The 69,175-nt window shown below is 33.2% G+C and overlaps 11 protein-coding genes and 1 pseudogene across 26 annotated transcripts in view; 7 read left to right on the top strand and 5 right to left on the bottom strand.

The window, feature by feature from the left end:
* The window catches only part of LOC107032316 (E3 ubiquitin-protein ligase SGR9, amyloplastic-like), a 1,477-nt gene extending 454 nt beyond the window's left edge, over positions 1-1,023 (top strand). Inside the window, exons 1-2 of the mRNA XM_015233905.2 lie at positions 1-176; positions 571-1,023. The exon at positions 1-176 is cut by the window's left edge and continues 454 nt beyond it. Coding sequence (XP_015089391.1) covers positions 1-176; positions 571-898 — 504 coding nt within the window. The 3' untranslated portion in view covers positions 899-1,023. The remainder of the gene's footprint in view (positions 177-570) is intronic.
* Positions 1,024-7,006: 5,983 nt separating this feature from the next.
* Positions 7,007-9,509, top strand: LOC107001710. Of its 5 annotated transcripts, none has more exons than XM_027912267.1 (4): positions 7,007-7,163; positions 7,361-7,481; positions 8,252-8,574; positions 9,054-9,509. In XM_027912267.1, exons 2-4 carry the CDS (start codon positions 7,371-7,373, stop codon positions 9,265-9,267), a joined length of 648 nt encoding a protein of 215 aa, XP_027768068.1. In that variant the 5' UTR covers positions 7,007-7,163; positions 7,361-7,370; the 3' UTR covers positions 9,268-9,509. The 5 variants fall into 5 exon arrangements, with proteins under 5 accessions (XP_027768068.1, XP_015055164.1, XP_015055162.1 ...); XM_015199678.2 differs by having other exon boundaries at positions 8,246-8,574; XM_015199676.2 differs by having other exon boundaries at positions 7,021-7,251; positions 8,246-8,574.
* A 690-nt stretch (positions 9,510-10,199) lies between these two features.
* LOC107001913 (probable protein phosphatase 2C 38) lies at positions 10,200-12,993 on the top strand. Its single transcript, XM_027912318.1, has 4 exons — positions 10,200-10,931; positions 11,155-11,522; positions 11,910-12,146; positions 12,374-12,993. Exons 1-4 carry the CDS (start codon positions 10,631-10,633, stop codon positions 12,593-12,595), a joined length of 1,128 nt encoding a protein of 375 aa, XP_027768119.1. The 5' UTR covers positions 10,200-10,630; the 3' UTR covers positions 12,596-12,993.
* An 852-nt stretch (positions 12,994-13,845) lies between these two features.
* LOC107032377 (glutathione S-transferase L3-like) lies at positions 13,846-18,010 on the top strand. Of its 2 annotated transcripts, none has more exons than XM_027912193.1 (10): positions 13,846-14,025; positions 14,171-14,242; positions 15,892-15,952; positions 16,128-16,214; positions 16,721-16,819; positions 16,961-17,063; positions 17,147-17,223; positions 17,323-17,430; positions 17,586-17,666; positions 17,756-18,010. In XM_027912193.1, the coding sequence occupies exons 1-10, from the start codon at positions 14,015-14,017 to the stop codon at positions 17,759-17,761; spliced, it is 705 nt and encodes a 234-aa protein (XP_027767994.1). In that variant the 5' UTR covers positions 13,846-14,014; the 3' UTR covers positions 17,762-18,010. The 2 variants fall into 2 exon arrangements, with proteins under 2 accessions (XP_027767994.1, XP_015089456.1); XM_015233970.2 differs by having other exon boundaries at positions 13,848-14,025; positions 14,168-14,242.
* Positions 18,011-18,150: 140 nt separating this feature from the next.
* Positions 18,151-22,951, bottom strand: LOC107032585 (probable serine/threonine-protein kinase PBL7). 2 transcript variants are annotated; one of them, XM_015234182.2, is made up of 5 exons: positions 22,713-22,951; positions 19,736-19,851; positions 19,278-19,458; positions 18,780-19,207; positions 18,151-18,687 (listed from the first exon to the last, which is right to left on the bottom strand). In XM_015234182.2, the coding sequence occupies exons 1-5, from the start codon at positions 22,786-22,788 to the stop codon at positions 18,448-18,450; spliced, it is 1,041 nt and encodes a 346-aa protein (XP_015089668.1). In that variant the 5' UTR covers positions 22,789-22,951; the 3' UTR covers positions 18,151-18,447. The 2 variants fall into 2 exon arrangements, with proteins under 2 accessions (XP_015089668.1, XP_015089669.1); XM_015234183.2 differs by having other exon boundaries at positions 18,780-19,192; positions 22,713-22,950.
* Positions 22,952-23,516: 565 nt separating this feature from the next.
* Positions 23,517-30,059, bottom strand: LOC107002688 (WRKY transcription factor 44). 10 transcript variants are annotated; one of them, XM_015200822.2, is made up of 8 exons: positions 27,810-28,021; positions 27,659-27,729; positions 26,752-26,929; positions 26,436-26,667; positions 26,159-26,290; positions 25,162-25,871; positions 24,729-24,884; positions 23,517-24,035 (listed from the first exon to the last, which is right to left on the bottom strand). In XM_015200822.2, the coding sequence occupies exons 4-8, from the start codon at positions 26,652-26,654 to the stop codon at positions 23,849-23,851; spliced, it is 1,404 nt and encodes a 467-aa protein (XP_015056308.1). In that variant the 5' UTR covers positions 26,655-26,667; positions 26,752-26,929; positions 27,659-27,729; positions 27,810-28,021; the 3' UTR covers positions 23,517-23,848. The 10 variants fall into 10 exon arrangements, with proteins under 10 accessions (XP_015056308.1, XP_015056310.1, XP_015056309.1 ...); XM_015200824.2 differs by having other exon boundaries at positions 26,436-26,660; XM_015200823.2 differs by having other exon boundaries at positions 27,665-27,729.
* Positions 30,060-39,122: 9,063 nt separating this feature from the next.
* LOC107032019 (protein REVEILLE 8-like) lies at positions 39,123-43,761 on the top strand. The gene is made up of 9 exons (XM_015233573.2): positions 39,123-39,338; positions 40,280-40,337; positions 40,894-41,017; positions 41,113-41,268; positions 41,367-41,492; positions 42,176-42,285; positions 42,453-42,512; positions 43,196-43,317; positions 43,399-43,761. Exons 1-8 carry the CDS (start codon positions 39,184-39,186, stop codon positions 43,295-43,297), a joined length of 891 nt encoding a protein of 296 aa, XP_015089059.1. The 5' UTR covers positions 39,123-39,183; the 3' UTR covers positions 43,298-43,317; positions 43,399-43,761.
* Positions 43,762-44,535: 774 nt separating this feature from the next.
* LOC107002328 (60S ribosomal protein L4-1-like) lies at positions 44,536-47,104 on the top strand. Its single transcript, XM_015200304.2, has 2 exons — positions 44,536-45,708; positions 46,773-47,104. The coding sequence occupies exons 1-2, from the start codon at positions 44,593-44,595 to the stop codon at positions 46,884-46,886; spliced, it is 1,230 nt and encodes a 409-aa protein (XP_015055790.1). The 5' UTR covers positions 44,536-44,592; the 3' UTR covers positions 46,887-47,104.
* A 5,253-nt stretch (positions 47,105-52,357) lies between these two features.
* On the top strand, positions 52,358-56,084 carry LOC107032366 (AP2-like ethylene-responsive transcription factor TOE3). Its single transcript, XM_015233962.2, has 10 exons — positions 52,358-53,114; positions 53,880-53,905; positions 54,023-54,053; positions 54,168-54,255; positions 54,327-54,472; positions 54,628-54,672; positions 54,763-54,866; positions 54,976-55,118; positions 55,240-55,335; positions 55,560-56,084. The coding sequence occupies exons 1-10, from the start codon at positions 52,657-52,659 to the stop codon at positions 55,809-55,811; spliced, it is 1,389 nt and encodes a 462-aa protein (XP_015089448.1). The 5' UTR covers positions 52,358-52,656; the 3' UTR covers positions 55,812-56,084.
* A 1,678-nt stretch (positions 56,085-57,762) lies between these two features.
* LOC107001645 lies at positions 57,763-59,348 on the bottom strand (annotated as a pseudogene).
* Positions 59,349-61,176: 1,828 nt separating this feature from the next.
* On the bottom strand, positions 61,177-63,725 carry LOC107032555 (subtilisin-like protease SBT1.9). Its single transcript, XM_015234162.2, has one exon. The coding sequence runs from the start codon at positions 63,711-63,713 to the stop codon at positions 61,296-61,298; it is 2,418 nt and encodes an 805-aa protein (XP_015089648.2). The 5' UTR covers positions 63,714-63,725; the 3' UTR covers positions 61,177-61,295.
* A 436-nt stretch (positions 63,726-64,161) lies between these two features.
* On the bottom strand, positions 64,162-66,844 carry LOC107032440 (subtilisin-like protease SBT1.9). The gene has a single exon (XM_015234043.2). The coding sequence runs from the start codon at positions 66,655-66,657 to the stop codon at positions 64,342-64,344; it is 2,316 nt and encodes a 771-aa protein (XP_015089529.1). The 5' UTR covers positions 66,658-66,844; the 3' UTR covers positions 64,162-64,341.
* Positions 66,845-69,175: the final 2,331 nt, after the last annotated feature.

The raw sequence follows: 69,175 nt of genomic DNA, 5'->3' as shown, positions 1-69,175 counted from the left end.
TGTTGGCGCAATATTCTTCGTGACTATATGGCTAAAGACATGTTGAAACTATCTGGTATTGAAAGTTGTTGTGGTGAAGTGATAATTAAGTTCATTGAACTAGTGGCTAAGTGCAAGAATTTTGTCAATGTCATGGCCTATGATATTAATGGTGGTGATCAGGGGCGGAGCTATGGGTAAAACATTTTCTCTATCCCTCTTTATACGCTCATTGTCTTAATTTATATGATGTTGTTTGACTGAAATCAACAATTATGGCCTGAAATTCAATATTTGTGTGGTTAATTATCGAAATTAACATTTTAAAGTTAACAATGAATGTAAATATATGTTATTCTTTTTTAATATTGACCAAGATTAAAAATGTCATATAAACTAAATGATAGACAATTAAGTTTATTATAAAATAAACTAGTAATAATTGTTAAATAATCTAGTATTAATAGCAACCAACATATTTATAATGTTAAAAAAAAATATTTATTGTCACACGTAAAACTAGTTTTAAAAAAAAGACTTTGAGTAACACAACATATTCAAAATCTTAATATTTTTTCATTTTGTTGTTAGAATTTCTGACTCCATCACTGATGAACGTAAAGACAAGAAGAAGTTAGCGGCATCGGTGTCGGTGGTGGTGGCGTTACCGTCATCTAACGGTGGTGGAAATGATCAATGTGTGATATGTAAAGAAGAGATGAATTTAGGAAGAGATGTTTGTAAATTACCATGTGATCATTTTTACCATTGGAAATGTATATTACCTTGGTTGAAGAAGAACAACACTTGTCCATGTTGTCGATTTCAGCTACCGTCAGATGATGTTTTTGCTGAGATCCAACGGTTGTGGGATGTTCTGGCTAAGATTAGTTGTGATGCATGCCACGTAGTTAATTAATTTCAGCCAGAAAATTATATTAGTGGATTAAATTGTAGTAGCCATCTTTTTCAGCTTATCAATAATCCAAAAAAAATATCTGTACAAAATTTATTGTTACAAAAGTAAAAGTTATATTTTATAAATAGATGAATATATATAATATATGCTGATTTTTTTCATTATATGTGAATTTAGGAGTTAATTTAATTGGTTTGAACACGAATCGATAGGATTAATCTGGATTTAGTAGAAAATTTAACAGTGGAATATTAGTCCATTAAGGATATAAATGCCCCGGCTTTTATCACTATTTAGGAGTTGAGGGGTTCTAAATTTTCTTCTCATTTCTTATCATTGAGATGTCAATTAATTTTGTTAGGAGTTCACAAGTTACTATTTAATTTTCTAATACAAATATAGAATCTACAAAAAAATTATTAAGTTCGTTCGAATCGATGAAATTCCACCTATCTCCGCCCCTGATGGGAATTTAAGGAGTTATAAGGAGTTCATCTATCTCATTAACCATCGATGTGGGGCTTTTATCATTTTTTAACACCCCACCTCACGCCCAGTGCTTAGCATCTGATGTGTGGATAATTTTGATTTTGGGAGCCCCAATATCGAGTGAAACGGGTCCTGCTCTGATACCATATTAAATTAGGTTTAGACCTAACTTACACTCCAAAACTGGCTAAAAAAGAAGAATTACCCAAGTCTTATAAGGCGTCCACCGACGCGAAACTTTTGTCACGAACAGTAACATGGAAAATGTGCAATATAATAATAGAGGTAAAGCAATGGGAATCACTCGTTCTTGATAACGTACTTCTCCACACTTTTGCTTTGTGGCTGAGCTTATGTTGTGTTTAGATATACAGAAAATATGGAACCTATGTGTATTTATATTAATTTAATTTACGTTATTATGAGACTCCCATCAAATATCATATATGCAATTTTATGTCATCAATCAAAAATTTAGCTACTAAATCGATAGTTATATTTATTAGTAGGAACTTAAGCAGATGAAAGTTTGTATAATTGATGTCTTATGTTTACCGAAGAAAATACAATTGTATACTACTTTTTATAATTTTACAATCGCAATATAATGTTTGATCATTATTAAAGTAAAATTCTCATATCCATAATCTTTTAAGTAAATCTTTGTAAAAGGCAAAGGTTCATATGAACTTGTGTTCTTTGGTAAAGTAAATTAAGAAATTTCTTTTTGAGTCAAAACGTACAAGGATATGTATATATCATATATGTTTATCTAATCATATTTAAGGTTTTCATATATATATATATATTATCCTTATATATAAGTGAACAAAAAAAAAACTATCACAGTATTTTAATCACGAATATTATTGTTGTTTTTAAATTTTTTTTGCGTTTCTAATAAATTCATTGTGGTGTTGTAATCTTTTAGCTATTATTATGAGCTTTTGAAATAGATGTATGTATAACGTTCAGTGTTTAAATTATATATCTGTCAGATTTATATTTTAAATGTAATTGTTTTTAATTTTGTATAATTTTGATAGTACTGTCTTTTAATTTTAGAACATTAAATAATATAAATATTTCACTCTATCGTTTCTCATTAAAATAATATAGGCAATCTTATCAATAAGTGTGTATGTATTTTTAATATCCATTTATATCTTTTTGACATCTCTCAAGACTTCTCTCTTTTCTCTCACTGTGTTATATGTTTTCCATGTAGTTTCATCACTTCAAATTGATTCTTCTTCAATGTTTGATCATGTTATGACATAGATATGAGCTGTTGATCAATCTTTAAAAGAGATATTTTCAGGCCTTGAATTAATTCAAATAAATGTGATTTATAAATGGTATTACAAAAATAAAGCATCTCTAATGCAATTTACTAATTGTATTCAATAAACATGATTTATAATTCATATTTAAATAATGGAGTTATAATTCAAATTTAGTTTTAAAATACTTTAATAATGCATTCTTTGTTGATATTGAAAGAGAGAATAGATGAGGGAGATGTGGATGATGACAGAAGAAGGTAAATAGGAGTATTATGCTCTTAAAGTACATTTTTATTTTTGAAATTTTTATTTTATAAATTAGGAATATTTTTATAACTTATTTTGATTTCTATTATTTTTTTATATTTCTAATTTATCTAGGTTGATTCAAGTAAAGTGATGAACCTATTACGATATAGGAAAGTTAGCCACGAAATTGACATATTAGCTTACCGATATTGGATTTTAGTATTAACGGTTGGTGAATGAATTATAATTTTATAGTTAATGATTATCAAGTTTTTATTGATAAACTGCTATTCCATTAAAATTATCGTAGTTACATTTTTAGCATAAGTATATTCATTAAATAAAGGGAAAATTACGCAATAAAGCAAACTTATACTATTTAATTACTCATCATAGTTATAGTTTGCTATAATCATCACTCGTGACTAACATTATACATTAATTACGTGGGCTGACTTCGATTTTGTATAATTAGTCGCGTTTGTATATGTATAATTCGCCAGAATATATGTACAAATACATATGTATAATATACAATTATTTTAACTATATACATGTACAATTCACCTCTCTCCCACTCTTTGCCCTCTCGCCTCTCTCCTCCCTCTCCCAATCTCGTTTCTCTCTCCTCCCTCTCCCAATCTCGCTTGTCATGTATACAAATGCGTATGTATAGTATACATTTATATACATAAATAATTCACCTCTATGCCACTCTTTGACCTCTCTTGCTCGCCTCTCTCCTCCCTTTCCCAATTTCACTCGTCTCTCTCCCCCTCTCCCAATCTCGCTTGCCATATGTACAAATACATATGTATAATATACAATTATCTAACCAATAAACATATATAATTCACTTTTCTTCCACTCTTTCCCCCCTCTCTCTCTCCTCTCTCCTCTCTCTCTCTCATTCTCGCTTGCCTCTCTCCTCCATATAACATTTAACTACGAATTGCAATTATCAAATTATAACTACGGAAAGTAATTAGACTATTTTTAAGTGGCTATATTTGAAAGTACCTCAATAAATGCTTATGTGTACGTACTTTCAAAATTTAGACTTTCTTATATTTTCTTAATGTGCTTTAAAGTTGTAGAATTATCAGTTTAAGTAGAGCCAGAAAAAAAATATTTGATGGAGCGTAATTAAGCTATTTTTGAGTTCTCTTTATTAATAAAAAGGCTCGGTGTATATTGAAAAGGGAAAATTGTATATAATAGAAAAACTATTAATTCAAATTAAATGCTACAACCATATTTGATTTAATTGTAGCACATAGCAAACTGTTGCTATTTCCCCTCTCCTTGGTGAATCTCGCTCTCTACTCTCATTCTCGTTAGCAATCTCGCTCGCCTCTCGCTTTTATACAAATACAAATGTATAAAACGTATTTGTGTTTGTATAAAACGAGAGAAAATTGTACACATACATATATTTTTCGTTCCTCTCTCCCTTTCCCAAATCTGAGTCACTACTCTACCAGATCTCGCTCATCAGTCGCACTCTCTTTTCACTTTATACAAAGACAAATGTACACATTGTGTTTATGTTTGTATAAAGCTAGAGAAAATTGTATATACAAATACAAATGTATGTATTCTCCGTCCTATACACTTAGATTACACAAATATAATCTTCCCTTGCCTAATTTCTTTTTGTCTTTTGCTCTTTCTCGCTTTATACAAACAAATATTATACAATTGATTCTTTTGTATATGTGTACCGAAACAGATTATACAATTGCTTCTTTGTATATATGTATAGCGAAATAGTCATAACTTCTTTTGTATATATGATCGCAATTATGCAAACTATAGTTATAACATACAAATATAATTTTTGTGTTTACTATATGTGAAAGTTTCCTCAATTGAAAAGGGACCCTATCAAAAATCTGTACATTATTATTATTATTATTATTATTATTATAAAAAAATAACAATTTGTGGCCGCCATCATAAGCCTCCACATATTAGATTAGGTAAATATTAATGTCACTCAAATTGCTATTGAACCCATAAAAACGACTCATTTGATAAAAGAACTTCATTTTGGCTCTATCAATTCCATATTTGGATTTTTTGACTAAGAATGTGAGGTCGGTTCGATTGAAGTGAGAACCAATATATGTCGTTATATCTCTATATTAATAGAAAAATTCGACGATTTTGTTTGAATTGTCTTAAAAATTATAATAGTGTAAAGGTCAGGTTTGCACTATAGGATGAAAATAATCACATTAACATTTATAAATTTTATCATACCATAAACTTAAATTTTTTTTTCTCATTTTCCCCTAAATTTCATTAACAATTAATAAATATCATGTAATTTGAGATCTAGCAAGTTTTTATGTAGAGTTAAGAAATAATCAGTATTTAATACTTTAACGTTGGTAGGGACTTTTGGCGTTCTTTTCTTATCAATAAAAATTTGTCTTCATTTATATCAAATTAATGTATATATATTTGTATCAAAATTTTTAGTGCTTAACTCCAATTTTATATTTAACGGAGTTTTACTGATCGGGTTTAAAAAAAATATAATATATGTAGATTTTATTTTTTCTCATGAAGATAGAATAATTATTTTCAAAAGATTTTCGATTTAAACTAGTAAATTCAATAACTAGTAATAATTAAGGGAAACAATGCAAATCCTACGAGAAAGGAAGAAACACAATAAATAAAAGACAGGTAATAAATATCAAAAGCAAGAATTACGCTTATACGACTAATACAAAGACAAATACCAATAAACTTAAATCCTTGAAAAGCAAGAAAATATTCCACTTGTAGACATTGAAATTTTGTGGAAATCAACAAGACATGTTCAATTCGAATTTGAATTATCGAAGGTCTGTCCAGTTTCAATTAGAATTCTTAGAGGTTACTCAATCCTAAACCCTAATTTTTGCCTATATAAAGACAATTGAATTATCTTAAAAAGACAACTCGAAAATTTCATAGAGAGGTTAAGATCTCGAATATTTCGCAAATTGATGGAATATTCATATAGAGATCAAATTATATCAACCTCGTTCAAAAAATATGTCACTAACATCAAATCAAGACAAAAATAAAATTATACTCATAATCTTTATCAATAAAATTATATTTTTTCATATTTTATTTGTGATTATAATTTATAGTCTGTCACTTAAAAAATATCAATATAAAAGGATATAATCAACACGAGTAATTAGTGAAGCGAAGAGACAACAGTGCGGTTTGGGCGGTTGAACTACGGACAAATGCTGCGAATATCACGTGACTATAATCTAGCCACAACCTCTTTCATTTCAAAAATATTTTCATTAATTATATTTTAATTACAATAATCAATTATTTCAACTTTAGATTCGAAAATAGAATCTAAAGTTTGAAAAAGAGGGCAAGTTTTAATTATTTTATCAACTTATAAAGTCTAAACATGAGTTTTAACTATAAATACAATTCTTTAACTAAATCCACAGATTACGAAACGATTTGAAACTTTAACATATTGCATTCGTGAGAGAACTTAGTCTTACACGCGGTTCATTTTCAAATAACTGATGAATAGAGTGAAGTCAGAATTTAAAATTTATAAATTTAGAATGATAAAAGTGATAGATCATATCGAACTTAATTTAACAGTAGATTGTTACATATATTAACGTTCAATATTAATTACTAAAAAGGAAATATAAATTACATATAAAATGTAATAATATTGTTCAACGGTATAGTAAGAAAAATTTTCGAATCATATCATATTAAAAATATTTTTTCGAAGACTTTAACCCAACAATACGCACTTATCGGCCAGTCATGAATTAAAATAAAATTAGATGGTTAGAAATTTCTACAATTTTTTTTATTCATTTTTGAATCATGTAGTAACTTATAACATATAGTATAGTATTGTCTTAATGAGATATTAAAGTGTGGTGACAGTTGGAGTGGGACAGGTGCAACTTTGAAGTGAAGTAACAGAAAAGGTCATTTACAGTGATTTCACAGTTCTGTATCTAAAATTAATTCAGATTCTTCTTACCTACTTTGCTATATACTCATATAAATAAAATAAAAGATTTTTGCAAAATTAAAGTACCTAACAATAAAAACAAAACTTGAAAATAAAATAATAATTTTGAGGTGTGAGTGCCCTTATTAAAAGGGAATCAACACTATAGAGAATTTACTTTCTTGAAGTAAAGAGCCAAATAGAAGAAAACGGAGATCAATAATAGATTCAGGTGAACTCAGTAACTTTAGCTTAAATTATATAATTATTTGTTATAATATATATAAATTATTGATTTCAAATCTACCAACTCAAATGAGGTGATATTTTAAATAAGTTTAAATTGGTTACCAACCCCTGTTTTTTTTTAGTGTGGTTTGTCTAAATTTGCTTACATATTCTGTTTTCTTTTTTCCCCTTTTGTTTCAGTGATAAGAAAATGGAAAAAGAAGATGGGGTGAGGACAGTGGAGTGTCTAAGAGGAAGATTAATTGCAGAAAGAGCAGCTTCTAAAAGAGCAAAAGAAGATGCAGAGTTTATGGGAAACAAGGTTTTTTTTTCATCTTTTTTTTTTTTGAGTGAAAATGCTTAGTAATGTACATTTTGTTTAGTGATTCTATTGTTTTCTCATCATTAAATTTGTTTGAATATAAGTTATACATTATTTGAATTCTTTCAAAAATATTACTCCCTCATTTATGTCTGAATTTCTAAAAATGCATAGCTTTCGAATGATCTGATATATTTAATTCCTCACTTCATATAATTAGCTTTCGATCTAGCCAACAAGCAAAACGAGTTATGTTCTTAGGGAGGAGGGGGGGCGGGGGGCGGGTGAGGGAGCCCGATTCACTCTTCTTTTGTTTTAAGCTATCGATAGTCATGTTCTTATATTTCTATGTAAAATTCATTTTTGAAATTGCTGGACAGGTAGATGTTACAGATGATAAATTAAATTTTTTTAGTCCTTCTGTTTGAAAAAGAATTTTTTCTTTTTAGTCTGTTTAAAAAAGAATAATCTCTTTCTTTTTTTTATAACATTTTAAAATCAGTTATCTGCGTGACATGTTTAAGACCATAAGATCAAAGGGCAATTTTGTAAATTTAACCTAATTTTAATTTAGAACCACAAAATCCAAAAATCTTCTTTATTTTTTTAAAACTCCGTGTCAAATTAAAGTAGATCATTTTTTGTGAAACAGAGGAAGTATATATATCTGTAACTGTATCTTTGTCTACCTATAATGATATTACTAAAATACTTTTTTAAGAGTCTGAACAACATAATTATTTATATTTTTTTCATTTTGAAAGTTACAGCTGATTGAACTGGAGACAAAGTTGAAAGAAGAGAGCAAATCAAGAAACAAAGCTGAGAAAAAGCTCAAATATTTTATAAAAAAGCTTGAATCAATGAACATATGTTATATTTCAGATGAATCAGAGCACTCAAGTTTGTTTGATAAAAGTGAAATTTCATCTGTTACGTCTACAACAACTACTAGTAACAGCAGCAAAATAATTTCTGAACAAAATTCCCAATTTAAAGACTCAATGATCATTGATTTTCAAGATTCTCAAGAGCTCATATCCCAAGAAAACAATTCTAAGGAGCTGGAATTCTCAAATTCAGATGCTAATAGGTATGTAAAATGTCTAAACTCAACGTTCAAAATCTTAATAGCTCAGTTGATTGGCTATTTGAACTCTCACTGTATTGATGAGGTTCAATTCTTCACGTTATACTCCTCTTTCCCTACCCTAATTTTGAAGAAGAAGAAAAAAATCTAAACTATAAAAATATGTTACTTGAATAGTACAAGGGTAAAATTACTCCAAATCAAAGAGTAAAAGGAGTAAATTTGACCCAAATGAGAGGAAAAAACGATTAAGTTAGAGAAACTTTTTCATTGTCATGTCGGATGTCAGTTAGCCCCGAAAGGGATATATTTGGACGCTTAGACCTAATATCTATTGTCTATTTGTTCGGTAGAATTAAAACCTTTTCGAACAGTATAGGGTAAATTTGTTCATTTTCCCTTAGTTTCTTTTATTTATATTATTATTACTATGTGATATCACCAAATTTAACATTGGTCTAACTTTTTATCAATAATTCTAGCTCAAAGTCTATAGTCCAAGAGGAAGAAAAAAGTGAAGAAGACAATGTCAATAGCTCTTTGGCATTAGTTCCTATAGATTTGCCAAAGCCAAAATCAATTGATCCAATTGTTCTTGATACTACTGTTAGAGAAGTTCTTGATGCACTAAGGCATGCTAAAGAGAAACTCCAGACACAAATGGAGAGAGGACGCGGTACGATTAAAGTTGGCTAACTTAGATATATAACAAATCTTGTTCGTTTTGATCTGAAGTACCATTAGGCGGCTAATCAATATTTATAGTCAGTGAGTTCAAACTGAACGTGGTCATATTATATATGTATATATTTCAAATTATTTCTTTGCACCATTTATATGTTGATAATGTCATACAATGTGTAAGCAAACTGAGGTCGATGCCATGTGATACTCTTGTAATAAAGGATATTATTTGGTAACGAAAGATATTTATTGAAGTATAATTTGTCATGGTAAGTATAAAATATTAATTCAGAAACATATTGCATATATTAGATAAAATAATTTTAACAAAAGAAAAAGTTTAGTTATATTAACTATTTGATAATAACAAACTAAAATTTAAAAGTTATAATAGTTGGTTAGGAAAATAGCTTCTCTTGAAAAATGACATTGGTAATAATAATAATAACAATAATAATAATAATAATTAAAAAATTGATGACCTACCGCTAAAATCCTTTTGTTTCTTATTAATAAATAAAGTTTCGTATAATATTATTATTTGAAAATTTTTCTTCTTCTTAGAATAATTATTTTTCCTTATAATTCTTTTTTCAATTAAAGACAACTATTAACTTAATTAACATGTAAATATTAATACGCGTGGTAATACAATTTCTCTTAGATCCTTTAATTTCGTAAATACGCGTAAATCGTTAATATCGGAGTGACAATAGACAAAAGCTTGATGAAAAAGAAATTAAAAATATAATTTTAGCCTTATAATAAAAAGACGTAGAGAGAACCTTGACCGCAATCACAACCATTATAACAATAACTTAAATTGTTCAAAAATATAACAACCATGAACCATAGAGACACTCAAATAGAGATAATTACGGAGGTTCACCATTTATTATATATACCCACCGAATAAAAATAGAAAAAGATCAAAACCCAAAAAGATCATTTGGTAAAGAACTTCCAAAATCCCAATTTTGTTTTCTTGTTTCCCATTCCCTCTTTTGATCCAATAAATTAAACAAACTATGTCACATCTTTTTATGGGTTTTTACAGCTAAGGCTTGTTATTGAAAATCGACACATTCATATAAGGACCAAAAAGGATTGAACATATATACTATATTCTTTGAACTCACTTTAAATCTTTTTCTTCAATTTTGCCCATACACATTTAAATTATTTCATTTCTTTGGAATTTTGTTACATATTCATGCCTCTATAGGCCTTGTAGTTCTTGTCCATCATTCAGAGTTGGAGTCAGCTATATGAATCCTCGCTTGTTGAATGAAAATATTCCAAATTGCTAGTTATTATTTGGAGAAACCGCGTATTCATATATAGATAGTACTAATTGCAAGTGGAAAAAAAAAACATGGTTATGCTGTGTTGGAGGCGTTCTGGTAAACGGAATTGTAGTCATAGAGGAGGAGATCCAAATGGTAGGTTTAAAGGATTAATGTGGTATAAGGATTTAGGAGTTCATGCTAATGGAGAATTTTCAATGGCGGTTATACAAGCGAATAATTTGATGGAAGATCAGAGTCAGCTGGAATCAGGGCCATTGAGTTCTGTTAAATTAGGTCCTCAGGGAACATTTGTTGGTGTTTATGATGGACATGGAGGACCTGAGACTTCGCGGTTTATAAACAACACTATATTCTCCAATCTCAAGAGTACGTATGTTTTTAAATGAATTGTCTGAATTTGATTGTGTCCAATATGTTACATTGATTTTGTCTATGTCGAATACAACAACAACATATTCAGTGTAATTCCATGAGTGATTATCTGGGAAGGATGGCGTGTACATAGACCTTACCAGTTATCCCTATCTTACATGTCTAAATGATTGAATCCGCTTCTAAAATATCTTTATAATCTTATTCTCATTTTCAGAATTTGCATCAGAACATCAAGAAATTTCTGCTGATGCGATAAGAAAATCTTTCTTGAAAACTGAAGAGGAGTTTTTGTCACTTGTAAAGAGACAATGGCAAGAGAAGCCACAAATTGCAACAGTAGGATCATGTTGCTTGGCCGGCGTAATATGTAGTGGACTCTTATATACCGCGAATGTTGGAGATTCTCGTGCAGTACTAGGCAGAGTAGATAAATCTACAAAGAGTGTAGCAGCTATTCAATTGTCAACAGAGCATAATGCTAGTATCGAATCCGTGAGAGATGAGCTTAGGTCATTGCATCCTCAGGATTCACAGATTGTGGTACTCAAACACAACGTTTGGCGTGTGAAAGGTATTATACAGGTATGTATTGATAAATATACTCTCAATTCTTTGGTTATCTGTTGTTAATAACGGAAGCTCTTATTTTTTCGTACTTCTCATTCCTTACCTTAATTAGAAGTACTATTTCTCCATCTGTCTGATCAAATTCACCTACATTAGAACTACTCGTTGATCATTGATGATTCTGTATGCAACGTCTAAATGTAGTTCTGCATCAAATTTATCAACTACTCTCAGTAAACACAGGCAATGTCAGCTCGATCATATGTTTATATTAGCAACAATAGAGGGTCCCTAACGCCCTGAGCCAAATAAAATTGAAATACATCTAAGAATTGTTGATGTGATTGATCTTCAAAGGCATTTGATTGATCGTGATGTTCCTAATATATCGTCATAATATAGGTTTCGAGGTCCATTGGTGATGTATATCTTAAGAAGTCAGAGTTCAACCAGGCACCATTATTGGCAAGATTTAGGTTGCCAGAGCCCTTCTCAGAACCAATTCTCAGCGCGGAGCCATCAATATCAGTTCACAAACTCAGTTCCAAGGATCAATTTGTTATATTTGCTTCAGATGGTCTATGGGACCATCTTAGCAACCAGGAGGCTGTTGACATTGTTCACAGTCATCCTAGAAATGTAAGCTTTGAATAATCTCTAATAGTTATCTCTATTTTTACCTATGTTGCTCTGACTATGCAAAATGCTCCCCAACTAGAGCGTTGGATTTTCCAAAAATGCGCTACTATTGGAGGATCCACCACGTACCTGGCAATATTTTTGAAGAGTTTGAGCAACATAATCACTACTGAATGCATAGCTTTTGAATCAGATTGTTAACATATACTCCTCTTGACTCTTAGCAGGGAATTGCTAGAGAACTTATCAAAGCTGCTCTACATATAGCAGCAAAGAAAAGAGAAATGCGATATTCAGACCTAAAAAAGATCGATCGAGGAGTAAGAAGGCATTTCCATGATGATATAACAGTTGTAGTTGTGTTTATTGATCCATATTCTATGAATAGAAGCTCTTCCAGCTCGATTCTCTCCATTAGAGGAGGCACTCCCTCCTCTCCAAAAATGTAGTTCCAAATGACACTTCATGAGTCAATCCACTTGCCAGAGGCGGAGTCAGAATTTGAAGTTTATGAATTGTGACTTTCCTCGTGATTTTCAGCTCGTTTTAGTTACAGGGTTCGATTTTCTAATACAAATAAAGGGTCTAAGCAAAAATGGTTTTATCTGAACTCGTAACTAATAGCAACAAAAGAAGATAGCAGAGCTTCTCTATGTGAGGACTCAATGTCTTGGTCTTCTTTCATTTCCATGTAGTTCTAGAATTGAAGTATGCTGTTCCCTTTATTATTATTATTTTTTGAATTGATGGTTACTTCCTCAGTAACAAAAAAAAAATGTTAGATACAAAGTAAACAGTAAATCTGAACGGCTATTTGCATTAAAAGATCCCCTTTTTGAGTCTAGCATATCCTATTCAGCATGCACATTTTGGAGTTCAATCAATTATAGTGGTGCAATCTTTTATAGCAACAATTATAACTTGATTTGTAATTTGAATCATGTGTACTATTTTATATCACCAACTATATGGTTATAATATTAAAATAACAAAACCACTTTTATCTTTTCTACAAAAATTAAGGTTAAAACATCCGAGGATATAACTGTAAGTACTATTTTTATATTTTAAAAGTGAATTATTTTAATTTTTAAATGGTATCGTGTACATTTAATTTTAATGCAATAACCTAAACACCTACAAGAAATATATTTCTATTATTAATCTATACATATATATATACCTAATTTCTATAAAATAAATCTATGTACTATAATTTCGACTTTGTATATTCAAGGATAAATATATAAATTAAGTAGTCATATCACATCACCAAAAACATATAACGTTTCATTATTTAATTTGACTTCAATTAGTATCAATATCCTTTAATTTTAGATCTAAATAAATAAATATTTAAATTTACATAAAATTAAACGTATAAACACATGTATTCTAGCTAGTGTCTTAAATAGCCAATTTGTATTCTACGTGACATTCTATATTTATTATGTTTATAACTAACTGAGCACAAGTTAAATAACACATATTTATACGTTATACATAAAAAAAAATAAAAATATTAAAAAATTGATATTATTTATAAGTGATCGAGAAATCTTAATATTTTGGCGGATGAACCTATGGAATTATGAATGCGGCCAATTTTTGAGGAAGGTGGATGAACCTATCTACACTTTTCGAGAACGTTCCAATTGAATAGTGATAAAATTAGAGTCAAAAGGCAGTATACAATTTCCGTTTCATTTATATTAACGCTCAGCGAAGACGCACTTTCTCACACTTTACTAAATTTGCTCAGTGCTCACCAAATGTCCCAAACCTCTCCATCACCCTATAAAATATGCAATTTTTTCTTCACAATTTGATCATCAAAACTCAAAAATTGTATCTTCCCAGCAACATTAATGGCTACTCCGTAAGTCTCTCTGCCTTCCTCCTTTTATTCATTTTGGTTTCTAAAAAAGTGTACGATCGAGATAATAACAATTAGTTGAATGTTTATCGAAAAATCAGTTGTTGGAGTGATAAGTTTTATTTTTCACTTTAACTTTGTACAGAAGTGTACAAGAAATTCGTCCTGCATCTCTTGATTCTACTTCCGAACCGCCAGCCCTGTTTGATGGAACTACAAGGTTAATATCCTTTCTCTTACTCTCTCTCTTAATTTTTTGTTTGTTACGGCGAATTTTGACTGAAATTGTTGTTACGGTATCAGACTTTGAAAAGGTATTTAATAATATCATATATTATTATAAGTGGGAAGCTCCTAACTTAAAAGTTGAATTACTATTTTACCCGTTATCTCTAAACTAAATAAATATTAATATATAATTAATTTAATATTAAATAATATTTTTTTATTTAAATTCATGCTTCTAGACACAATGGTTCAAATTCTTTTGGGAAATAGTTACAATGAAGAGGAAAGACCAAAAGTTTTATATTCCTTAATAAATGTGTATAACAATTCTTCTTTATCAAAAATTAATTTAATTTTGGCTTGGGACTGTGTCAGTGATTATTTTTTATCACCTTTTGTTGTTAATAGAAAAAGATATACAAGAAGTAGTATAGACACTAAAGGTAATTTCATTCATATTGAATCTTAATGTTTTTTCTGTATTATTATTTTATTTATTTAATCTTGATTTTGTTTATTGTATTTTAATATATTTTCTTTAAGTTTTTGATCTTGTTTTCATCAAATTGTGCTAAGAATCTGTAATACAATTTGTTAATTTTGTGTGATCTTTTTAGTGTAATGTGCTTTTGATTCTTCTTTCTTAATATTAGATTTTGATGTATTCTTTGAATATCAACTTTTTTATTGGTTTTATGGTATTTGATATACTTAGCCTCATTGTGGTTTCAATCTAGACTAGAAGAGGTTTACACAGTTATTATTTTATTTTTGTGTGGTCTTGTTAATATGTTGTATCATTGAATGTTTTTTTTTATATTTATTTTTTTGACTATTTTTAGTAATTTTGAAATGTATTCTTGAGGTATTACTCAATTTTATACGTTATGTGATAGTTTTCTATTTTTTTACCTTGGGATTTCAATTTTTGTTGGTTCTTTGACGAACTTTTTCATCCTTTAAGAAATATAGTTATTACTGTCAACACATAATATAGGATCATAGAGACATTAGCTTTCAGAAAGTCATTGTAGTAATGCCACTTTTATGGTAATAATTAAAATAATAAGGTTGAACCTCTCTTTTATGATACCAATTAAATTGAAAAATTGAGAAGTCATGCATATATGTAATATATACAAGTGTATGTAATACAAATGACCAGTGAATAAATATATGGTTCTCATATCTTTATTTGATAATAGGATAATATTACTTGATGTTTCAATTGATTCACAAAATTTGGAGTATACATATCACCCTTCATTGTTTTAAGTTTATGAGTATTTTTCTAAAAAATCTACTTTATGCCTCATTTATATATTTTATACTTGTGTCATCTAAAAAAACAGAATATTAATTAATAGGGTACACGTGCGTCGCACGTGAGCAAAGACTAGTATTTTAAAAATATGTGGACATAAAAAAATATTTCCATTAAAATACATTATTAAAATAGTTGAGGAGATAAAAATTCTCCGTAAAGTTTGATATTATAAAAATAATTAATTTTGGGTAAAATTAAAATATTTTTCAGATCCTTCTCCGTTGAGAAATTATAAAAAGGGAAAATAATTTGACTCCTCAAACAATGTTTCTCTAATATTTGATAGATTTTGAACTGTGTTTTTTTTTTTGAAGGTTGTATATCAGTTATGTATGCCCTTTTGCACAGCGTCCATGGATTGCCAGAAATTTCAAGGTTCCTTAATCAACCTCTGCAAATTCATTTCCGTGTTTTTTGTTGTTGATAATATTATAATTACTGACCTTGTTCTATATTTCTTTTTTTGTTTTTGCGTACACTACTAAGATTCGTTAGTGTATGTTGATGAATAATGGTCATAAATAAACTTTGAAGTTATTGACAAATGCAGGGTTTGCAAGATAAGATCGAATTAGTTCCAATTGATCTTCAGAACAGGCCTGTTTGGTACAAGGAAAAAGTTTACCCTCAAAATAAGGTAATTTCTATTGAAGCACAAAACTAATATTATATCGTCTATCGATCCAGTATATATATAGCTGAACTTATACTAGCTGTAATGTTAATATCAATGCGAATACTTTTTGCCTTACTGAGAAAAGTAAGTGAAACTGGCCTAGTGTTGTCAGGGGTGGATCTACCGTTTAAGTTACACGTTCGACAGAAGTTCAGTAGCTTTGGCTCAAACTTTGTGTTTATGTTAAGAAATTCACTTAGTATGTACGAAAAATCTATTCAGAAAGCAGTAAACAAAAATGGTTGTGGTCGTGAAGATGTGAACTCATAAACTTAAAATCTTGAATCCGACTCTGAGTGTCATGATAGTTTAAATGCTAGAGAACTCGAAAATGAGATGAAGTGTGCTTGCAACCTTTAAAAAAGTAATCTTTTTTCTTCAAATTCGAGTTTTCTGGCGAACCTGATACATGAAGAGCATATTATTTGCTTCGATCTGGTTATGTGTTTTGTTCTATTCTTCCGTAGGTGCCCTCTCTGGAACACAACAACAAAGTGATTGGAGAAAGTCTCGATCTGGTTAAATATATCGACAGCAACTTTGAGGGTCCGTCTCTTCTACCTGATGTAAGCTGCAAAACTCATTCTTTGCCTAAACAGACTTCTTATTTTCAACCCTCCCCTTCTTCCCGACATGGCACTAAAATGTTGACAAAAGAAAAGGAAGCAAAAGTTTTAAATTTGATGTGATTTTGTTAAATGGTTTAGGACCCTGAAAAACAGAAGTTTGCTGAAGAGTTGATAGCTTACAGTGATACCTTCCTGAAAGAAATATATGGTAACTTCAAAGGAGATATTGAGAAGCATGCTGGTGAGATTCTTGAACATTTGTGTTTTCAACTTCATTTTGTAATTTTCTCACAAGACGTTAACAATAGTCCACACTTGCACCAGGACTCCAATTTGACTACTTAGAAAAAGCTCTCGACAAATTTGATGACGGACCTTTCTTCCTAGGTCAATTCAGTGAGGTCAGTTATATTAGTACGATGTGTGAAGTGTAAGATGGTATCTTTAGCTTTCCGAATTTTAGAAGTTCATCATATTGATGTTGAAATTTGGTGCATCAGGTCGATATAGCGTATGCTCCCTTCGTTGAAAGGTTCCAAATCTTCTTGAAAGAGGTGTTAAATTATGATATCACATCTGGTAGGCCAAAACTAGCAAAATGGATAGAGGTATGAATTATGATTACTCTGTGCTAAACTTTTCTTGCCTTAAGATTGTATCATAAAAGTACCTGGCGGCTTTATTATAGCCGAACTAGTTTAGGATTGAGGCATAGTTGTCTGATTAATTGATCGAATCATTGTTTTGTACGATTACCCTACAGGAACTGAACAAGCTTGATAGCTACATTCAAACAAAAGCTGATCCTAAGGAAGTGGTGGACTTATATAAGAAAAAATATTTGGTAGTTACTCATAAGTAAAGAACTTGATATGTTAATTTTGCTTGGTGTAAGCATTCTATGCTAATTCTTTCTCCATCTGTTCATTGCAGGCGTAGAACTAAATAAAATGCTCGATCCATCAACGTTGTTAAATTGGGAATAAGGGGTTCTTCGTGCTCGGTTCATGTCAAGAACTTGAAGGATTATGCATTAGTATTTTTACATAAATAAAGTGGTTCTATGTTTGTTTGTTATCTGAGAGACTTATATCAGCATAGTAATAGCTGTTGTTGCATCTTATGTATTAGAATTCTATTTTGTGTGTGTATGAAGCTAAGTACTTAATGAAGTATTATTGTTCATAATTCTTTGTCGACCTCAAAAGTTGATTTTTGAGATTGTTTCACATATAAAGATGAGATGGGACGATACGTTCAGAGGCCACAGCGCGACTAACATAATCAAATTAGAAACATAAGTTTTATATATCATAAAGAATAATACGTAATCATCAAACTTATCAAACACACAAGTCTAAGAAATCCCTTTAGTCATGCATACATGACTGAACCATATGTAAAAATGAACTGAAATTTCTCACCAGTGAGTTTAGAACACCCAAAACTAATTCACATAAGCTCAAATTTGCAATTAAATTTCATGTATCACATTGTGGTGTCTGTGGCAGCTTGTGTGCACATCGACTAATTTCTCAGGTACTTGTTACCTTCCACCAGTACAACTAAACACTGAGTCCGCGAGTGGCACAAGCACTTCAATATTTGATTTTCAGCAACACTTATCAGTTGCCATCACTCAGGACAGGATTATATAAAGCCTGAGTTACAGAATCATATTTTCCTTGAGCAATATAAGTTAAAGATGTCACTACCTCTGCCATGGTAGGACGAGTGTGAGGTTGCTTTTGGACACACGTGCTTGCGACTAGAACAGCTTGCTTCAAGCCTGTAGCAGGATAATGTCCTTGAAGTGCTGGATCTGCCATTTCTGAAAACTTGTTGTCTTTGATCAATGGTTTTGCCTAACATACAAAAGAAGAACAACATATCATTTTCGTCACAGATAGCATACTAACTTGCACGAAATTCATACAAAGGGAAGGCATAAAATTACCCAAGCAATAAGACTGGACTCTTCTCCACTTTTTGGATTTCCGATATCTTCCCTTCCTGTAATGATCTCTAAAAGGACAACCCCAAAGCTGTAAACATCTGTTTTCACACTCAATAGTCCTGTTTGTACACTCACCTCGCATATCGTGGCATGCTCTGGTGCTTGGTGACCATAATTTCCCTCAAATATTGCAGATACATGGGTTTTACCGTCTGGAGGCCCCAGTTTTGCGAAGCCAAAGCCAGATAACTTAGCTTGATATCCCTCACCAAGCAAAATGTTAGAGCAGTTTATACCGCGGTGTATTACAGTTGGCTGTTGTTTGTCATGTAAATACTCTAATCCTTTTGCTGCTTCAGAAGCTATTTTCATTCTAGTGTTCCAATCAAGTTGCTTCTTATCAGGAGCGGAATCTGCAGAAAATTTCACTACAGACACCATATGAAAACAACTAAACACAACAAAAAGCATAACAAATTAAACTACGAAAACAAATACCATGAAGATGCTCTTTCAATGATCCTAGTTGAACGTTTTCATAAACGAGAAGTCTATGATCACCATCAGCACAATAGCCAGCCAGACTAACAATATTAGGATGGCGTAACCAACTTAACATACAAATCTCAACAAGAAAATTCCTTCTTCTATCATGATCCTTTTTCTGGATAGCAACATCCTGCACCAAATCATATAGAAGGTTTCAATCTACAGTTCTGGCATAACTTGGACATCAAATGCATTATAATCAAGCGTAATGTCATACTGAACTAATTAATTTTATCAAATGATCCTGGTCATCGACACATTAGATTTACTTCAGTTCAATCTATTGTTGAAGGAAAACACGGTGTGCCATATCTACAATATGAGGCCTCAGACATACAGTTTTGAGAACGCCTTCCACTTCTCTCTCTGTCCTATCTGATCAGTAAGAAAACCATAGGAGCATTAACCTGTTTGGAATCGATTTTTCCTTTGTAAACTCTTCCATAATCATTCTCTCCAAGAAGACAATCCTCATGAAAATTGCTTGTTGCAGCTGCTAATTCCTCGAATTTAAAAATCTTGACTGAAATATGAGCGGAATTCATCATTAGCAGCTTTGTAGCATGATGACAAAATTATGCATCATCAATTTACAAGATACAACTAAAACTAAGCGGAATGTGTCCAAATATGTCAAGAGTAACCAGCTGATGAACAAAAACCAAGCGAAAAATCAAGAAACTGGTACAAAGATTCATCTTTTCATTTGTTACAGCTAACATCAATTTTTTAGAGAGTTTACGGACAACAGATCAGCTTCCTGAAAGAAAGTATTATCCTTGTTAAGTGTCCCACTTTAATTGAGCAACGGTCTCTATTCTCCTTATATAGTTTTGGATAAACCACAATTCATCTAAATTTATTTATATCTCTAGTCACGTGGTTAACAGTTACCAAGTACGGTTGCAATAATGAGCAAGTGGCCTTAGCCTAACCAAGTAACATTGCAGTAATAGTCAAGTGGCCTCAGCCAACTGATCTGAACGAGTTTTTGAGATAACGATCTATTTTAGAAGGTCTATAAGAAACTATAGTTTGATAAGTAAACCACTCACTAACCTCCGATAAAAGGATGTTATGAAGAGACAGCTAATGCAACATAGGCTTTCACTAAGACATCTTTTATGGAAGTGAATTGGTGCACTGATTGGCGATTGCCTACGACAGTTTGAACTTAAGGCTAGCTATCAAGGCAGTTTTTAAGTGTGAAAATAGCAGATTGAGGGGTTACCATTGAAGTGCAACAGAAGGGGCACAATAAGGCTATGGCCTTGAAAAAGGAATTCTTCAGAGTGATTACACACTAAACTCTTTTTTAACCACAGGTGTTTGAAACTAAACCCATGTTTCTGGGTCAGCTTGTGCACCTAGACTAACTCGACATAATACCTACTGCCTCCCACCAGCAAGGGCGGGGACAAGTGGGAGCAAGGGGATTATCCGAGCCCTTTAAATGGAAAATTATATTATATATACAAGGTTGAACTAAAAAAGAACTTGTGTATTTATGTATACTAGATTTAGGAACGTGCGTTGCACGTTTATTCCAAGATACTTCATATAAATTTTGTATCGTAAAATTTATCATTGTTTCGATAGAAACTACATATATCTTCCTAGTAAAAATATTATATCTTTAATTATAAAATTGACTAAAAGTGCATAAAGTAAAAATAACTATCACACAAATTCAATATTCCAATGAAGATATTAAAATACAACATGATAGATTAATGTATACAAAGCAACAGGCCATAGTAAATTATCAATAATAGTAACACAACAATAGAAAGTACGTTGTACAATAACAACAAGCAAGAAACATAAATGTTAAATTAAATAAATAAAAAGAGACGAGAAAAGAGAGCATAGAAATTTTCTCATTTTTTTTCAATTGGTTTAAGTTTATATATTATTGTGTGAAATGTTACTATTTATTATTGGATAACATTGAGAAATACAAAGAGTTGTCATAAATAAATATTAATCCATTTGAGATTATCGATGAGAAATGAGAGTAATGAACATAATGAATATAATTAGTGAGAGTCACATACATTTACAAGTTGATGGTAAGTTATGTATACTAATATGATGATTTACTATTTACTATTTAATATTAACATTTAATTTATTAAACAATTTATAAAATTCAAATGTACTGTGTAAACAAAACTGTAATCTAAGAATAAAATATATAAAAGAATTCAAATATACTAAATTTGTAATGGAAAATCATTATGACTAAGTATTAAAAAATTTATACGAAAATACACCATTCAATCAAATACATTCTTAAAATAAAATTACAAGTACAAAAAAAAAATCAAATATGGGAGCAAGTTTAGCATAAGGCTACCAACAAAAATGCAAATTGATAATGTAAATTGAAGATATTCCTTTCCATATTTTTAAGACATTCCTTTCCCTGTTTTTTATTGATAATGCAAGTTGAAAAAAAGCTATAGTAATAAACATTTAACCTTTGACCATAAAAAAAAGTTAAAAGTTTTGGAAGAGAAGTTAACGAAAGCGACATTCAACTACATAAATGGAGGGGTCTTATCATAGTTCTAATCTCGGCAAATTACAAAAACAAAATACATCAAACTCCGATATTCTAGTAATTGAAGTGTTATTCATCCCTATAATTACATTCGCCTTGTAATCTTGACAGAAATCCTCTTTGCCTTGAAATTTTCTTCACTTGATTAAATCTTCTCTAGTCTTCCACACACAAAAATTGTATCACGTATAAATCTTTCTATGAAAATACTATTAGAAAATTTTCATAGAAAGATTTGTATTTATAGGGAAAAAAATATAGTTTTGGAATATGAAGATTCACTTACAAAGTTGAAAGGTCAAGTATTATTATAAATTAAAAACAAATATTAATTAAAGATATAAATTAATTTGGAAGATGAAACACATACATGTATCTATTCAAAGGGATAACTCTTATTTTTAATATTTAATTAATTATTTATTTAATAACATTTGAATTTGGCATAAGGGTAAAATTGTAATTCAACTTTTCTACTTTGGAGCTTCACACTTATAATAATATATGATATATAAATAGATGTCGGATTCCTTTAGACTTTTTTCGTATCATTGCTTCTTTTATGTTTTGATCCCTTAGTAAAAAATCTGGTCACTATCCACCAACACGTGTTGGTGGATAACTATGTCCACGAAGGCTTGGACATATTAGGAAAAAATAATTACAGATCAGTTTTTTTGGAGTATGATGAATGAAATCACCAAATTCTCTTTAAATTCTACTGTTTTCTTCCTCTTTTCTCCAATTTTCTGGAATTCCTAGAAAATTTAAATGCCAAATTGAAAAATTAGTTGTAATGAGTAAAGATTTATGGATACCTGCAGCAACAGGTCGCCGCCGGTCAACCTCCGGTGACGTCTTCTTCCATTGACCGGTGCATGAAAAACACTTCATCGTTGACTTTGTATCGCTGGAAAATTATGACTGTTTTTTCATGTACACATATGTAGACAAACTAGTCATGGTGTTATAATCAATTAGAGAAAAGTATAAAAAACGATTCAAATTATTAGTTTTGTCTTTGAACAGTCGACAGATAATAATGTCTTATCAAAAATGCATTTAAGTTCATTTTAGTCAAACCAAGAGGTGTTCTTAAGGTTGTTTATAATTTAAATAAGAGATATTTTTAAAACTATTTCTAATAATTTAAGAAAATTAAATATCATTTCAAGTTTATTGTCTCGCATCCATGCAGTCCCCACAACCCATTCCCCTTGACCATGTCACCCCTGAACCCCCACTTCCTACCTTATCTCACTTCATAGTGTTTTACTTGATATTAGTATATAGTAATTCGACTTTCAGGTTAATATTTTCTTGTTTACTTACCAAATATTTGAAAGTAAATATAAATTTACTTTTCATTTATTTTTCAAGAAAATATTTTTCTTTCATACCAAACACATCCTTAATTCCAAAAGAACAAATATTGAAGTATGCTCTAAAACCGGTAAATCAGAAAAAGAAGTTGATGAGTAAAATTTGCAGACAGAAAATAAAGCATTAGGCTGAACTATGAATTTAAGATTCTAGTTATTTTAAGTTACTGAATTCTAAGTTAATAGTTTGTACTATTAAATGAAGAGAAAAGATGCACACTTCAAAACAGTATAATAAGGTATCAAAAAAGCTAAATAAGAAACTCATATTTTGAAATAACTGTTTGTCAACTTAACAATTTAATATTTATGTCTTGAACATATATAGATAACTAATAAGAGGCCGATTGTTTACATTCTTGATGCTTGAAAAGATCTCAATAGTAGCCTCTTCAAGCAAAACAGAACTCCCAAGCATTTGGCGATCTCAGATGGTTTAGCAAAGGAAATATAATGACTACAGCAATAAGATTAACTTCATTAATTTCCGATTTGCTAAACCATCTTCTTGATTGTATAATATTAGCATGTAGTTTATTTTTGCTGGGATGAGGTTATTCTGATCGCGGACACTATGATTTCTCTTTCATAGCTGAAGATTTTGAGCTTGTCTTGGATGCCTCTGAATTTGGTCTTCTGTTTGGAACACCATGGTTGTGTTTTCCCTCATATGTAGTAATAAAGGCTTTTGGATCATCCATGGTTCTTTCAACAAACTTACGCATGCTGCATTTAGGACTTGTGCATCTATAATAGCTTCTGTATACAGCAGCAATCAAGACATGATGATAGGAAAATATATTAGAGGGAAATAGGCCAAACCGCCAAAGCATTTTTTGTTCTTCTTCTCAATCATTCAAGATATTATGTGAACTAATCCATCAACGAATGTAACGAGTTAAACTTAAATTAGAACCATGTATTGTTATAGTAACATAGACAACTCTAACATATGATGTATACATTATATCATGCATTCTTCACACCTATTATCATGTTACCACAGACGCCTGTTATCATACATAAACAGGATGAGATGCCTCCCAAGTGGCCAAGTCAGTTCAGTGTATCTAACTTAGCTAGAGCTCATTTTTCTCTGAAGACTTGAAAACAAAGTGTTGCGTTTACTATGCTTTATCAGTTAGTTACTTTAACATCAGTTATAAATGGCTCTGACCATTCTCAAGTCCCTCACAGACGCCTTTACATACTCATAAATCATGATGGATACTTCCACAATATGATTTTGTGTGTTGATTTTTTATCAACCTATTAGTTCTAGTAGGAAGGAGACCGATGTTTGACATTCGAGAAGCTACAAAATTCATGCATAACGTAACCTTCATCATATGCATGCTTTGTGAGTTATTATAGTGTCATTCCACCCTGTATGGTATTTGCTTGGATTTTGTCTTCTAAAGTTTGTGCACAAGGATGAGAAAAGAATTTTACCTGGGATACGAACTTCCTTTCACAACCTTCTGTCCATATTTTCTCCAGCGAAAGCCATCCTCGGTAATTTCAGAGTCAGTGGTACTTTGTTTTGGAATATAAGGAAATGTACTTTCCCCTGATGTACCTGCTCCATTGCATAGGCCTTTAGTTTTCCTGGAAGGTAAAACCCCATAATAGTCACTATTAGAAAGTGATAACATGAAAGACTACAGTTGTATTTCCGAATAACAACTACCAAAGTCGAATAAATATTCAAATACACATAGGAAAAATCTCACCTAAAGTTCTTAGAAAATAAATGTGAACAATGAACTAATAGACAAATGACTTAGCAACAAGAATGAGTGAAATGTAGGGTGCTAGCAACGGTTCTGTAGATAGACTAAGTTATGATAGGTGATAAATATAATTGAATTTACTTGCTTCTTACCTTCTTTTAGTTTTTGTGTCACCACAAGTAGCCTTCAACTTTTTACTTCCTTCAGCAGAATCTTCAGAATTTCCGGCATCAGTGTGCATTCCTGCAGCTGCAATGGGATCATAAAAGCATGGTGCTTTGCTAGAATGAGCTGAATTTATAGTCAACCCGACATCATTCGGATTTTCTATCCTACAGACGTAAGCTTCACTTGTCTGAGGATGTTGGTTACTCCATGCAGGGTTATTTGTTTCTTTAGAAGTGTCATTGCATACGGCTGCTCGCACTTGTACGTCTGACAAGTTGCGCTTTGGAGGCTGAGGCTTTGGGTGGTTGTGTTCACCCCTGTAAACAATTTCAGCAATCTGACCATCATATGATCTTTCAACCTTCTTTTTCACAGGACACTTTAGATGCGTGCACTTATAGTAACTTCTCGGGTATTCACTTCCTTTAACTTGCTTTTGTCCATATTTTCTCCAATTATATCCATCATAACTAGGACGATCGACATTACTTGTGTTGATCAAAGACTGTGGAACCTCTTCTGTGCTCTCTGATACGATTGTTGAATGCACTATTCTTTTGTCTTCTCCTGATTTTGCTAAGAGACTTCGTTTAGATTCTGTCGTAAGGTCATGATGTTGTTTAGCTTCTTTTGCTGATTGGGCATCAGCCTTAGCATCAGCTTTTTCTCGTCGCTGATCAGATGCAGAGCTTCCCTATGCATAAGATGTGCTAGAATTTAAACAATATTATAGTACATTTCTTCAGCTATTCATTACTCGTATTGTGAGACAACAATTTGAATAGTGCAGGAAACTTGATCCCGCCTGAATTTATGCACTATTGTACACTAACAAAAAAGGGTCGTCCCATCATCGCAAGTCGCAACCTATGTAGCTAGATTCTACAAAAATGTGCTACTTTTGGAGGATCCGCCATGCACCCATTGACATTTCTAAAGAGTCAGAGCAACATAGATCGCAACATATAAAAGGAAACTAACCTTATTTTCAAGGAGAGGAATTGTTTTCCTTGGTGCAAGTTTAGCTATGGGTTTATACAGGACCTTGGGTTTCTCTACCGATTGCAGGATGTAATCTGATCGACAACCACCTGGTGCCTCAGACACGCCAACCTGAAATAACAAGTTTTACTATAGGATTAAAAAGTTCTCAGCAAAACAATTTGAATATTTATTCAAGATGCACAATTGAAGTATAACGAAACAAAGAAACGTTTAAGCCATACATGATGGAAGCATAGAAAGAGAGAAAATCGACCTGTGAAGAGCTCTCTCCAACTAAAGCATGGTTTGTTACAGGCTTCAGCCTTACAGTCTTTGGTCTTATGGCAGTAATCGCCATTTCAGAACGAACATTTGTGGATGAGATATCTACCGCACCAGCTAAGAGCTCTGAGAAAGATTTGTAAATAGGACATCTTGGCCTTGAAGCTACTGGTCTAACTATAGCTATTTTCGCAGGTTCATTGACCTCCATCTTGATCTGTTGTCTTCCATGTAAAAAAATGAATCAAAGTAAGGACTAGAAATATGCAACAGATATATAGTACAAAGTACATAATCAAAAAACATACTTGTAGTAACAATAGACCAATTGACAGAATGTTTTCAAGTCCTTAAGCCTTCGAGTTCTAAAGTTTTCCAGTAATGTAAAGGAAGATATCTACTCGATCATTTCGTTTGCACTTGACTGGATTTACATCACGGAAATTCTCCAATCTTACCGACTCTATCACGTACTAATGTAACTCTCTGATTCAACAGCATGACTACAGTTAATACTTTCTAACGAAGATTACTATAGCATCTTCGGATATATATAAAGAACACATAATCTCAAAAGTTAAAGTTTTGACAGAAAAACATTGTGTTACTCCTTGTCCTATCAGTCAACAAATGATATAGCAACTTCAAACTACTCAAAAGTACTAATAAACAAATCAAATTCAAGTCCTTTTCACTAATAAAATTTGCTCCACAAAACTTCCAATTTAAAAGATAGTAAACAAAATCAACCACCATAAAAGCAACTATCATACTCCCTCCATTTCAATTTCTTTGTTTTACTCTATCATACTCCCTTCGTTTCAATTTCACTGTCTTACTTTCCTTTCAATCCATTTCAAAAAGAACGTTTCTTTCCTTTTTTGTGAACTCTTTAATTGTAACTTCAATACAAGATTAACGGGCATTTTGGTACATTATATATATCTTTACTTTATAATCACAAGATTAAAAAGTTTTATTCATTTTCTTAAACTTCCTACAAAGTCAAAACCAGACAAACAAATTGAATCGGATAGCGTAAACTTCATTTTTTTTGCTTCCACCGCATAAGGCACAAAGAGGAAAGCGCTTCCTACCAAGATTTTTCTATTTTCGACCTCTGGTTAAGAGCGGAGCAGGAAGGATAGTGTCAATCCCACCCACACACACATAGTTAAGAACCAAAGAAAAGGATCAAACCCCAAAAGAACAAACCTTTACCAAATGGAGATAGAGAAAAAACCTAAGAATTCATCAAAGCTCACACTGAATCCCATTTACTGAACCTGCATTGCAAAACCAAACAATCTTAAGAATGTTTCAAAAAACTTAAATTCAATAAATTTTTAAAAAAGTCCAACTTAACCTTGAAATGAAAACTTCTTATTATGTTTTTTCAGTATGAAAAATTGTCCCTTTTTCTTAAGAACTACATACAGATAAGAAATAGGTGTAAAGAAAAAAAACAAATTAAGAGATTTGTAATTAATGTATAGACAAGAGAAGATTTTGTTTAGTCTCTTTCACTATTAGTTATAAGCAAATTGTGATAAGAGTATGGAGGGACTGAATAAAAAATAGAAAAAGATAGTGTTATACAATTTTAATAAAAAATAGTGTCAGGTCTAGTGTGTGTCTCAGGCCAACTAACTGTCTATGTTAGCTGTTGCTCTTTTGACTTTCTGATGAGTGTGTGATGTGCTGCTTTTTTTTTTTTGTATTTAGTTGCTAGGCAACCCAACAAACTTTTCCACCCTTCCAACTCACAACATTTTTTCCGGGCGAAGTCAGAATTTTTATTAAAATGTTAAAAAAAGGAAAAGGATAAAATATATTTATGAACTATCGTAAGTGGTATATGCGCTATGCAGATATCCACTATGCATACTTTTGGGATATTGGTGTCTCTGTCATTTAAAAGTGAAGTATATATGTTCTTCACTCTAACGGAAGATTAAATAGAGACACGTGTTGCAACTTTATCCATCGAATTGGATATTTAATAAATATCGGGTCGGTGAATAAGATTATGACACGTGTATTTCAACTAGTATGAAGGATATATATGTTTTAGTTTTTGAACGACAGAAACACCAATATTTCAAAAGTATGATGGAGTATATATTTATCCTTTTTCTTTTAAAGAAATTTAGTAACTCTTAATTGAATATCTAAACTTTCGTCTTATTAGTAAGAGTGCGACTCCTCATCTTATGAATTCTTCTCTCATTTTCCCTTCAACTGTCTCTAATAATTTTATTTATTTTTGAAAAAATGAATTATTGAGTTGTTTAGCCGTAGGTTAAAATTATACAGGTAATAATTATGCATATATTTGTATATCATTTTAAGAAATGATTAGTTACGGAGGATCTACTTATTCATGTATTGCTTATTTAATCTCCTATCCTACACAAATCAATACTTCGATTCCATCATAACTTTATACATTATAAATTTTTAAATTGCAAAACTAACATGATATTAGTTTTATACGTGAATGATTTACTTATTAACTAGCTATCAAACGTGATATTATTGATATGGAATTTACTACCTACGTAGCTCATTTCAAATCATTTATGCAAACGCGACAACTAAGTAATTCAAAACATTAAAAAGTAATAGATACATAAAGAGTCAAAGGAATTTTATAACCGTCGCAACTTACATGATATCTTTTATTGATATAATGGAGTCGAAAATATTACTACGACATTCAAAATATATAAAAGAACATAAAAAGTCAAAGAAATTTAGTATTTATACGGAAAGTAATTTAAATTATGAAAAAACTTTAAAACTTGTGTTTCTAAAATAATCTTTGAATGTCTATAAAGATAAACCATAGAATGAAAATTTTAATATTTAAGGTTACATATTATTTTAAAAAGTTACATAAAGAAAAAAAAAGAAAAAATGGTCTGAAACTCCTCCAATCTATATGCGAAATCTCAACTACACACTCTAACTTCACGGGTGTCCTACTACCCACCTAAACTTTATATTGTTTTATTTTCTACACACCTAAGTGCTGACCTGTCATGGGAGGTGTTGTCACCACCTCTAGGCACGTCAGAAACAGAAATTTGACGATAAATTTCTTCTTCTCCACTGGTCATCTTTTCACCTTTAAAAAATCCATTGTTTCTTCTTCCACACCATTAATCCTTGTTCCTTTTATAAAAGAATCACAATTTCCTCTCAAAATTAAGAAGGATTTAGTTGTTAATGTTCATTTCTACTACAAATCTTGAATTTAGGGTTCGTAATCTGCTCTAATTTCTTATTTAGGTCCGTAATTTAAATTTTGAATTTTCTCAAAATTCATCAAAATTGTCAAATGAAAACTCGAATAAGCGTTGTATGAATGAATCAGACCCAATGCTCAACACTGTAGAGAGATACGAACACGAATTTTGAACCCTTTGATGAAGAAGACCCACTTATTGAAATTGTTGTAAACATCAATTGAGTTTCTTACATCAATCTTTGAGAAATGTTATAATAGCGCAAGAAGAAACAATATCAGTGATAGAGTTTTTAGAACGAGATTTTCTAGTGTTTAAAATTACGATGAAGGTTGAAGATGCGATAGTCGTCAAATTCAGAAAAGCTTCAAAGAAAAAGAAATAGAGGAATGGAAAAGAAAGAGAAAAGGAGAAGATGAATATATAAAGCAAAAAAAAAAATATAAAAGAATAATTAAAAAAATTTTACAAAAAAAGAGTAAATATTATGTGGCAGCGCGTGTAGACCACTGCCTAATATAAATCTGAGCGTGAGTTTATAGAAAGCTAGATATTTTACTTTAAAAAAGTTTAGAGAGTGATAGGACCCCATAAATAATAAGTGTGTAACTATAAATTCGGTAATAGCTTAGGGGGGCTTTTGGCCATTTTCTGAGAAAAAAAAATTAATTGTTTTGCTAAATTGAGACGGAGGAACTGAGGAAGTACATACAAATCTGACTCAGACAATTTGACAAGTAAATCAAAGAAATTAATGATAATTTTTATTAAGCAAAACATAATTATTTGTATATAGTATTGGAGTTTAATATATAATTTAATTTTTCACTTCACAAAATTGCAATAAATATTTGAGGATTTAACCTAGTAAAGTTAGGTGGACACGTGCAATGGACCACAATACCAAACCGGTAGTTGAACAAACCTTTTGTGAGTTTCACATATAGCCATTAAAAATAATTTAATTATTCTTTACAGCTATAGTTTGATAATTATAATTCGTATTTACATGTTATAGCAAAGAGAGAGGCGAGCGAGACTGGGAAAGAGAGGAGAGAGTAGAGAGAGAGGTGTATTCTGTATGTATATTGGTTAGATAATTGTATATTATATATATGTATTTGTATGTATGACAAACAAGATTGAGAGAGAGAGGAGAGAGGCGAGCGAAATTGAAAGAGAGGGAGGAGAGAGGCGAGCGAGATTGGGAGAAAGGGCAGAGAGTTGGAGAGAGATTGTATATGTATATTGGTTAGATAATTGTATATTATATATATGCATTTGTATAAATGGAAAGCGAGATTGGGAGAGAGAGCATAGAGGTGAGTGAGAGATGACAAATAGTGGGAGAGCGGTGAATTGTATATGTATATTGATTAGATAATTGTATATTATACATATGTATTTGTATATTCTGGCGAATTATACATATACAAATGTGGCAAATTATACAAACTCGAAGTTAGCCAACATAATTAATGTATAATGTTAGTGATGAGTAGTAATTATAGCAAACTATAGTTATGATAAGTAATTAAGTAGTGTAAATTTACTTAACCGCGTAATTTTTTCAAAAAATAATTACTCCTATAATCCTTATTCATAATAAATAATAATATTATTATGATGTAGTAAAAGAGAGATGAGACAAAGAAAATATTCCAACTCTTCAACTATATTTACTATACAAAAGTGAGTATTATGTGTTGAAGGAAAGTGTTCTTTTTGTGGAGCTTTGGTCTTTTCAACTAATCCGGAGTTGCTTGAGTTGTACGACGTTGTGGGGATGTTGTATCTTGTAGGGGACAAGTCATGAGTGATACTGCTTGATCGATGTAGATTATGCCGCAGTGGGCTTGAATCTCGTTAAAGAGAGCGAGATATCTACGCCTTAGCCTAAAGATTTTGTTTATTTATTTTTGTCATTTTGCTTTCAACGGTAATATTTTGTATTTGTAGAATATTACACCAACACTTATTGTGTGATATTTCTCATACCTGTTCAATTTGATGCATTGAAAATAGTAGAGTAAATTTTAGGAATAGTAAACATAAAATCATACTAGCGTCCTATAGCTACACTTTTGTTATTTGTGCTTCATAGCAAACTATGTTTGTTATAAAGCATCATATTTGTAAAATTGCAGGGATTTGTATAAAATTAGGCGTCTCTGTCTATGAAAATTGTGTTTGTGTATGTATATGTCTTTTTGTTAGGCCAGAGTGGCAAGAGAGATTAGGAGAGAGAGGAGAGAGGTAAGCGAGAGAGGGCAAAGAGTGAAAGAGATGAATTGTATATGTATATTAGTTAGATAATTGTATATACTATGTATATGTATTAGAGATTGTGTTTGTATATCTGCATAAAATATGAAGTAGCATACAGTTGAATCGAGTTGAAACATTTGTATTTGTATATCAAATCTCTTTCTCTCATTTTATAAAAACACAAATTGTACATTGTATTTGTATAATTTGTATTTGTGTAAAGCGAGAGAGAAAGACAAAAGAGAACTGAGTAAGAGAAGAATGTATTAATATAATTATAAGTGAATAGGATGAAGAGATATATATTTGTATTTGTATATACACTCTCTCTTGCTTTATACAAACAGAGACACAATTTATAAATTTGTGTTTGTATAAAAGTGAAAGAGACGAGAAAGAAAAAAAATAATATGTGTTGCATAATTTTTTTTTAAAAAATATTTATTACAAATATATCCTCCATGGAATTAGTTGTTGGAGAGGCTCAAATAAAGATTTTCATCACACAAGGGAGTGTTACTCATTAGGCCCTTAAACTTAGTAGTGCTGAATTTGTGCACTCCCTCAATCTTTGTAGTGCTGAAATTGTGCCCAAGGGAATAATCTAGTGCTTGAGTGCTTTAATTAAGTTTAGTTTACAATAATAACATATGAAATATAATCCTAAAAGTAGGGTTATGATTAAGTTTATTTTACTATTCTGATCTAAATTCTTACTTGAGTTGATGACAAGAGTGATTCAGGAGGAGGTATGAATTGGATTCCATTCGAATTGAATTATACTACATCATATTCTTCAGAATAAGAAAAAAAAATACCAAGTGTAAAGAATTTTCATATCGAAAAAAAATAGGAATTTAGTTTTCTTATATGGATTTGGACAATTCTATGCTCGTAAGCAAGCTTTTGGAATTGAACTAGGCCAAACATTCATCCTGACATGGTATTAGAGTCAAACTCATCTCAATTCTTTGTTCACCAAAGTTACCCCCTCCCCCGTATTATAGTGTTCACGCCAATAAACGAGGTCTAGGTGTGCAAGGGAGTGTTAAGAATTCTCACATAGTAAAAGAAATAAAAATTAAGCCCAAGATCTAATTTTACATCAACTCCTGAAGTGAATTTTTTAGAGTTTATTTATAGTTGTGGTTGTAACAATAATCAATAAGATTAATAAAAATCTTAAATTGGGAGGATGATCCTCCTTATAAGTTGATTTTACCTCAAAATCAACACAAATGATCAATAAATTATTATATTAGGATGCTAGAAAGAATCAGTGTCATTTTCTGACATGTAAACTCATATTGTGCTCAATGAGTCATCACAATTTGATTTAGAATGGCCAACATTTTGGCAAAAAAATAGAAATGCATTGGGTAAATATTTAGTGAGTGGAATAAAGCTATTTAACATTAACCGCCAACTATTTTGTCATTCAAAAGGATATATTTAAGAACCTTTGGACATGAATATTGTTTACATGTTTTCAAAATGATTTTTAAAAACTAGTGCTTGATCACATAATATTCAATTTTAAAGTATAATCTATTTTTCAACTCACCTTTAAAGTTGTGCTTAAGTATATTTAAACACGAACATTATTCTAAATGAAAAAATATACTCAAACATAATTCCATTATCAACTTCAACTCCATATTTTTTAAAAAATAAAATTTATTTCAAAACATCTACTAAAATTTGAGAATCACAAACGGTTGATTTATTTTCGTTTCGTTCAAACCGTCTCGAGGTACATTTAAACTTGAAAAATCATCCATACATCATGGAAAAAATAAAATTAAAGTATATGTGTAGAAGTTTAAAATTTGAAAATCACGTAATGATGATTTACGTCAGGATATTTTGAAAATAACTTATTTGTGTCACGACTGGAATCTAGACCCCAGACGAGACCGGCGTCGTTGACCTCTCAGAGGTCGCAGACAAGCCTACTTACGTCATTCTTACTTTACATAGATTAATTTTAGCGGAAAATTTGAAATTGTTGATTCTTTAATCATACTTACTAAACATTCTTAACATTTCGTAATCGTTCATCATCAACCATCTAACATTTAAGAGATAGGCAACTGAAAGAAATAATTCATTAAGTATTAATTGTATATCGGCCAAATAGCACCAATACAAAGTCTGAACCAAAACAGGAAAGAAACGCTAGCGGAACATGCTCCACTAGCTCAACTCTAAAACTACGCTAGAATGTAAAACAGTAGCATCCTCGAAAGCATGAGGACCTACCAAACTCCGGATGAATACTGACGTCCGGATAGCTGCAACAACGAACCTGTAGCTCTAGCGTCCACCTGTGCCTGCACCTAAAAGTAGATGTTCGTATGGAATTAGTACACACTTGTACTAAGTATGGGTATATGCAAGCACACACCAGGGACATGCATGAGAAAGAAGAGCTCTTCCCTAACAACATGATGTTTGGAAGTCAAGTCAGTGGACTTGCTAAAATGAGATTAGGAAAGTTATGCCATGAGAGTGACATGCATCATTATAATCATCGTATTGCACACAAGACATAACATCTTCACCTATCACATAACATATAACACATAGTTTCTTTCATATTATTCATTCATATACCATGAGACCTTATTATCATAGACTTAACCTTAAGACTTTCCAAAATGAGGGCTCAACATATGGGACCTCAACTAGGGAGCCTTCTTTAGCAAACACAGAGTCTGCTTCACTCATTCATTCGTATTTCATTTCAATTCATTCATAGGCCAGTGCGAACACCAGCTATACCTAGGATGTAGTTTAAGACTTTCATCGGGTTTGCTGTGCAATGATCAGGAATGACCTAATGTCATTACCTGAATCTAGCTCACCTCTTGATTATCCTATCCTAACACCTTCGGTATCATTCATTTCTTTATATGATTCATTTGAGGCTGGCCTCATTCATTCATTGGGAACTTTAACTTTAACCGACATAGATCATGTGAGCATCATGAAATCCAGTGTCTCCCCCACACCGAAAAGAGGTGGAATCACCGGCCAAAGTGATTCAATAACATGCTGGCGTTTATGGGAATTTAACCCCGCCAGATCCCTATAGTGGCAATATAGGTTCAAAGACTAGGAGATATATGGAGACCCATACCCGGCAAGCCGGACGGTCTCATCTCATGAGAGTTACGTGAACCTCCGCCCTTCCCGAAAGAAGGCATCACCGCTCATAGCTAGCCTATCGGTGCTCGGTATAAAGTTCCATTACGTTCAACTCATACATCATGGAAGTTGGCTTCTAGTATAAGGACATCATAGCTCAATAGATGATTTCTCATCTCATCATTTGTATTAAGTGTTTTAAACTCAATATTTTCATTAGAGTGTTCATAGAGACTGATCTCTTCATTATCTTAAACTCTCATTGGTGAGTACGTATTGGTACCCTTTACTTAGGCTCATTTGAGATTGCTCTCATCATATACATTAGCCTCACATCATGGTTGTCACCACATTCTTCCTTTCATTACGTATATCTTAGGTTCACTTAATTTGAACGTATGTTAAACTTATGTGTCTATACATACAAGCCACGGGGCTTCATTTATAGTTCGTTAAGTGATTCTTATTTTCCTAAGATTATGTATTACAAGACTTATGTATCTTGTATATATACCAAGATCTTGATTTTTGATCTAATTAGATGACATTATTCTTGAATATTTTACTCACGTATGACTTATGTATCAATACGGAGGTTTGGGCACGGGAACCCAAATCTTGAATCATTTGGATATCGTTTATATTTTTCATTGATTTTATTTCTAATTTTCATAACTTTAGAACTCTAAATTAAATCTCAACATTTTCATGACATAATAAATTTTCTATCTTAATTAGAATTCTAAATTAAATTTCAATCATTTACATGAAAGAATAACTTTCTATTTCTAATTTAAATCTCAATATTTACATGAAAGAATTAATTTTCTATTTTAATTAGAATTCTAATTCAAACTCCTTTTTTTTTTTTTTTTTTTGTTTTAATTTAAAATAGCTTGAATAGGGAGGTTGTGGGTTCGAACCTCCACAGCCCCCCTTATTTTTCAGCTAAATTCGCTGAGGAGGAGGCTGTGAGGTGGTGGGTTCGAACCCCCACAGCCCCTTCTTCTTTAATTTGTTTAAATGGCATCTGCAGTGAGGTTGTGGGATCGAATCCCCACGGCCTCACTTTTTTTTTTAAATTTTTCGCCTACTGAGGTCGTGGGATCGATTCCCACGCCTCGCATATTTATTTATTTTTTTAGCGAACGGGGGTCTGGGTTCGATCCCCGCCCCCAGCATCTCCTTTTATCCTTTTTTTTTTCTTTTTTCGCGAATGGGGGTCGTGGGTTCGATCCCCGCCCCCAGCATTCCCTTTTTATTCTTTTTATTTTTTTTTTCGCGAATGGGGGTCGTGGGTTCGATCCCCGCCCCCAGCATTCCTTTTTTTTTTCTTGTTAAGGCAGCTGCAGGGAGGTCCTGGGTTCGATCCCTGCAGGCCACAAAACGTTTTTTTTTAATTTCTTTGACATCCGAAAATTTCCAGATTCTTTTTAAGCCTATTTCTAAGTTTTTGGAAAGTTATTCCACGATTTTTCTGCACTTTTTCGTCAAATTTCACATTAGTTCTTAGGGAGATTTCATGGTTCATTCAATTCACTATACTTCGTCAAAATGAACATCATATTGTACACCCATTACACACATGAAATACATGATAAATACACAACTTATACACCTCAAAACAATGCCTAAAACACTGCCCTATACCAACCCATACATCAACTTTTCCGGTCATATTTTGATGATCATTATCGTGATTTCCCGCACATAAACACATTCATATTTAATTTAAACACATCATTCAAGCAAAAATCTAACAGCACAACATACCCATCCTACAAATTCGTTAGGGATCTAAGGGCAAGGAAATACGAAGGGGAACAACCTTAGTTTTCAAGAGTTTAAGAAACGTGCGAAAGAAAGTACTCTTGGAGAAAGAATTCCATGAGAGAAACCCATACCTTAATCGAAGTTCAAACTTTAAATGTTGCTGCCCGGAAAACTCCTCTAAACCACCCCCAATTCACTTCAACGTACACCTCTCTCGACAAACCTCTCTTAGCCTTGACGTTTTGATTACTTTTTCTTTTGCTTAAAAATTTTTTGTTAGTTCTTCAAGCATGAAAACTGTTGATATTTTGGCAGAAATAATGTGAGGAAGATGGAGAACGTGAGAGAGGGAGTTAAGGAGCGTGAGAGAGAGAGGACTAATTGGATTAGGAGACTAATTCAAGAATTAGTCAAATAACATTTAAAATAAATAAATACAAATCTGTTTTATTTATTTATTTATTTATTCATTTAAAACGTGAAAGGACAATTATGCCCTTAAATACCTATTTATTCTTATTTATATAATTCTTTTTTTTTTGAATCGTTACAATTTGTCTTCACGAAATCGCGATAAGATTTATATACACACTAATACTATCATCCTCGCATGAGAAATTTAGAGGATAAAAGAGCGTTCACCCAATCCTTGATAAGTAATTACATTATATATAATTAAGACTTTTTTTTATGTACAAGAATCAAAGTTAACACAATCGTTCAAGGATTCAAATTTATCTTGAGGTTTCAAGTTTAACTTCATCCTCTACTTTATGTTGATCCTTTTGATAGAAATTCTGAATACATCACTATTCATTCTCTGTTTATCAAATTACACAAAATATATTACTCCGTCTGCCTCAATTTACATTACTCTTTTTCCTTAATTTGTCTATTTATTAATTAACAATTTAACTTTAAAATGTTTATTTTATCCTTAATAAAATAATTTATAATCATACAAATATCTATCACTTATTTTAAACTATAAATTTTAAAAAAAATCTTTTTTTCTTAAATTCTATATCTAGACAAACTGATCTATATAAAATGAAACGGAGGAAGCAGTATTGTTTCATCCTCATCCTAGGACATGTTGGAACACCATACATATATTGCAAAAGAAAAAAGAAAAACCAAAAAAAAAAAACATGAAGTGCTTAAATTTGGTTGTGGTTGGCAAGCAAGAAGGGGCAAGTAACCAAATATTGTTGGCCAAATGTTGAAACTGAATGGATAATCTCATGACAAGTGTCACCCAATTTCCTTTTTATTCAAATCAAATGGACATATTGTTCACCACATACATACACTAGTGTGGGTCCCATTGAAGATGACACATCAATGTGAGGAAAAAAACACAATCTTTATCTGCAAGTAGGAAGTGACAACACCCCATAAAAAAACCCCACCTTAAAAAAAAAACAAAAAAACTAGTGGACATCATTAACACATACGTAGTATGGTCCCTTTTTTACTTTAAACGCTCCCGATTCCTCGCCATATTATCAATTAATCGCCCCTTACTTAAAATACTTTTTTTTAAGAGTACTAAAATATACTTTTATTTAGAGCATACATTTTCGAAATCGAATCGAAGTTGATCGATAGATAAGTGCATCATTCTAACTTGGATCATGTTAGAAGTATTAATTACATGTCAAGATGATGAAACACGGTTCGTTCATTCTAATTTGGATCATGTTAGAAGTATCAAGTATGTGTAAAGACAATGAGATATGGACGTAATGTATTTTAATTTCAACATAAATAGAAAATGTTTGTTATTTCAGGTTCTACTTGCATCAATGTCCTTCAATATTCGATGTACATAAATAGATATGTAACTTTTTAAAAAATTGAATAAGGAGACGCATGTGTTCGATGTAAACTCATGTATGTGAGTTAGGATCAATTTACATCCTATGAGACATTTCATGTGTATTATCACGTAGAGCATGTGCATCTACTTATTCAATATTATAAAAATTTAAATATCTACTTATATATATTTAAAATCAATGATATAAATAATGATTATAATAAAATTAAATAACATATTTATGTATTGTCTCGTTCGTTTAATTCAGTTCTTTGTAAGAAAATGAAGAGAAAAAAAGTCAAGCCCCACCAGTCCCTGATTAAATCGGCGTAGACCACTTGTGCTAGATCTGGCGATTAATTGTCTGGTTTGTATTGATTTGCGCAGACGGTAATGCCCAATCAAAATTACCCACCTCACATCACCTCATTTTGTTTTTGTATATTTTTTCATTCACTTTGAATGGTTTTGAAAACATGAATTCAAGCTCCGAAAATTGTACATCTATGGCTAATAATTCTACTCCCACCGACGCTTCTAGCAAGAAGGTACGGAAACCATACACCATAACCAAATCTAGAGAAAGCTGGACTGAAGAAGAACACGACAAGTTTCTCGAAGCTCTTCAACTGTTATGTCTCTTCCTCTTCTTCATCCTTTTTTAATTATTTTTTGACTTTTTGAAGTTGAAATTTCAAAATTTGAGTTTTTTGAAGTTATATTTGTACATGTAGTTTGTTCGGAAAAAAAAATTTGAAGACTTTGTGAGTACAAGTCCCAAAAATTCTTCTACCACTTTTTTTGAAGCATGAAAATTGAGTTTTTTGAAGTTGTATTTGGATATGTAGTATATTTTTTTAAGTTTTGTTAGTAAAAGTTTTAAAAGATGATCTGAGCTGGTTTTTGGAAAGTTGAAAATTTTGGATTTAAATTTGATCAAATTTCATGGTCAAATGTATATGTGAAATAAATTTACTCTCAAAATTTGTTCTTTTAATTGTGAAGAAATGTGGACTTGTACATATAATTGAGTTTGTTGTTGGTTTTGAATTTTATATATATATATATATATATAGTTAGTTAGTTAGTGGAACTATTCAATCTCAGTACACTTTTTGAATTTTGAGATTTCAGTAAGTTTCGTAGCAAAAAATTATGCATCTTTCAAAAATATGAACTATCTCAGATATATAAATTTTGTTTATGCAAACTTGAAGAATTCCATGTTCAAATTCATGTTCAAATTTAAACGGTTTGAATCGTAAAATATGTCACATAAATTGTAACATGTGCATCTAATAGTAATTTATAGGTTTGTGCTCAAATTGAAGCATTGACTAAGTAGATTTTTGGGAGTTATTCCGGGGTTGTGAGACAAGAAATTTAGAAATCCCTACAGTTGATCTGTTCTAGCATTGACTCTGAGCTAGTTTAAATTTAGCTCCTTCGTGTTACAAATTGTTTGTACGTGTCATCAGTTTTAAAGCTGAATGCATCGTTTATAATCGTACTTCAGAAAAAAATTGCATTTTTCTGAAGCTTGGTTGTTTCTTTTTGATTCGGGTTATTCAGGTTTGACCGTGATTGGAAGAAAATTGAGGATTTCGTAGGCTCAAAGACAGTAATTCAGGTGCGAGTTCAATTGTGTTTCATCTTTCTGATGAAGATCAGAAATACTTGTTACTTTTGTTATGTGTATATGTATTTGTTATATGTTGTAGATCACCCCTTAGTTATTAGTATAATTATATGTGATTGAGTCATTCGTAATCATGTGTGCATGAACAAGTACCAATTCTCTTTGGATAGCATTTCATTATTGTTTGTGGTTTACTTAATGTGTACTGTATGTTGCCAGGTACATTTGTAAAGCTTTGCTTACAACTTTAAGCTCTTTGGAGTTAATTGTTGGTGTGTGACATGCATTCAAACGTACCTGGTATATAATCTAGAGCCGTCTTATTCAATGGGAATTTATTTGGCCATGTGTTAATGTGCGCGATTTTTTTGTATTTTATTAGGCCCTTTTTCATTATTCAATTTGGAGAAACTTTTCATGAATTCCTTTAGTTCTGTTTTGGTTCAGAGCACTTGGCATAACATAACGATGTATTAGAGTATGCTATGTATGTATACATGGAAAATCTGTTTATACGGAACATTTGCCCTAATATTATCGGTTACAGATTCGCAGTCATGCACAAAAATACTTCTTGAAGGTCCAGAAGAATGGTTCAATAGCACACGTACCACCACCTCGGCCCAAGCGTAAAGCAGCTCATCCTTATCCCCAGAAGGCACCAAAAAATGGTTGGTTGGCCTTTTCAAAGTTTGTTTTATGTCTTATTTGGTATATCTGATCTTATATAGCTCCTCACTTTTTTCTTGGAACTACTTTCGAGTAGTGTTAGTACCGTTGCAAGCATCCATGGGTTACCCTTCTTCAATGAATTCCCTTCCACCTGGATATCCAACATGGGATGACGCGTCCGTACTTATAAATTCTCCATCAGGCGGAGTAATGCCATCACAAGATGAATACCATCTTCAAAGAATTCAGGGTACGTAAGTGATTGTAACATGACACTTTATCTGCATACATTGTAAATTTTCTTTCTTGTTCAGTGCACTTATTTCAATGTACACGTTACTGATTCAGCTGATAATGGATCAAAGGGAGCTACATTGATTAGTAACTGCAGTATGAGTGGCATTAGAAGTTCCAACAGAACGGCACCGAGTTCTGAACTACCAGACCAGAATAAACTAGGTTCTGTTCCTCATGGTAAGGATCTCTAGCATAATTTTTTGAACTTAGCCTTGCAACGCGTTGCTTGAGTTAAACACTATATATGTTCTCCATACATTTTGCCTATTATGTCATAAGGTTTTCTCGGCATATAAGTTATATAACTTTTCATTCTTAGTAGTCCACTTGTCCTACCTCTTTATTTGGTACCACATATCATTTCATGGTGGTATATACAGCTAATAGTGTCTTGCTTATTTCCCCGCTCATGCATGAGACTTTACTTGGTCTTTGTTGTGTTGCCACCTCTTCCATCCACTTGCCAAATCGTAGTTCTTAAGGAAAATCGCAACTTTGATTCCACCGCTTAGTGTAATTCCAATTTTGGTCCATGGCTTATCCAGATTTGCATATTAAACTTTGTATCATGCAAATGTCAAACTTATGGTGCAATAATAGAAGGACTGGTTTTAATGAAAAGAAAAAGTTCCTCGAATATTGTTTGCACAGAGCTTGCCAAAGGGGGGTAAACTCAACTGGGGTAAAATGTTTCTTTTGTCAATTTTCTCTTAATATTGAATTATATGGTGCGGAATTTCTAAATTAAATATATCCGTAGAATTTATAACTTCTCTAAGTTGATAGTTGTCTTACTTCTTTTGATTTTAAAGTGTTTTGTCTGTATTGAATGGAAGTGTGTTCCCGTACTCCCACTACAGGCATACCGGACTTTGCAGAAGTCTATAGCTTTATTGGGAGTGTGTTTGATCCAGACACTAGAGGTCATGTACAGAAGCTGAAGGAGATGGACCCTATTAATTTCGAAACTGTGAGTTTTCGATCGATGTAAATTAAACATTTTACATTTGCTTCATATATTATTGTAGTACTGTTCTGTTACTATATGTGTCTCCTTTCCCCTCTCACCGTCCTTATTTAACGTAATTTAAATATGTGGATCTGCTAATCGTGTTCGTGTGTTTCCTCTGGTTGCAGGTTTTGATGTTGATGCGAAATCTTACGATGAACTTATCCAACCCGGACTTTGAACCCATTGTGAGTGTTCTCCTTTCACTATACACTTAATAGATGTTTTATCTATGTAGCTTTTACACGAAGATGAGAATCTTTGTTCATCGTCAGATATTAAGCGCATTCCGTGGAAAGGATATATAGGAGAATTATATGAGCCATATTCAAATGAACAAGTTTATCCATCCATTGTCCAGTAACTTTCAACCATGAAATATTTTCCCGCCTCCTGTTAAGATTTGAGAGGTTAAAAACGATTTTCTTACCATTGGAAAGATCGATTTGGATCCTTTGTTTGTTTTTCAACAGCTATTATACTTTTTCAAATCGATGGTGAGCTTTTGATAAATGAAACTCAAATATCGAGTACTAGTAAATTTTTGATCTATAATTTAGTTTGATCATGTGTCAAAACAATCAACTTCTGTGATTCGGGGGTCGAGGGCCAGGTAACTTGAGGACACGTTGCATAACCTACGCCTTCCCCTCGCCAACTGCTTGCCCTATGTATTAATGAAAGAATTGTGCTATTTGGAAAGAATACTGTATCGTGTGCATATTATACCCACGCTACCAGAAAAGTCTCCTATTGGAGAAACTCCTCGATAATATTATGTTTCAACTTACTCGCGAGGAAATCACAATGCTTTATATTCTCTGCCTTAAAAGTCCTTCATAACTGATTGTGTTTGCCATTTCTTGTGCAGAAAAATGTATTGTCAACGTATGATCTCAGTTCAAAAGTTGTCGGTCTTCCTACAGGTGGTGCTGTCAATAACCGCAATGATCTATCATGTCAAACCATATGATAGAAACTCTAGTTACTACAGTCAGTATCTTTTCCTAGCTCTCTTCTCTAAATTTCTTATTGTTCCTTCGTCATACTAAGAGAGTTAATCCTCCTTTTCAGCGTATTTGTCTGTAAGACTCTCCAATCGTACATCTTCACACTCTTTAAGAGCTGATAATTCTTCATCTCTGGAAAGAGTCTCAGAAACGTGCCTACGGATAAGAGCATCTTCCTCTGGTCACTGGTCATGGAAGATGTTTCATTTCGAAGTTGAGCTTAGCTCTAGGTTCCTTTTCTTTTCTTCCTTGAAATGTATATCACCTCAATTTTGTGTAGTGTAATATTTGGAGTTTGTGTACAACTTGTAGCTTTAATAGGAATAATATAACAAGGAAAAAGTTCTTTGTACCTCTTTTAAGTATGGATGCAGGACACAATGAGGCTGTGCATATTATAAAAGGGCCAAATTGTGCTTATTTCTTATCTTTTTGTTTGTGTTGTGTGCTGAGTATTGATATTTGCGAATCGCTTTCGTCGAAAAAATAATTGTATATTATAAAGTTTGTCAAATTCAACTCAAATATTGTCAAAAATGCTACTTAGGGATTCAAGAAAAATATGATATATGAAGTTCTAAGCACACCTCTATCTTGGGCCAAAACTTCATCAATTAGTCCTAATATTCATGTTTATACCTTTCAATTGAATCTTCACTAAACCACGCAATATTTATTTGACATTAAATTTTACGTGTAAAATATAAGTTTAAGTAAATATTCACGATAAAAATGATAAGAAAGTGAGCTAGATCATCATAAATGTTTCGAATATTGTGGTCAGTAATGATGGTATTGATGAGAATTGGATGTTTATCGCATCTGAATTGCTATCATAGGTTATATTGCATTGTGCAAAAACATTTTACACTGCGTAAAAAGCTAGCGATCTTTCCATATAAGGTGAGATTCTCACATTTTAATTTGGGATTTCAAACATATTCTCTAAAGCTGATTATCAATCTTCATCTTATCCAATGTTTCTAAGATTTTTCAATAAACACTTATGTAAACTCAATTTTCATATTAGAAAATTATTTATAAAAAAAGTAGAGTAAATTACTTCAATAAAAAGGTAAAGAAGAAATAATGGGCTTTAGAGCCCAGTAGGCCCAATTAGTTACTCTTTCTGTACTTTGAAGATTTGCAGGCCCAGGCCCAGGCCCATTTACAATTCTACATATAAATTCTTCATGAGCGATAGAGCTACACTCTGCTCTTCTCTTTTACAAACCCTAATACCTTCTCGCCGTCAGCAATGGCTACCGCTGCCGCCATCCCAACCACCACTGTTCAATCGTTCGAAAATGACATGGCTACTGACGGTGGCTCCGCCTCGAACTCCGTTCCTCTTCCCGCCGTGATGAAGGCTCCGATCCGTCCCGACGTTGTCACTTACGTCCACGCTAACATTTCGAAAAACGCCCGACAACCTTACGCGGTGTCGAAAAAGGCTGGTCACCAGACCTCGGCTGAGTCATGGGGTACCGGTCGTGCCGTTTCTCGTATCCCGCGTGTTCCTGGTGGTGGTACTCATCGTGCTGGACAAGCTGCTTATGGTAACATGTGTCGTGGTGGTAGGATGTTTGCTCCGACTAAAACCTGGCGCCGTTGGCACCGTAAGATCCCGGTTAACCAGAAGCGTCATGCCGTTGTTTCTGCCGTTGCTGCATCTGCAGTTCCTTCACTGGTCCTAGCTCGTGGACATCGTATTGAATCAGTTCCCGAACTTCCTCTTGTTGTTTCTGATTCAGTTGAGAGTATTGAGAAGACTTCTAATGCAATCAAGGCTCTGAAGCAAATTGGAGCTTATGCTGATGCTGAGAAAGCTAAGGATAGTCATGCTATTCGCCCCGGAAAAGGTAAAATGCGTAACCGTAGGTACATTTCTCGTAAAGGACCACTGATTGTTTATGGAACTGAAGGGGCTAAGCTTGTTAAAGCATTCCGTAATCTTCCTGGAGTTGAAATCTGTCATGTGGATCGATTGAATCTCTTGAAGCTTGCTCCTGGAGGTCATTTGGGAAGGTTTATTGTATGGACTAAGTCTGCATATGAGAAATTGGATGAGATTTACGGTACATTTGATAAGCCATCTCAGAAGAAGAGGGGATATCTTTTGCCTAGGCCGAAGATGGCCAATGCTGATCTTGCTAGGATCATCAACTCTGATGAGGTTCAATCTGTTGTGCGACCAATCAAGAAGGATGCTAAGAGGGCAACATTGAAGAAGAATCCTTTGAAGAACCTGAATGTGCTGTTGAAGCTTAACCCATATGCTAAAACAGCGAGGAGGATGTCCCTTTTGGCCGAGGCACAAAGAGTCAAGGCTAAGAAGGAGAAACTTGACAAGAAGAGGCATCAAATCACTAAGGTATATTCTTCAAATTTATACGATAATCTATAGTCTTTGATTTACCTTAAAAGCGTTCTATTGATAGCTTACTTAATTGATGATAGAAAAGAATGAACTTTAATATATTCGACTGCCTTAAGCTAATCATAAGCTGAATATTGAAGTAACTTAGTCATATACTTGGAAATATAAAAAAATGTGTATGCGATGTCTCATAATTGTGATCCATTTGTTTGCCTAGACATACAACTAATGTTTGCTTTCGGCTTACAATTTGCGTGATGTAATGTAGCATCACTGGAAAAAATGATGCTTTTGCATCTGCTATGATGGTTTAACTCTTTCTATATGCTCTGCTTGCTTAAGATGAGTGTTATGTGATGCCATTATATTCCTTTCCCTTCGTGAGATTGTATATCAGAACAAGTAAATAGCTTCTGAAGAAAGAGTGAATTATGAAGTGACAAGGGATCCAGTGTGATTCTGTTTGAGTGGATGGTTCGGTGTGCAAAAAAAGGAGTTGAAAACATCTTTTTATTTGAAGAACTTGAGACTAAAATGATACAACAGTTTCATTTATTTGCCTATATATATGTTGGTTGCTTACTATCTGCGTGCTCCTGTCATATGTGTTTGTGTCTGCTATATCACTAGTATGAGTGTTCTCTACTTGCTTAAGTTGAGTGTTCTGTGATGCCAATGCTATTATATTCCACTCCCTTTCCCTTCCTTAGATTGTATATCCTGAATGTGTATTACATCTTTGATATCTGCGAGCGAAGCAAATCATTTCACGAAAAGAGTGACTTGTGAAATGACAATGCGTTCAGTGTGCAAATAAAGAGAACCTTTTTTTCTCTTTTTTGCACAATTAACACAAACAAATACTTTTTCGAGAAACATAAAAACTAAAATAGTAGTATAGTGCTTTCACCGCAGCTAAGAGCATCTTCAAGTATGGCAAGAAAGATCCTGGTTTTGGTTGTAATCTTGTATTTGTTTTATGCTTTTCGCTCTTCATTGTGTGTGGTCTCTTTACTTTACTGTCACTGTATTATTTACTCTACTTTTTAATACTACAGGAGGAAGCATCAGCTATCAGGTCAGCAGGCAAAGGTTGGTTCAAGACAATGATTTCAGATTCCGACTACACCGAGTTTGAAAACTTCACAAAGTGGCTTGGAGTTACTCAGTGAAGGGATTTTTCTGATTGTCAACAAGTTTCTGGTCTTTTTTTACATTTGTAACTTTTGGTGTTAGTGTGATGGATATTGCGCCCTCAAGTCATCTTAGGTTACACTTGAAAGTTTTTTAGTGCTCATATTATGGTGTTTTTGTTGGAGAATTTTGCTGAGGAATGGTATCAAATATTTAATAGAATATTTTGTTATTCATGCAACTGCATGTTTGATCAGTTTGTTTGGCTTCTCATGACGTAGCTCATTTGAAGATGACAAATAATGTTTGTTATTGGTTTTTATGCTATCAAAAAAGTTTATCATAAGTACTATGAAAATTGAATGGTTTCACAAGGACTTTAATGACAAGTATTTTTCAAGGGTATATATTTGTTGATGATATCGCATTATCGACGTATATCCACCAATATTTTATCTCTGATTAATCGCTCGTTAAAAATGTGGATGGTTTTGAACTTGTGACCCTCCGACTTTGAAGTTTTGTCTATACGACAAGCTAATGTCAAAAGTTCAAGACCACTAATCTTCAACGCCAATACTTGAAGTTATCCGTCTAGAACCGGGTAGGGCCAGTACACCATGTTAGGCCCAGCCGAATAGGGGGTCAGGATTGGGCTGAGACTGATACAAAACAAGATTGGCCCAAACAAAGAAATCAAGAAGCTATGAAATTTTTCCTTTTTTTTTGGACAATTATTTAGTAAATAACTTTTTTTTCGTATTTATAAATCTTATGAAAAAACGTTAAATCACGATCTAAAATTGTGTTTGATTCAAGGGAAGTTCTTGCTGGAACAGTAAGAGTCTATTTTATCTTATAATAGCAGAGACAAAATTTAAATAATGGAACATTTGGCAATCCACATCAAGGTTTTATTTTCATATTTTGTGTGTCCAACATAGTTTATCTTTTTTTAAAAAAAATAAAAAAAATAAAATTTACTCTTATAAATTTAATTAGTGGAAGCAGACTGCATATTATAAGTGCATCTAAACTTTCACTTTTACATTGAGTTGTCTCTTTTTCATGTCAAAAGACAGAAACACAATTATCAACATTCGAATCAGCAATAGTAAATTTCAACAGAGTGAACCTATCATGGACACACATCATTTCTTACAAATTAACAAAATTAATTTTTTTTTTCTGTTAAATTTTTTAAAAATTATTGAAAAGGTGTAGGATTGTGGTAGAGTGGTAAATACTCTTTATTCGTACCCCAAATTGAAAGACAATAGACAAACTAACGGCAAACGAGATTAGGAAATTAAGCAGTTGGCCCTACGTGTAACCACAAAAGAGTCTTTCTCCAATGAGAATAAAGAAAGTTTTTGGATAAGCAAGAAACAAACCGATTCTATGACACCAAGAGATAAAAGATGATTGCTGGCAATTATTTGGCGTAGGGAATCTAGAGGTCTCGGATTGGAGTTGTCTTTGTAAAGAGTTCTTTACACTGAGCTAATCTTGAGAGACTTTTTCACACATCTAAACTTAATCGGACTTTAATACGAATATCAGACACATATTAACCAAATTTGCTAAAGATTTTAAGATCTTTAGCTTGATAAGATCATATATTTATGCCTAACCTAATTTGGAGGATCTAAAACAAACTTTATTAGGTTGAGTAGGCTAACCTTTTGCTTATCTTATTGATTAGCTGTTTTTAAGAAAAAACCCAAAAATTTGAGTACAATAATATATTTTCCCTTTTGGATTTATATCCACGTAGCATATTATATTAACAATTATTACTTAATTAGAGTAAAAAAAAGTCCCATTAATATACATGATTTTTATGGTTATCATGATTATGGTTAATTCCAAGTCATAAACATTATTGTTCTTCCTTAAAGATGAAAGTGATATTTCACCTAATACATGTGAAACATTAATTGTTCATCGCTAATTGCATAATTAATTACTATATATTATAATACTAGTTAGTTTCATTATTCGATTCTTGGCATGGTAGCTTTGTAACATAAATTTGATGAGTATCAGAGTCGAAATTTTCATTAACAAATCTTAAAATATAAGAAACTAAATATATAAAGAATCAATAAATTATTCTTTGACTAATATTTTTGAATATTTTGTTGATGTATTATATTCCAACAATTTATTTATATTGGATTATTAGAGGGAGCATATACTATAAAAAAATAATTTGAAATGACACTAATTAATAGTAACTGTTAAAACATGTATTTTGCACAGTGGATTAGGACAAACCTAGGCCAATTAATTTGTCTTTTATCACTTTTCTTTGACTTTTCACTGCAATATCAACTATTATATTTATTTTCCTTTCTTTTTCCTCCCTCTTTTTGGGGTTTTATTAATAGTATATTTTTGTCCTTTCTATTCTTATTTTTAGAAAATCATGAGTTTTTTTAAAATAAGATATTTTGTCTTCATCATCATTGATGAAATTAAACTAGAATGTGTTTCGTAAATATAGCATTGTGGTAAAATAATTGAGACTGAACTTAGAAATTTAAAAATAATAACTTATCATTAGTGTTTTCTAGAGAAGAAAAGAAATTAATAAAATATTTTTTTTATTCTTAATAAAAAGTTTTTGTTTGATCTTTTTCTAAATATTGAACCATCACGTAAACGCTTTCATATAAATTTAAATTATATCGAATTTAAATATAAATATCGAACGCACAGATAAATAGGTGAAGGGAGGGAAACAAAAGAGTGTAACCGTCGATTAGTTAAATGTGTTACACAAAAGGCACCTCATGGCCATGTGAAACCAAAGGCAGGTGATGTGAACGACGCGCAACAAATACGCGTGTGTGTCCACTCTCTCTAATTTTATACCGTTAAATAAAGGTAAAAAGGATAAATTATCATTGAACTATTATAAATGGTATGCAGATAATTTTTATCATATTTTTGACACATTGTTGCATTGCATCTGTCGTTCATAAACTAGAGCATATATGTCCTTCATTCTAACAGAAGACTAAATAGGAACACGTGGCGTAATCTTATCCAACGATAAACGTCAGATCGGTGGATAAGATTATGATACGTGTATTGTTCGTTAGTATAAAGGTTATATATGCTCTAGTTTTTGGACGGCAGGAGTACCGATGTCCCAAAAGTACAACGAAGGATATTTACATGCCATTTACGATAGTTATATTACATACATAAATCACACAGTGTAAAAATTTAGCTCGATAAATCGCATCAAAGAAAAATATTTTTTTTACAATTTGTTATACATAAGAAAATCATCATCTGAGAAAAAAACCTTCTAGCATGTCGTATTGTTTTTCCATAGTGATATACAATAACGACAATTATCTATCTAATATAATTTCATTCGATAAAATTTTATAATTTTTATCTTTATGAAAATAAAAATGTTGTTTGCAATAAATCATAGGGTGAAAATACGAATATGAGAAAATACGACTAAAAAATAAAGTATTGGTGTAAGCATATGTACATTCTTTAATTTCCCTTGCCTATAGTTCAGTATTTGCCTCTCGGAGATGAGAACAAAGTCCGTATACAATTTATCCTCTTTAGATTCTATATATTGAATATGTTATTGTTATTATCATCGTAGATTTAGTTATTTACCACTATTTATTTTTTCAGTATCACTAGTCACTTCAACAATATATTTAATCCTCCCCCATATATCATCTACAGCAAAATTACTATATATGAACAATGCACATAACTGTTGGAAGTTGATTGATTTGTTTGCACACAAAGTAGCTAAATCAGAACTCAGATCATAGGAATAACTTTATAAATTGGAGTGCAGCTAACACTTATTAATCAAGAAATTAATTAAGAATGACATTGATATATAGCCACAATTTTATGTAATTAAAATTAGACCTAAATTAATCTAACGGTGAGATAAATAATTCTAGGTGGTAGTAAATATATTACACTATTACCTAGTAAGATTTCAATTACCTAATGTTTACATATATTTGTATAAAGTGTTTACACTAAATCGATTCAACATATCAATGTCAAGTGAGAAAAATATATGCAAGCCTCATATTTGTTTGGTGATTTTTTAAAACTATTGTGGCAGATTTTTTTTTAGTTTTTTATCATTGAATATCTATACTGAAACTCGATTAATTCAGTGAATTCGCTCCCATATAGCTCGTAAATCTTGTAATGCGTGAATGATGTAATTACTAGGCTCATAATAATAATATAATCGTAATAAGCGAAACATAATTCCTTTTTTTTTTAAATATATCAATCGTTGATGACATATTAGGAGTGATTTGATAACATGATTGGGCTACTTCTCAATTTGGTTAATTCTTTTTTGGTACATAAAAAATATTATATAAATTTCTTATATAATTTCTTAAGCTATACGACTTAAATCAGTTAGGAAAAGAAATTTCATATTCTTTAAAAGTGAAACTTCCCAAATAAGGAAATGTCTTCTTGTAAATACCTTTAATTTTTCAATAAATTGACACCTTGATTCACCTTCTTTTATATATGTGTAATAGTGGACTTTTTGGCTTTTAGCAAATATTTATGAATTTTAATAATAATCCTTGACGGATAATATCGCGTTTCCTTTTCATTCATAAGTAGATAATGTGTTGAAAACACGTCTAACACAATATATATATATATATATATATATATATATATATGCAGTAGAAATATTTTCAGGTGTCAGTTCGTTTAAATTCATAATTTTAATTCAAATTTGAAATTATCAAAAATATTTAATTACAATCTCATAATTTTTTTAAAAAACATATATTGTTAAACTTCGCAACTTAAAGCAAATATATTTATCGTTTAAGAAGTATATATATATATACCTCATTGTCTAACAAATAATGTAAATCTACCCTTTTCATTAACAAATTCACATTTATTGAATTAAAAAATAATAATCTACAACATATTTTTTAATTTAAAATGTCAATTGATTTTTTAAAAAAATTACCTCACCCTTTTCTTTTACCCTTCTAGATATGACTCAAATGAAAAAATTTAATCACTCTTCTACTTAATCATAAATTGAATTTGGGTCAAATTTATAAATAAATTAAGATATAGCAACAATTCTATATTAAATATCGATTCATCCACACTTTTATTCTTTGTAGAGGAATACTAACGACATTTAATTGAAATTAAATAAGCAATAACATCCGCGTACAACTTCATAGAGAAGATCGATAGAAGTTTCATTGTTATAATATGAATCATAAACTCAAAAAATTAAAATTCTTAATTCATCTCTACATTTATAATCCACGAGCTATGACTATTATGGTGAACAAATAATTAAATACAAAAAAATTGAAAAATATTTTTCTCCATATCGAACACACCGATTCGGATGTGAATCACACGCTCTATGTGGTGGGAGTGAGAAAATATTTTTGAAAGAAGAGCATAAAACGCCCCCTGCTTTCGGAAGTCACACTATTATACTATTTCTTCTTCACTCAGACACCCAACAAATTTCCAATTTTTTTTCTCCATTAGAGACAGACAAAATTCCTTGTTTCCTTCTTCCCCACTGCCTCTGTAATCTCCATTGCCGGCTTCTCCCATAAACCAATGCGATTCTCATTTGTCACTTTACTATACCAAACTCAAAAAATCCCAATTCTTTCTTTGTTTTGTTTCTTTTCTTCAATTCTGGTTCAGTAATTCAGGAGTGAACCATTTGATCTTTCTATACTTTTTTGTGATACCCTTTTGGGCGCACTGTAGTGGGTTTTCGAGATGTTTGATCTTAATCTTAGTTTTGATGATGTTTCAGTAGAACCCATCTCTGTTTTAGCGTCGGAAAAGGTTGATGAAATGTTATTTAATCAAATGGAAAACTCAGGAACTTCTAATTCCTCTATTGTTAACATGGAGACTTCAAGTACTGCTGCTGATGATGAGTATTTTAGTCCTGATCATCATCGCGATGGTTATGCATTTGATATATTGAAATCCGATAGGGAAGCTGGGGATCGTGGTGGGTTTGTTGTAAAGGAGTTGTTTCCGTTGGTGAATGGAGAGGTGGGGTTGGATCTTTCGGCGAATTACGGTGATTTGAATGAGCAGAGGATCGGTAAAACTCCGCAACAGATATTGCAAGCGAAGAAGAGTAGAAGAGGACCTAGGTCTCGGAGTTCTCAGTATCGTGGAGTTACATTTTATCGAAGGACTGGAAGATGGGAATCCCATATCTGGTTAGTGATCATCACTTGTGTTTTCATTCCCAAGCAATGTTCTAAGTAGTTGATTTAGTAATAGCAACGTTTAATTCCGTTCATGGAGTTGTTATTATGACTTTTTTTCATGAAATTTATGCGATTGCGATATCAGAATCAATGGACTACACATAATCTAAAAATTGTTGTGTTGGGTATATAGACTAGTGATTTGCTCGAATGGTAAGTATCCTATACTTGGGTTCGACTCACCAAGGAGCAAAAAGGGCGGGAGCCTCTAGGGAGGGGTTACAAAAATTAAAATATTGTGGTGGCGTACATAAGTTTACGGCAGTTTGACTTTCTGGCTGTCAACATACTGCAACCCTCCTCAGTTATCCGTGCTTAGGACATAATCGAACTGTTTTTGCTTTGGTATGTTAGGCGTCAGCCCATTGCGACATTCTTCACTATCGGTGCTTAAGTCTGGACAAAATTAGTGGTCGTTCATCGCACACTAACATACTGAACTTATGATACACGGGTTTGCTTGAAGTTGTGGTTCCAACTATCTAGCAGTTCACTAAGATATTGAACCTATGCTTATGCGGTGTGCTTGTAGTTGTTAGTTCCAATCTAGCAATTCGTTAAGATACTGAACTTATGCTTACGCAGGGTTGCTTGGAGCTGTTAGTTCCAACTATCTAGCAATTACTAATAAGCCGCTTCCACTTTGAAGTTTGATAGCAACAGATAATAAATGCATTAATGTGAATTTGAATAGTTTCTTTATGGGCTTTGCAGGGATTGTGGCAAACAAGTTTACTTGGGTAAGCAGTCGTGTTTATAATCTCATGTTTTATTGATATGAAGTATATTCCAGCTTTATTCATGAATTGATTTGCTGACTGCAAGCTTCATTTGTCATTTGGAACTTGTATTCGCAGGGGGTTTTGACACTGCACATGCTGCTGCTAGGTACTGTATAATTTTGATTGTGTTTTATCTTAGCTCCATTCCTTGATTTTTGTACTTCTTAAAAGAAAGAACATGGATAGTTGTAGGTCTGAGTTTTTATTTTACTAATATCAGGGCGTATGACCGTGCTGCAATTAAATTCCGAGGACTTGATGCAGATATTAATTTTAACATCAGTGATTATGAAGAAGATCTGAAGCAGGTTGGTTGAAGTCCCTTTTCAATTAAGAGTAGGATTGCTAATTAATCTAATTGTCTGTGACTGGCATGTAGATGAAGAACTTTAGCAAAGAAGAGTTTGTGCACATACTTCGTCGTCAGAGCAATGGCTTCTCTAGAGGAAGTTCAAAATACAGAGGAGTCACTCTACATAAATGTGGGCGATGGGAAGCACGGATGGGGCAGCTTCTTGGAAAGAAGTGAGTGACCACTTGTTTTAATGTGGCTTAGAAATGTCACACAATTGTTAATATGTCTGTTTCAAGTTCTTCACTATCTACTCACATGATAGCACTGATCTTTACAAGTTAGAGGGAGTATTGCTAACTAGTTACTGTACACTATGTTCCTGCAGATACATCTATCTTGGACTATTTGACAATGAGATAGAAGCTGCAAGGTCCAATGATCGACCTGACTCTTCATCCCTTTTTATATTATGTGGTTTAACCTCTCAACATTGACTGAACTTGGTCTTTGGGGTTGTCAGGGCATATGATAAGGCTGCTATAAAATGCAACGGGAGGGAGGCAGTCACCAACTTTGAGCCAAACACATACGAAGGGGCATTGAGTTCGGAGGCTGACACTGGAGGTACTATTAAGACTTGCACACTTTTCTGGACACCGCCTTTATGTTTGTCTCTTTTTTCTTCAGCTCCACTTAGCTGGTTGAAAACCACCAATCTTTACATGTGATGCAGGCACAGATCATAATATTGATCTAAATTTGGGCATATCTCTCTCTTCCTATGCTGAGAATCAACATGGAAACACTAGCCAAATTGGAAACTTCCAGTGCCAGCATGGTTCAAATGGTTTACCTGAACATCATGGAGAAGTCCGGGTAATTTGAGACTTTCATGATCTCTATCCCCAATTCATGGTCTTCCATGATCTGTAACAAAGGTAGATTTGTATTCATCCTGTATATCTAAGCAGTCTACTTGGTCTTGACTCTCTTACAGACCCCTGCTTCTACAACACTGAAAAGTAAACTGCTACTTCATGGTGAGCATACGCTAACTCAGAACCCCCTCCATTGGAACGGATCAAATGGCAAGGTATTCTTTCCAGCGTTGCTTGAATTATTTTCGGTTCTTCTTCTAATAAGAATGGTGCACTAAATGTAACATTCATTACCTAGGTTCATGTGCATGTTGCTTATTTCTCTCTTTTCCTGCATGGTGATTCAATTTACTATCTAGTAGTTCAATGTATATGCCTCGTATTGTGAATTTTAGTCAGTACAATGTACCGAATAAACACCGTATGATGCTTCCTCCAGGGTTCAGCAATAGAGAAGGGCTTGGAAGTCGACACCTCTTTAAAATGGATGGGGCATGACCAAAATACTTATGATGGGAGTCCTACATTGCCACTCTTCTCTACTGCAGCATCATCAGGATTCGGAAATTCAGCAAACACTGCACCCTCAGCTGCCATTCATCAGCTGCACTCTGGAAGTGGAGCACTACCTTTCCCCCATTCTCCATCCCTCACCAACATGAATCTTTCACATCATTACTGCAGGAGCTGAACAGTCGGCTGCTAAACCTATTACACCGGTCAATATCTTTTCTTAGGTTGATCAGGACCATACGAGTACACATCCGATTACTATGTGTTTAGTTTTATTAGTTAGGAAATGAAGACTGAGTTTGAGACAATTTTTTGCTTTGCAAAGTTCAACTAGGCCATGAATCTTAACGGCAACTATGTGATTGAAAGCTGTTCATTGGCAAATTTCTTTACCTACTCGACGTATTGCTGGTGCTATTTTTTTGAGAGTACATTTGGTTTCATTTTTATATCTCTTCCTTCTTTTATGTATTAAATCTTCCAAAGGAGGGTTCCTTGCTCAAACTTGGTTCTTGAAATTAGCAAGAACTGCTGATACCTTTGACCTATTTACCCTGATGAAGCACATAGAGTTGTCATCAACACTGTATGTATCTTGCCTCTAAAGATATGACACCTTAACGTAACTCCACCACATAATTAAGCTAGCTCATGTGGGGGACGGTTTCCCAAGTCTATACAACTTGACCATCAATTCTTTCTCCAACTAACATGTGGCTCTGACCCACTTCAACAATCCCCTTCATGCTCTGCTCTAACTCAACTCCAAAAATCAGCGCGATTACCTAGCCCATTCCCCAACAATGCAATTTGAGAGGACTTGAAATGATCTCTCAAGGGAAAAAAGAACTGATGAGAGTGTCCTAGAGTACCTACGTTGGATTAAGTGACTGTTTTACTATTAATAATAGATATTTTTTTTACATAGTTAATAAATTTTTCAATATAAATATAAAATCTCAAAAACCCGCGGCCGATACCCTATATTGCTCCTTGTTTCATTCAACTTTAATTACTCTAGACTAGGGAGGCAATATATAGTACAAACTGTCAGCTGGCTTATAAAAGCAAAACTTAAAGAATGCTGTTTGCAATTAGTTCAAACAGATATACTACTTGTAGATTTCATTAAAAGTACATTTTTAACAGTTAACTACTAAGTTTACATCTGCTCCTAATTATTCCACTCATGTACTAATCTAACTAATAATCAGTCATTTCCACAAAATGTTCTTTGTCTTAAATATCTCTAGTATAAAGTGTTAGGACCGAAAACAATCGGAGTATCATGTGTAATTTAGCAATGCAAAACCTCAAAAGATTATGATTAAGAAGACAAACGAGAAATATACCAAAACATTTAATGTGGTTTGATTAATCGATCTACATCCATCCACAAGAGGAGATGAGTAATTCAAGAGAGCGTGCAGAATATAGTGAGGAATAACCCCACACAATTCACTCGAAATATAAAGAGGTTCACATAAGTTAATCGGAGGTTTGGAAACATTGCCCCTAGTTAAACCCAAATCTACAAGATGGATGAAGAAATGGACAAGGCATCCGTCATTGGCTAAACAAACAGTACTTGAGTATGGTATCGTTGTTGAATATGTCCCTGGTGGTACTCCCAGATCACACTTAAAAAATCATGTAAAAAAGTTGCCATTGATTTATGTAATTCAAACTAGCATTAGATGTTGCAAGAGGGTTGAGTTATCTTCACAAGTGTTGAGAAATTAACAAATAATATGAGACCCTTTTCCGCTTTGCTTCAAATAATACCTTAATCTGTCAAGGTACTACTAGAGGACTCTGTGCTGTATGATTAAACCGAAGTTAATTGGGATGTATCTCTGCTTGTAATAGTTCTAAGGATATGGTAATATGTCCAAAAGATATCTAATTTAGTTCATGTAGCAAAAAAATGTTTAACAGCAACAAAGTCATGTTTTTAAAATTGATAACCCAAGAAACAACATTATTCAACAATTACTTTAAGCATACATGCGTCGAGCTACTTTGACAGAACACTCTTGGGAAGAGTTACAAGCTAAAAAAAATGGTTCAGGCATCAAGCGCTGGAGCTACTACTATAGGACTTCTTACGGTGTGACAACCAATATTTTCTACCCAATAACTGCAGCTGAAACGTTCGATGGCCAGGCTGTTAAAATTAACACTCCTGGTGCCACAATATCTGGCTTTGCAACTTGCAGATAGCTTCGTGAAGGGCATCTCGATGAAAATGAAGAAACAATTGGAGCAGGCTTAACATCAATATGTGTTTCCTGGAAACTGATGCTGGCTGTAGGTCTAACACTTTTGGATGCATAGTCTAATACTTGTTTCCCTTCCTTGGTGCTAATCACAACTCCAGGATTCGGAAAAAAAAAGTTGGCTCACAGAACATCTGGATAATCAGAAATGTAGATGGCTCCTCCAAAGCTCGACTCTGAGATAGCCGCCATTTGATCCTCTATGTCTACTGCAGTGCTATAACAAATTATGATGCTACGTCGAGCATTAGGGATTGGAGATGATGGGTCAAATGAATCACAAGGAGATATACTTTTGTTGTAAAGCACTCGCAAATCCTTGATGATGGTTTTAACTGGAAACAAGCTAAATCCAGTAATCTTTAAGCCATTCCCTAGAGTTAAAGTCCCAGGGAATGTTCGGTCAGAATCGCATGGTGCCACAGTAAATATCCAAGGGACTCCATTATTTAAAGTTCCCATTTCAGGGACACTATTCCCAGCTGAAGCAGAGACTAAGACACCTTTCATCATGGCACCAAAAGAAGCTATCGCGATAGAGTCTTTATACAACGGAATGTTAGTCCACCCGTAAGAAATGGTTAGTATGTCAACTGTTAGTCATCAACACCATATGCAACAGCTTGATCCATAGCAGCAATTATATCAGAAGTGACGGTCCCTTCTTCGAAGCTAAACTTATTCACAGCTATCCTAGCTCGCGGCGCCATAGCTCTCGCTGTTCCAGGCGCATATCCAAAATATGAAGCTCCTTTAGAAAAACTACCAGTAGCAATGGAAGCAACATGAGTGCCATGTCCATCAGTGTCCCTGGCAGAATTCATTGAAATCTTCACAGTAGGATCACTAGCCAAAAGCCGTTTATTGAAATAATTAGTCCCAATGAGTTTCCTGTTGCACAATGAAGTATTGAACTTTGTACCTGGCTTGCAAATTCCTTTCCACTTTTTGGGAATTTCAGATAGTCCATCATCTCTGAAACTAGCAGATTCTGGCCATACACTAGAGTCGAGTACACCAATGATCACGTCTTGACCAAAACCAGAAGCCGGCCATAGCTTAGAAGCAGGATTGAGGTTAAGAAACTTAAGGAATGTGTTGTGTGAGCTTCAACAGGCCTATCTTTATTAGCTGAAAGGAAGCCTGGTGACTTATTGAGAGCTTCAAATTTATCTTTAGACAAAAACAACACTGAATCCATGAAGCACACTGTCATAAGAATAAAGAAGCTTTGAAACTGGACGGTAGCCATTTTGGGTAATGGGAGCTTCAATCTTGATGGTATCAATAATAGAAGAATGTCAGTTTTGGTGAGTAGCAAAGATTTTAGGCATAAATTTCTTGTCCAAATGGACAATGTAAGTAGACCTCTCTGCTAATAATAAAGAAGGGCCATAAAGAAACCAAGAAAAGAGAAGAAAAGGTACTCCTCTCATAGTTTTTTCTCTACACTTTGTGTTTCCTGCTATAACAAAGACTCCTTATAATATACACCCTTATGATAGGTTATCTGTATTTTTCTATAACAGATGAAAAGATTTTGTGAAGTAGATAGTGCAATTTGACCAACCGGTTAGCTGTCATTTTCCAAGACTTGTCTGTTGAGTAAGTGGATCTGTGGAGACTTTTGCTATTCAAACATGCCGCTGGATGTGCGTTAGATCCTTAAAAAATAGTGCATTTTTGGAGGACCCAACACAGGTGCAGCAACACTTGTTAAAAAGTCCAAGCAACATAGGTGTTTACTACACAGGAAATCGTTTTTTAACCATATTTGTAAGTGATAAATTGAGGTTGGAATATATATTGGAGTAGCAGTTAATTCTAATATTAAGCAACAAACAATATATAGAAGTATGATGGAAGTCCTACATTGTCACTCTTCTCCACTGCAACATCATCAGAAATCGAAAATTCAGCTGAAATAGTTGGTTTGTAAACCTATGAGAACCCGTCTATACCAGTAGTACAACACATCTGATACAACTGATTGGGTTTATTTATGTTAGTTAGGAGATGAAGACTGAGTTTTTAAAAGATTTTTTTGTGCAATTTGGAGGGAAAAAGAACTGATGAGAGTCTCTTGGCGATGAAATTCTGTTTTGTTGCTTTACAGGGTAGTGGAAGTACTAACATTTACAATCCTCAGCCTTGATTTTAGAATCAAATACTTACATTGTGAGTTGAAATCTCCCTGTTTGTCTTATAAAACATGGTGAAAGTATTACTTTAATATTACAAGGATTTTCTTCCGCTTAGATATGAGACAGAAGATCATAATTCTAAGCATACGCAATACGTTAACAATAACGTAATTGTATGCAAGGAACTATCACAAATTTCTTTCAATTCAGATCATCAATCAGATCATCAAAGATAATGGAAAAGTTGGAATTATATGAATTCGTTGAGCAAGAAGTTTCTGGAGACGTCACCGTGTTAGTCTTGGATGCCTAGTGACTGTGACACGTGACATGGATTTGGACTTCAAGGTGAAATGGACCTTGGACTTGTTATTGACAAGGCAAAATTATGCATCATGTCTCTGCATAGTATGCTCTATAGAATTTTTTTGAGATCGTACAATCATGAAAAGCCAACTGTATGAATGTTACAACAGATTAATGATGACTAGTGAAGATCTCATTTTAACGTCTATCGGTAAACATGGAAGTGAATATTATGTTCTGTGGTCATACTTATGAGCTCATGCAATATACTCAACGACTTGCTGATCAAGTTGACAAACTTACAGATGCCTAGTTTCCTTAATGTGTTCCCTCTGATAATTATTTGTGTCGTTTTTTCTTAAGAAATTACAAGTCTTCTTCATATTGAAGAAGGGGAAATGGAAGAGGGATGGTTTAGGAGTTGTAATAGTCCGATGCACAGTTCAGTGCTTCAAATCAGACTACAGGACTTAGTAAAGTAAGGTTTTCCCCTCTTCAATCCATACGACTAAATATAGCTAATCGGTTTCTGTGTTCGTGTAGCTCTGCTTGTCATAGTTCTTTCGAAATATCTGGGAATATACAGTAACTAAAGCATCTTAGGCACTTTAAATTTTCAGTTTCCTTGCTCTTTACAACAAGCGGATTAGAATTTTCAGTTGTACTAGCATTACATCTTTTATGCAGTCATAGATTCTGCCGTGAGTTCATTAAATAGATATACTACTTTATCGTGATATCTGCAAGCTGCAACAGATATGTAATAAGCTGAATTCTGCATCAGCTTATTTTAGTTCATGTAGCAAAGAAAATGTTAGACGAAAACAAAGTCATGCTTTATTGATAACTCAAATGCAACAGTTCCAACTTCAACAGTACTCTCTTAGAGAGTTACAAACTTACAAATGCAACAGTTTTGCCAACTGCAGCATTTCAGGTCCAGGCATCAAGCGCTGGAGCTACTACTATAGGACTTCTTACGGTGTGATGACCGTTTTCTTCAACCCAAGTGATTGAACCAGATTGTGCTTGGTCATCTGCAATGCCTTTGTAACGTATGGTAAGAGTGTAGTCCTGCTTCTGATTTTTCTTCTCAAACACTAAGGTTTGTGGAGAGACAGAAATTGTTGAGTTTTTTGGGGCTATCACTTTTGCTACATACTTAGCTGCACTGGCTCCGACATTTGTGACTGTCCGCCTGAATTTCTTCTCCAACCAAGTGTAGTTCCCAATTGGGTTAAAGAGAGCAATAAATGATGGGTAATTGATATCATCAGATAGATTTGAACAGTTGTGTTTAGCTGATGATCTAGCAATTGTTTTGAATTGATCTAGTGTGAAATTCATGGAACAGAGAAGGTTCACATAGTCTTGTGGAGTGGCATCATATATCAGGCCTGGATCAACTGCACGGTTTGGATCAACAAGTCCGGCTCCCATAGCTAATGATGTAGTATCGCTGTTATTATCCTCGGTTTTGATGGGGTTTTTAGTGTTATCCAAATGGTTGGCAGTGGTCATCATGGCTGATCGAATAGCTGAAGGACTCCAATCAGGATGTGCTCCTTTAAGCATTGCAGCGATTCCAGCAATGTGAGGAGCAGCCATGGAAGTACCTGATACAAGACGGTAATCACTACCCAAAAATGTATTGACACCAATAACTGTATCTGAATTGTTTGATGGCCAGGCTGCTAGAATTAACTCTCCTGGTGCCATAATATCTGGCTTTGCTACTTGCAGATAGCTTAGAGAGGGGCCTCTCGACGAAAATGCAGAAACAACTGGAGCAGGCTTTACACCAATACGTGTTCCCTGGAAACTGATGCTGGCTTTTGGTTCAGCATTTTTGGTTGCATAGTCTATCACTTGTTTCCCTTCCTTGGTGCTAATCACAACTCCAGGATTTGGAAAAAAATTGGATGACAATACATCTGGATCATCAGAAATATAGATGGCTCCTCCAAATTTTGACTCTGAGATAGCAGCCATTTGGTCCTCTACTTCTACTGCATTACTATAACAAATCATAATGCTACGTCCAGCATTAGGGACTTGGGCTAATACATCAGATGAATCACATGGTGATATACTTTCGTTGTAAAGCACTGGTAAATTCTTGATGATGGTTTTCACTGGAAACAAGCTAAATCCAGTAATATTTACGCCATTCCCGAGAGTTAAAGTCCCATAGAATGATCGATCAGTACTGCATGACGCCACAGTAAAAATCCAAGGGACACCATTATTTATAGTTCCCATTTCAGGGCCGCTATTTCCAGCTGAAGCAGAGACTAAGACACCTTTCATCATGGCACCAAAAGAAGCTATCGCAATTGAATCTTGATACACTGGAATCCTAACCCACCCATAAGAAATAGTTAGTATGTCAACACCATCTGCAACAGCTTGATCCATTGCAGCAATTAAATCAGAAGTGAAGGTTCCTTCCTCAAAGCTAAACTTATATACAGCTATCCTAGCTCGTGGCGCCATACCTCTTGCTGTTCCAGTAGCATATCCAAAATATGAAGCTCCTTTAGCAAAATTACCAGCAGCAATGGAGGCAACATGTGTTCCATGACCTCTAGTATCCCTTGCAGAATTCATTGAAATATTCACAGTAGGATTATCAGCCAAAATCCCTTTGTTGAAATAATTAGCCCCTATGATCTTCCTGTTACACAATGAAGAATCAAAATCTGTTCCTGCCTTGCAAATTCCCTTCCACCTTTTTGGAATTTCAGGTAATCCATCATCACTGAAACTAGCAGATTCTGGCCAGACACCAGAGTCGAGTACACCGATGATAACATCTTGACCAAAACCAGAAGCTGGCCATAATCCAGATGCAGGATTGAGCTTAAGAAACTCTGAGGTATGAGTTGTGTGAGCTTCAACACTCCTATCTTTATAAGCTGAAAGGAAACCTGCCGATTTCTCGAGCGATTTAAGCTCATCTTTAGACAAAACAGCACTGAATCCATGGATGACATTGTCATAAGAATAAAGAAGCTTTGGAAGTGGATGGTAGTCATTTTGTGTAGTGGGAGCTTCAATCTTGATGGTACCAATAATGGAAGAATGCCAGTTTTGGTGAGTAGCAAAGATTTTAGGCATAAAAGACTTGTCCAAATGGACAATGTAAGTAGACCTCTCTGCTGAGGTTCCTAATAATAAACAAGTGCTAAAAAGAAACCAAGAAAACAGAAGTTTAGGTACTCTTAACATAGTTTTTTTCTCTACACTGTGTGTTATTCCTTCTATAACACAGCCTCCTTTAAATATACACCTTAAGAAACAGTCATAGTTGGCTGATTTTGTGAAGTAAATTTGTTGGTAAGCTGTCATTTTCTAAGACTTGTTGGTCAGTGGACCTGTGGAGACTTTTGCTAGTCTAAGTTGTGTGCTTACTGTGTTCACACTACACAGGAAGAATGTTAAACCATATTTTTAAGTGTTCAATTAAGATTGGAATATATATCAATCAAAATACTAATGATTAAGTAACAAACAGTATATAGACAAATATTATATTCTTCTTGCTTTAATGCATGCACTGGCCAATTTTTTTCACATACAAATATTATATGTACTATTTTTGTACTCTTTACTTATATTAGTGAATTCCTCATACTTGAGCAAACCACGTCGAATTATTATCTCGTTTGATATATTATTTACTTTTCGTACAAAGTTTGCATTGTTTAATGTTAGCTTCCACATTACATCAAAGTATTTCAGTCCTATTGTGTGAATGTTGCTATTGATTAATGACCCCTATTGCCAATCAGACATCTATTCAACAAAGTCTTTGATTAATTGGTAACACAAGAAAATAACATTAATCAACAAGTACTTCAAACATACACATGCTTTGCCAGAATACTTCCAGCTACTTTAACAGAACCCTCTTGAGGAGAGTTACAAACTTACAAATGCAACAGTATTATCAACTGCAGCATTTCAGTTTGGGGCATCAATCATTTTCATTTGGGACATCAAGCGCTGGTGCTACTACTATAGGACTTCTTACGGTGTGATGACCGTTCTTTTCCACCCAAGTGACTGAACCAGATTGTGCTTGGTCAAATTCAATGCCTCTGTAGCGTATGGTAAGAGTGTAGTCCTGCTTCTGATGTTTTTTCTCAAACACCAAGGTCTGGGGAGAGATAGAAATTGTCGAGTTTATTGGTGCTTTCACTTTTACTTTGTAAATAGCTGCACCAGGTCCAACATTTGTGACTGTCCTCTTGAATTTCTGCTCCAACCAAGCGTAGTCCCCATTTGGGACATAGAGAGCAATAAATGATGGGTAATTGATATCATCGGATGGATTTTCACAGTTGTGTTTAGCTGATGATCTAGCTATTGTCTTGAACTGCTTTGCTGTGAAATTCATGGAGCAGAGAAGATTCACGTAGTCTTGTGGAGTTGCATCATATATCAGGCCTGGATCAACTGCACGGTTTGGATCAACAAGTCCGGCTCCCATGGATAAAGATGTAGCATAACTGGTTCTGAGGTAATCCACGGTCTTTATGGGTTTTTCAGTATTATCCAGGGGATTTGCAGTGGTCATCATGGCAGATCGAATAGCTGAAGGACTCCAATCAGGATGTACTCCTTTTAGCATTGCAGCAATTCCGGAAATGTGAGGAGCAGCCATCGAAGTGCCTGAAAGAAGACTGTAATCACTATTCAAAAATGTATTGATACCAATGATTGCAGCTGAAGTGTTTGATGGCCAGGCTGCTAAAATTAACTCCCCTGGTGCCATAATATCTGGCTTTGCAACTCGTAGATAGCTTAGAGAGGGGCCTCTCGAGGAAAATGCAGAAACAACTGGAGCAGGCTTAACAGAAAAATGTGTTTCCTGTAAACTGATGCTGACTTTTGGTTTAGCACTTGTTTTTGCATAGTCTACCACCTTTTTCCAATCCTTACTGCTAATTACAGCTCCAGGAGTCGTAAAATAATTGGATGACAATACATCCGGATCTCCATAAACATAGAGTGCGCCTCCAAATTTTGCCTCTGAGATAGCCCCCATTTGATCAGAGACTGATAAGTCTTCTTGTGAAGTGCTATAACAAAGAGTGATGCTACGTGCTTTATTAGGGACTAGGGCTAAATCATCAGATGAATCACAAGTGGATAGGCTTCCATTGTAAACCAAATCAAAATCGTTGATGTTGGTTTTCACTGGAAACAAGCTAAATCCAGTAATCTTTAAGCCATTCCCTAAAGTTATAGTCCCGGAAAATGATCGGTCAGTACTGCCTGATGCCACAGTAAAGATCCAGGGGAATCCATTGGATAAAGTTCCCATTTCAGGACCATTATTCCCAGCTGAAGCAGACACTAACACACCCTTCATCATGGCACCAAAAGAAGCTATTGCAATAGCATCTTCATACAGTGGACCAAATCCATACCCATAAGAAATTGATATTACGTCAACGCCATCTGCAACAGCTTGGTCCATAGCAGCAATTAAATCAGAAGTGACGGTCCCTTCTTCAAAGCTAAACTTATACACAGCAAGCCTAGCTCGTGACGCAATACCTCTTGCTGTTCCAGGAGCATATCCAAAATATGAAACTCCTTTTACAGGACTACCAGCAGCAATGGAAGCAACATGAGTGCCATGACCTCTCGTATCTCTTGCAGAATTCATGGAAAGGACGATAGTAGGATCGCTAGCCAAAAGCCCCTTATTGAAATAATTCGCTCCAATGAGTTTTCTGTTGCACAATGAAGAATTGAAATCTGTTCCTGGCTTGCAAATTCCCTTCCACTTTTTTGGTATTGCAGATAGTCCATCATCTCTGAAACTAGCAGATTCTGGCCAGACACCAGTGTCGAGTACACCGATGATCACATCTTCACCAAAACCAGACGCCGGCCATAGCCCTGAAGCAGGATTAAGCTTAAGAAACTCAGGGGAATGTGTAGTGTGAGCTACAACAGGCCTGTCTTTATAAGCTGAAAGAAAGCCTGGCGACTTCTTGAGTGCTTCGAGTTCATCTTTAGACAACACAGCACTGAAGCCATGAAGGACATTGTCATAAGAATAAAGAAGCTTTGGAAGTGGATGGTGGGTACTTTGTGTAGTGGGAGCTTCAATCTTGATGGTATCAATAATGTAAGAATGCCAGTTTTGGTGAGTCGCAAAGATTTTAGGCATAAAAGACTTATCCAAATGGACAATGTAAGTAGACCTCTCAGCTGAGGTTACTAAAAACAAAGAAAGAAACAAAGAAAAGAGAAGAAAAGGAACTATTGTCTTCATAGTTATATCTCTTTATTTGTGTTTTCCTACTATGACAGAGGCCTCCTTCTTATACACACTCTAAGAAACAGTCATTGTGGATTAGCTTCAGATTTTCAATGGATGGTCACTTTAATAATATTACCAGTTTCAGTCAGTGGACCTATGGCCACTTTTGTTAATGGAAATTGAATTGGACATGTACTATACAAACAAGATTCTTGTACATTCACCAATTTATTAATATTAGAAGTGATAGATTGAGGCTATAATATATGTTAATCAAAACAGTTCTTCAAATAATAGAGGTTATATATTAAACAAATATTATATTTCATTGTCATGATTTTGTGACATTAAACAAACATAAACTTGAAAGTTTTAGACTAAGTTGAATTTGGTGGACTTGAGTTGAGAGTCTTTCGGAAATATCTCTATCTCCACAAGGTAGTGATAAGATTTGCATACATTTTATCCTTCCCAGAATCCACTTGTGGATTTCGCTGGTATATCTCTTCAAAAAAGTACTTTGAACTTACTAAGAACAATATCATATGCTTCTCTTTAAATGTCTCAAAAAATCCCAAAAAAGTATTTCATTTAATCAATTCACCACCACTACCCAATCTCTTTCTTTTGTGTAAAAGATTCCATAAACTTTTGTCATCACCTCTTTTTTGTCCTTCAAATGTGATACATTAGAAACACATTTTTTATATGGTGATAAAAAAAAATAGTCATTTTGATTTAATTATTTGGAGATGGGTTCATACTTTTCTAACTTATTATGCATGCCAACTCACTCATTCCCCACCCCTCTATGAATTTTGTATGTTTCTTACCCCTAGTTCATGTATAATCATGATCTGTTTACTTTTTATCATTTCTTCTAGTGTTACTTTTGATTAAAATGTTGATTATGTTAACCCTTGAGTGGACTCTTTCACTTTTGAAATCTTTGACTGGAGCTAAAATATCAATGAAAAAGGTGAAGTTACATCCAACAACAACATAAAACAATGTAATATCCCATGCAAGGAGTCTAAGAGGATAGTGTATTAACATATACGTAAATCTTACCCCTACCCCTACTAATAGGAGGATGTTTTGTTGAAACCGGTGAATTGATCTTCATCCTTTGGAAGTACCTTACATCTACTGTCAAGGAGTTCAATGTACTGTAACTTTGTTCATTATCACCTGGTGTTTGGGATTCCAAGTTAAATGGAACTGAGGAGAAAACTTATCCAGTATTGTTGGTGTTTATATTAAGTATATGAACACAAGATATGTGTCTTGCACATAATCTTTCCTCTCTACAGGATCGTAGACCGTTTAAGTTTCTAATCTCCTCATAAAATTTTCTAAACATATTGTTTGTTGGCTAAAGGGAAAAGGTTGACTTCATATCTTGAGGATCTTTACAACAAGCCTTATAATATTCAGTTGTTACATAGATTTTTCTTATGCAGCCATAGATTCTCCTTGAAATTAACAAGTGGATATACATCATTGTGATATCTGCAAAAACATCTAATGACTTTGTTCCATGTAGCAATAAAACATTAAATGATCAACAAAGTCTTGATTTATTGATAACACAAGAAAAAAAAAGACATCATTCAACAATTACTTTGCTAGAATAATTCCAGCTACTTAAACAGAACCCTCTAGAGGAGAGCTTAAAAACAAAGAAAGAAACCAAGAAAAGAGTAGAAAAGGTAGTACTGTCTTCATAGTTATTTGTGTTTTCCTACTATGATGGAGCCTCCTTATACACACTCCAACTAACAGTCATTGAGGATTAATTTCAAATTTTCAATCAATGATGGTCACTTTAGTAGTATTATTACTAATTTCAGTCAGTGGACCTATGGGCACTTTTGTTCATGGAAATTGAAGTGGACATGTACTACACAGACATGATTCTTGTGCATGCACCAATTTATATGTGAAGTGATAGATTGAGGCTAATATATATCTATCAAAGTAGTTATTTGAATAGTAGAGGTTATATAAGAGACAAACATTATATTACATTGTCATGAATTCATGATTTTTTGACATGAAACAAACATAAACTCGAAAATGTTAGACAAGTTGTGGATTTGCTGCCCTTGAGTTTTTCGAAAACAATTTCTCTATGTAAAATATACCCTCTCCAGAACACAGTTACGTGATTTCAATAAGTATGTTTCTTTTTTTAAAAAAGTACCTGGATTATTTCTCAAAAATATCTTTCTCCACTCACATAACAGTAAAAAAAACTTACAAAACGAACAATATCATGTGTTTCTCTTGCAATGTCTCACAAAATCCCACAAAAGTGTTTCGATCGGTCAATTCACCAGGACAACCCAATCTCTTCATTTGTTTTGTCCTTCAAATATGATAATAGTACAAACACATTTTGTACATGGTGATAAAAGAGATTGTCATTGATTGGTTAATTGGAGAGAGGGGGTCATACTATTCTAACTTATAATGCATGCCAACTGACTCATTCCCCACCCCTCTATAAATTTTGTATGTCTCTATA

The sequence above is a fragment of the Solanum pennellii genome, chromosome 10, assembly GCF_001406875.1.
Source record: "Solanum pennellii chromosome 10, SPENNV200".
NCBI classification, from domain to species: Eukaryota; Viridiplantae; Streptophyta; class Magnoliopsida; order Solanales; family Solanaceae; genus Solanum; species Solanum pennellii.
This window is presented reverse-complemented; position numbering and strand designations above follow the sequence as displayed.

Excerpts from the sequence above, each read along its gene's own strand:
- LOC107001710 (XM_015199676.2), top strand. Across the intron at positions 7,482-8,245 it reads CAGAGTTTATGGGAAACAAG|TTACAGCTGATTGAACTGGA; the intron begins GTTTTTTTTTCA and ends TCATTTTGAAAG. Across the intron at positions 8,575-9,053 it reads TCAAATTCAGATGCTAATAG|CTCAAAGTCTATAGTCCAAG; the intron begins GTATGTAAAATG and ends CAATAATTCTAG.
- LOC107001913 (XM_027912318.1), top strand. The coding sequence starts at position 10,631 with ATGGTTATGCTGTGTTGGAGGCGTTCTGGTAAACGGAATTGTAGTCAT. Across the intron at positions 11,523-11,909 it reads GTGTGAAAGGTATTATACAG|GTTTCGAGGTCCATTGGTGA; the intron begins GTATGTATTGAT and ends GTCATAATATAG. Across the intron at positions 12,147-12,373 it reads TTCACAGTCATCCTAGAAAT|GGAATTGCTAGAGAACTTAT; the intron begins GTAAGCTTTGAA and ends GACTCTTAGCAG.
- LOC107032377 (XM_015233970.2), top strand. Across the intron at positions 14,243-15,891 it reads CTGTTTGATGGAACTACAAG|GTTGTATATCAGTTATGTAT; the intron begins GTTAATATCCTT and ends TTTTTTTTGAAG. Across the intron at positions 16,820-16,960 it reads GTCCGTCTCTTCTACCTGAT|GACCCTGAAAAACAGAAGTT; the intron begins GTAAGCTGCAAA and ends TAAATGGTTTAG.
- LOC107032585 (XM_015234182.2), bottom strand. The coding sequence starts at position 22,788 with ATGAAGTGTTTTTCATGCACCGGTCAATGGAAGAAGACGTCACCGGAG. Across the intron at positions 19,852-22,712 it reads GCGGCGACCTGTTGCTGCAG|TCAAGATTTTTAAATTCGAG; the intron begins GTATCCATAAAT and ends CTCATATTTCAG. Across the intron at positions 19,208-19,277 it reads ATTGAAAGAGCATCTTCATG|TGAAATTTTCTGCAGATTCC; the intron begins GTATTTGTTTTC and ends TGGTGTCTGTAG.
- LOC107002688 (XM_027912561.1), bottom strand. The coding sequence starts at position 26,654 with ATGGAGGTCAATGAACCTGCGAAAATAGCTATAGTTAGACCAGTAGCT. Across the intron at positions 25,872-26,158 it reads TTCCTCTCCTTGAAAATAAG|GGAAGCTCTGCATCTGATCA; the intron begins GTTAGTTTCCTT and ends TCTTATGCATAG. Across the intron at positions 24,885-25,161 it reads GACACAAAAACTAAAAGAAG|GAAAACTAAAGGCCTATGCA; the intron begins GTAAGAAGCAAG and ends TTTACCTTCCAG.
- LOC107032019 (XM_015233573.2), top strand. The coding sequence starts at position 39,184 with ATGAATTCAAGCTCCGAAAATTGTACATCTATGGCTAATAATTCTACT. Across the intron at positions 41,493-42,175 it reads ACTAGGTTCTGTTCCTCATG|GCATACCGGACTTTGCAGAA; the intron begins GTAAGGATCTCT and ends CTCCCACTACAG. Across the intron at positions 42,513-43,195 it reads ACCCGGACTTTGAACCCATT|AAAAATGTATTGTCAACGTA; the intron begins GTGAGTGTTCTC and ends TTTCTTGTGCAG.
- LOC107002328 (XM_015200304.2), top strand. The coding sequence starts at position 44,593 with ATGGCTACCGCTGCCGCCATCCCAACCACCACTGTTCAATCGTTCGAA. Across the intron at positions 45,709-46,772 it reads AGAGGCATCAAATCACTAAG|GAGGAAGCATCAGCTATCAG; the intron begins GTATATTCTTCA and ends TTAATACTACAG.
- LOC107032366 (XM_015233962.2), top strand. The coding sequence starts at position 52,657 with ATGTTTGATCTTAATCTTAGTTTTGATGATGTTTCAGTAGAACCCATC. Across the intron at positions 53,906-54,022 it reads TGGCAAACAAGTTTACTTGG|GGGGTTTTGACACTGCACAT; the intron begins GTAAGCAGTCGT and ends TTGTATTCGCAG. Across the intron at positions 55,336-55,559 it reads GGAACGGATCAAATGGCAAG|GGTTCAGCAATAGAGAAGGG; the intron begins GTATTCTTTCCA and ends TGCTTCCTCCAG.
- LOC107032555 (XM_015234162.2), bottom strand. The coding sequence starts at position 63,713 with ATGACAGCTTACCAACAAATTTACTTCACAAAATCAGCCAACTATGAC.
- LOC107032440 (XM_015234043.2), bottom strand. The coding sequence starts at position 66,657 with ATGAAGACAATAGTTCCTTTTCTTCTCTTTTCTTTGTTTCTTTCTTTG.